Source organism: Oreochromis niloticus, linkage group LG3, assembly GCF_001858045.2.
Source record: "Oreochromis niloticus isolate F11D_XX linkage group LG3, O_niloticus_UMD_NMBU, whole genome shotgun sequence".
NCBI classification, from domain to species: domain Eukaryota; kingdom Metazoa; phylum Chordata; class Actinopteri; order Cichliformes; family Cichlidae; genus Oreochromis; species Oreochromis niloticus.
Genome location: NC_031967.2, coordinates 28805458 through 28877546, shown reverse-complemented (window position 1 = coordinate 28877546; position 72089 = coordinate 28805458). Strand labels below are relative to the sequence as shown.

The window sequence follows — 72089 nt, the reverse complement described above, 5'->3', positions numbered from 1 at the left end:
CAACACAAACATGTTCTAATACAACCAACATTTCCCTGTTTTTTATTTTGTAGCATCTTTCAAAACACAGACAGTCCCGATATTAATCCTTCTGATACAACAGTTAAACATCACCAAATGCAATCAACGCTACCACATCGCATATCAAGAGAACGTAATTAATTTGTGACCTGTAATTCGCGCAAGCTACTGGAGCGACCATGTCTTTGAACATCGCAAACCGTAAGCGCACAAACGCCAGCCCGTGGACGACGTGACGGGGACCTGTTGCCACCCAAGAAAACCTTGCGAACAGCAACGTTAGGCCGACGGGATTGGGACACGGGAAATGCCTTTACTATCACTTACGATGTCATACAAGGTCTCCCTTGTGTGACGTTCGTGAGTACGTATCCAACCGTGAATTCTGGCCATAAGGTTCTACTCACGCTTGACACCTAGTGAGCAGCTGTTTGCCGAAAGTGGTCATCCCGCTCAGGTCTTCTGGATTTACTGCAATGCATCTCACGCATAATGAAGACAAATATCTGTACTTGTACACCGATGCATTCCTAGTACGGAAGACCCGACGTTGTTGTACGGGACATGCCTGCTAGCTGTGCGGATGTAGGTTGTTCCACATGGTGGCAATACATGGTCCGACTGAGGACGAGGAGGAGGACGACGACGACGACGAGGACGACCCAATGGCAACATCGCGAACGCATACGCATGTCTCAGGATGAAGGGAATGACAACAACTGGCCTAAGATCCCCGAAGTGTCAAAGGCACACTTAAGATACACCGGTGTTCCAGGCGTATGTTGTGCTATAGTCAGACAGCCTAGAGGCCCACTCTTTCTCACCACCGGTCGCTGGCTCATTCGAAATGAGGATGGAGAGAAAACAACCATGATGCCGGACTGTGAGAGACGGAGTATGTGTTTCCTTTATGTCACACTGAACAACTACCGGCCTGGTGGCTGTTATTCACCAGTGGTTGAAAGGAGACTACCAGAAACTGGGCTGTTAATCACGTGCAACGTACCGAGCAACATGACGCTAATACCCAAGCCCATTGAAGCTCTGGGTTATAAGTATACCCTCGCCGTTATAGACCAGCACTGGCCCCTGCTCTCCAACCAACGGATTGTGGCACACGTCATACGAGGTACAGTTGTGCTGTCGAACCAGAGTACGGCATATGCCGTACCGCAATGATCAAGTGTCCCCACAGCAAGAGACATTGTCCCATCAAAAGCGTCCTAAACATAGGAGATATTGAAATGCGACACCATTGTCGACAACAACGAGAGCTCTGCATTAGCTACTCATCACCGCTTCAATGTCTGCTGTTTTTGTGTATGTAACAATTAAAAAAACAGATTCAACTCTACACTGTGTCTTTGTGTTTCCTTGTCATACCCGCGGTCTGAGTTTATTATATATGTCAAAGCGTTCTTTCTAAACACACACAGACACACGCACGCAGACACAGACACGGATATCTATCTGTGTATACAGCAGAGATTACCACCAGACCACACTAGAGGTCCACATGGCGACCTTAAAGCGCACCATCTACGACGAGGACACCTCGTCGGTTATCGCAGCTCCGAAACGACAGAAAACACAGCAGGATCCACCGGGCATCGTCGACCGACACCCGTGGGTATATGTTGATATAGGACCCAGCGAGTGGAAGACCGGACATTCTTTTACCGTTCAGTACATCACACCGACAACTGGTGTGCCGTGTCTGAAATTCACCTCCCTCACAGAGTCCGTCTCGGAGAGTTGGCCTTGCAAAGTGCACGCCGAGGCGCCCCTGGGGTATTTTGCAAAAGTGCTATGTATGCCGCTGAGAGGAGTCTTGGATTTACTACATGTGCTCCTAACAGGGAATATAGAGTTGGTCGACCACGTTGGTTACGACGGCGCTTTCCCTAAACCCGATATGCACAGTGACGGATGTTACTTTAACCTAGCGGCAATTGCCTCTAGGTTAACTGGTATGACGGTCCCGGAGCGCATGAACATCTCGACGAGACACGGCGATGTAGCACGGCGTGTAACCGGATACTGGGGCGTGTACAAGCAACCTAAAGGCCCTGTGTTCATCAGCAGTGACACATGGGTTGACTGGGAAAACGAGCCGCTAGAGTACGGGGAGAATACTGCAATCGAAGATCCAGTGTTAAAACCGCTCATGGGTGACGCTCAGGCCTGCGAAGACTCTGGGTTCGAGGAAGAGTGTTGTGAACTGATAAACGAGCGCGACTGCGATCTAGAATGCGGCGATGCAGACTACGAGGCCGACAGCCACCGCAATGATACAGACAGTGACATACAGTACGACGAAGAAGACGACAGTGGCATACAGTACGATGAAGAAGAAGAAGAAGAAGAAGACGATCATGACATTCAGTCCGATGACACAGGCGACGACGATCCCACCGAGGAGTCTGTGTTTCCCTTGTGTCACAGCGAGCAACTACCAAGACTGATAACCGTTATACACACGTGGTTGGAAGACATGGACCACAAAGCTCGAGGTCTTCTGGTGCGCTGTAAAGTACCGGAGCGTATAACACTTGTCCCACAGCCCACAAAGGAAGCTGGTTACGAATACACACCGTTCAATTGTGCTGTGCACTGGGTACATTTGACGGACGACGAAGTTGCGGCCATGAATACGGTCACCTACAACGGTATATGACAGAGCAACGGCTCACTTGTCAAATGTGATGACGACGATGATGATTTCAATGTACTTGCTTGGCCATACTAGTGTTCACTTAACAGTGTTTCAGTGTCTTTTATTTTGTGTAATTGGGTAAGCGGATGAATAAAGAGAACGTGACCATAACTCCCATTGTCTCTCATCTCTTGCTTGCTAATATCATTCAGTGTAATAACTGCTGGAATCACAGGCACATGGACAAAAACTTGGGCGACAATCAGAGTTGACATTAAATTTTATTGGGGTTTACTATTACCGTCGCATACACACTTTTGTAGCATACATTCAGAAAGGCAGCTGTTACATACAGTCAGACAATATCATCACCGTCGTACTTTATGTTTGTCTTATCGGGTAGCCACAGGCGAGATGCGGGCGCTTTGTAGCGAGGATCGTTGGTGTCACACCACAGCATGCATTCTCCGTGTTGTAAGTGGGTACGATACACATCGCCCAGAGCGGGTAGTTTGCCCAAACGACCCTCTATGAGATTGTCAAATCCTCCGGGTTTTGACAGATCAGTCGCACCCTGCTTTCCTCGAATGCCGTCCCCGTACAGCCGTGTCACATCGTACGCCGTGGCCTTCGTGACGCCTTGGGGTAACCAGCTGCGACTAAAGTAGTCCTTGTAGGCTCGCCACAGGGTCTCCACGAAACGCTCCGCGTCGACCTCGGTCTTGTCGACATCTGCCAGCACCACGTGGAGCCGCCAACAGCCATTGGGACTTCGGTCCACCTGCATATACCACCGGCCCCAATCCAAGTGCAACTCGGCGATAGTGCATCCAGAACTCCGCCATGTGGAACCCGAGCAGGCTCTCGGTGTTCAGGTCGGCCACAGACAGAAAGTAGTCAATGTAATGGCCTCCTTGACAAAAGTCTAGCTCCTCAGCCGTGAATTTCTCTCTGATCTCCGTGTGTAGAACGTGTAATGCCATTATATCGTCTGAGCCTTTGTTTGTGAATCGAGATTGGTGTCCACCTTTCCAGCACGTAATACGGCCTCCGGGTGGGAGAGTGTAATGTGGTAAGCTGAAGGCATTGTGTTCTGGTGAATCGGGTGGATCTGCGAGTCTCCTTCTAAACAAGTTGAGCTTTTATATCTGGCAGCCTAGGTCTGGGTCGGTAGCGCGACGTGGGCGTTATACGGAAAGTATAGTGTTGTGAGGCCTACGACTGTGAGGAGTGCGATGTGTGGTGTTTGCGTTTCTCCGACAGAGTTATATTGCACCGTGGGATGTTCTTCGACAGAGTTATATTGCACCGTGAGACTTACTGTGCTTTGAATTTCGGGATTTTCCTCTAGAGACTGCGATCCACAGTTATATGTGATTAAGCAGACATATACCCCTGTGTCACTAACAGTGAGGTTTTTTAATATCACGCCGACGTTTCCGTGTTGTAAGTTGGGGTCCTGGAGCTGTACTCTTGTTTTGTACGATTCTTTCTGGTATGCATCGTACGCCTGTCGTTTCTGTAAAGGAGAACATAATTGCCATGCTGGGGCGTAGTCCCAGAAATAAACCACTCTAACAGAGCGATCCTACAGCTCAGTGTAGTCCAACAAGGAAGAATGGCATCCTCTCCGGGTTGCCGTTGAAGCACTGTGGGAACAAGGCAAGCGACAGTGTTAGCTTTTGTCAATGTGCGACAGTGAAAGCGTTTCACAAACATTGACGAAGGATGAAACGTACCTGCACCCGAAGCAAAAGTAACAAGTGTACACAAGCAAAGACATCTGAGAGTATCCATCGAGTCTAATCGTAAATCATAAATGGCTTAGCCGGGATACTAGTATTTGAAATTGCCAGAAAGTGAGGCTGATTTATAGACTCACGCTCTCACTCCAAACCTCACCGACTGACGTACATCTGTCTCCGAGTGAGAGGGTTTTATATTGACACCCACCGCCTTCATAATATTACGACTGACAATGAAATATATACAGGCGACACGCAGTAGGCTCTATGAGTGCATATGTCCGAAGAAAAACAGACACTGTATGAGAACTGTTATGGTTTAGGGTTGTATTTATTTCATAACAACATGACAAATCGTGTAAACTACATAGACAGTGGCATCACAACACACATCATCAGCATCAGTATCATCATTATCATAGTAAGAAGGAGTATTCCGGTTAGTCAGAGTCGTCGTATCCGCAGTCTGCGTCGCTGTCATCCACCACGGACAATTCCGCAGGCGTACAATCTTCTGTCTCGCCGTAGCTATCGCGGGCCACGCTGCTAGCCGAAGCGTGTGCAATCTTGCTACTCTTGTTACCACCGGAGAGCAGTTGGCGGGTTCTTCATCGTCCCTGTCCTTTCTCTTCAAAGAATATCCCCCGACGGTTGTCGTTTCGATCGCCTCCTCCCGTGCGCGCGTCGACGTATGCGACGCAGGCTTCGTGGCCGAAGCCGAGGGCAACGAAAACATACCGGTCACTTGGATGTGTTTCTTCTCAATAGCGCAGATCAAAGACTCAAAGTCCTCCGCGCTTAAATCCACCGCCACATTCGTACCCGGTCGATGTCTATGCGAGGCACCGTGAAAGATACCTCCTTCTCGATATTTCCATCACATCGTCCACTGTGCTTTGCGTGGGCCGCATCAAACACTGGAGTCCACGAGTCGTCTCGGTGATACAGCTGTGTCTTTATGCAAGTATTGCTAAACACGTTGACCAGGTAGTAGCTGCCCTTGTTGGAAAATTTACAAGCGGCGTAGCTCTTGGTGCTGTTGGTGAACAGCCGCATGTTACACATCGCCAGCAGAGGGGCATGCACCATACCCTTTTCGTTTTCGTACAACTGCGTCATGCTCATCCTACTATTGTTGCTGAGGAACACGACCCTGTTGTAGGACATGTTCTTCTCTCTCATGATCTGTTCCACTAGCTGCCTGGTGTCCCCCAACATGTTGAGCGACGTGCGTATGTATTCGGGCAGCCTGTAGTCTTCGGCCTCTAGCCATTCCAAGGCGTCGAGATTGAGACGTCCTCTATTCGAGGCGTTGCTGAACAGGGACCTGTCAGTTTCAAGAGTTTGCCGAAAGGGGTTGCGAGCGTGTTGAGCTTTTCCTGGTCGACGTTTTTAGGCAGCTTGAATTTACAGCACATGCTCAGGGCTGTGATGCTCCTGCATACGCTCATCATGTCACCAGACTTGGTCCCGTAATGCACCGCGCCATCTCGACGCACAGAAAGCCAGTCACCATTATCATCGTCTGCCTAATGGTAAGCGCACGTTAGCCCGCACATAGGCAACGCGCCGTGTACCGCTGTGAGTTGGTACTTGCTGTCTGGTGTCAGAGTGCGCTCCGTGAGCATATTGGCCACGGGGAATCCTTTGCGGGTTTCACATGTGCAACTTCGGTGAATTCCCCCGAGTTGAACCTGTGATGATATCTGCGTACATGTACACGTCTGTCACGGGTCGGCGCGGCGAAGCACGGGTTTGTACGGCGAGGCCAACGTGGCACGAGCACCTTTGTTGGCAGGAGGCGGCTGGAGACTGTACGCTGCGAATAGCATGTTACTCATCATCGTTTCTTCCATTACCCTAGGACGACGGAGGTGAACGTCCCGTAGACCCTGGCCATGGAGTCTCTTCTCTTCGGATCCGGTGAACACTCGACCGAAATGGAGGAGCCCCACTGTCTTGCCCGCAAATCCACGCCCGTGACACAAAGGCAGCTCTTGGTGCGCGTTCGCAGTTTAGACCACAGTTCCTGCTCTGATGTCGTAGGCCTCGGATAACTTGGTCATGGAAAAGTCGACCGTGGCCATCACGGGTTCGTCGAACTCACTGTTGGCGTGACAAGGAACATATTACCAAGGTGCCATGACGCTCGACTGCATGTAGGCCATGACATTGTCGCACACTAGGCATTCCGCTATCTTGACGGCCTTCTCGCCGGTCTGCCCCCCATCAACTGCAAGGCCTCGGTTTTGATCATCGTAACCCTGTCCCCATCTGAGGCGCCACGAACCACAGTTTCCTGGCGTCACGCTCTTGTAGCTTCCAGCCTTGCACGCGGTTCAGAATGCTGCGCTCCGTCCATTCCAGATCGCCAGAAGTCGACACGTCCTCGCCCTTGTCGTTCAACACGTACCCCGTGAACAACCTGTAACCGGCCACTCTGGGTGTGCGCTCGGCGAGCGATTTCCCGTCTGCCTTTTTCTTCGACCTACTGGATTGCTGCTCGTAGTAAGGGACGAACATAGGCTTCAACAGCGTAGCTGCGCACAGGGGGTGACAGAGGTTCGTCTCGAGAAACACAGACGATGCCACGCTCATAATAATAGCCAGGTCGGTCTCGGGCATTTGGCTACTCACGAACACCACCATGAGCTGAATGAGATACAAGAATAGCATGTGTTCGGGTTCCTGTTCGGGAGTATGAGGTATCTCTTTTTCGATGAGGTCGGTCTTGTTGAACAAAGACAGAAGGCCTCGCATTAGAGCCAGAACGTTTTGTTTTGCTTTACTTTTAGTGAAAGAGGCAAACACGCGAGGGAGTTCGCCGTCGTCGTTTTCGTAGTCCTCCAGTCGTTGACCGCAAGGTAGATCCTCCGGGTCACAGGGAGGATCCCCTGTGGTCTGGGCGTACACCGCAAGGACCCTCTCTCTGGTGAACAGTCGACAAGGCCGTGGAAGAGGGTGCTCTCCAGATCGACGTTGACTTTGGGTATACTCTGCAAGGCTAAGAAGTGCCCAAGTGTTCGGCGTGTATCTTCAACACTTCATCGGGGAACAGGACCGGTAGGTACAGATGGAAGACGACGGAGAATCGAGGATCACGGCGCAAAAGAACTGACCTTGCAGGGTACCCGATCCCACCGTCGTGTGGTCCGGTCGGTATGCAAAAGGGATCTTGCTGCAGACGTACCTGGAGTGTCTCAGTTTGGCGTGCCATTATAAGCAAAAAGAGACAGGTTCCCCCTCGACGTTAAGATCCGAGCTTATAAAATGTTTGTCCGCTAAATCCAACGTCCCTCTCGTGGACGAAGTCAAGACCGTCTGCCTGTCTTTGTGGCGTAGTCTGTCGTGCAGCCTGGTCGAGCGTACGGGCGAGCCCTTCTTATCGGACGAATCCACGGTGGTGCAACTGGCCGGGTACGATGGCGTGCTACGCTTAGCGCTGCTCGCCGATTTCTACAGTTTTCAAAAGCAAGTGTTATATTTCGATGAGGAACAAGCTGAACACAAACTCAGACTTGTGACAGTCGAGGCTTTAAAGTTTCTGGCCAGCCGGGGATGGCGCGGGACTCCGCCTCCTGGACTACATCGTTTGCCTCCGACCGAGCAGTCGCAATGCACTGTAGGCAATACAGCCCCAAGCCCAACGCCACACAGGGACAGGATATTAGCTTTCACAAAGCGGAGCCCGCTTACCGCGGGGCGGACTACCGAGACCAAAGAACCTACAAATCGCACGCGGACCACAGACACGAAGCAGGCCTGATAAAATGGTCCAAGCTCGTGTACTCCGCGACGAGAAAGTCCTATCACACCAAGTTGATCAACGCCTTTCAGGTAGTTAAGACTCTGGGGCATCCGACGCTAACGTTAGCGTCAGAGTGGGAGCTGAGTTGTTATTACAAACTCGCACTCGCGTACACGACGGACACCCCGTTGGAAACGGCAGCGGGCTGCATACCCAAGCTACGCGAAAGCGTCAAGGCTTTCCACCTGGGGCAATTTCAACGGCTGAGGCAACTGCCCCCGGAATCGCAGATGCTACTGTATGCCGTGCTAAACTGCCACATCAATTGGGTCGATCACAACCACAAGCAGATACTCCTCATACCCGGAGCGCCCGCGCCTTCTGTGCAGCCAAGAGTCGAAGGCGATCTCAGGTGTTCCAAGTGTCTGAAAAACCAAACGTTTCATTCCTCTGAAGTGAAAGGCAACCCTAGGAATATAGACGTCGAATACGACTTTGAGTGCATGTCGTTCGGGTCCTCGTGTTGCGCGGCTCCAATGTTCAATGTGCCGCTTAGCACCAGAGACGTCAACACGTGCACATTCACTGAGATGAAACAAATGTACATAGCCTGCCCAAAATGTACCCAACCGATTTTTTCTGAAGTACTAGTGGATATCGAAACGCTATACTCCCAGTGCGTAAGCTGCCAAACACTCGCTCGCGCCTAAGACATGGCCACAACGATGGAAACTAACCTCGCCGTAATGAAAGCCGTCACAGGCATGCTGTACACCGAGCTTCTAGATACAATAGGGAGACATTACCCAAACATGTTCGACGTGAAGGCCTGGGAAAGGGATTGTGCTCTGCAGGGCTTAGGTGCACAAAACAATTTGATGTTGTATCTAACCGTTATAAACAACATGGGTGTCAAGGACGAGTTTATCAATGAACTGATGAAAGTAGCATCACAGCAACAAGAAGGATTCGGTTCCTCCGCTGGCACAGTGAGACCATAGCGTGTGTAGATGACTACGATCTAGAATCGATCCCACGTACATGAGGAGTTTGGCCTGCAACACTACACGGAGCTGCATTTTTGATCTCGAATGCGAGGATGGCGAGGATGTTGGATACGACAGCAATGTCACCGCGGTCTCTGATAATACAACACAGGACCAATCCAAAGCGTCTGAGGCGCTGGATGTGTTAGATGTGACAAGCGAGCCATCTGTAAAAGACAAGGAGATGGACTCTCCCAGGCATGAATGCTCAGAGTCCTCCGAACAGGGCTTGGGGACTCTGACAACCGCATCTATCGCAGAGGAGGCTTTCGAACAGGGCTTGGGGACTCTGACAACCGCATCTATCGCAGAGGAGGCTTTCGAACAGGGCTTGGGGACTCTGACAACCGCATCTATCGCAGAGGAGGCTTTCGAACAGGGCTTGGGGACTCTGACAACCGCATCTATCGTAAAGATCGACAGTGAAGAACGACCAAAGACTGTCATGGATGATGATGATGATGATCAGCGATGATGATCACCGTCATGTGTTTGTTATAGACTGTGTGTAATTCCATTCACAGGTAGTACATCTGACATTGTTGGTGTTGTTCTTGTTTCACTGTACATACAATAAACTGCTTTGTGTGATACCAACCACGTGTGATTATTGTACAACTTATGCTTTGTGTATCACGCACAGCACGCCACGTTAATCCCACACACATAGTATCATCGGCTTTGTGTAGTTGCAAACATGGATTGAGTCAAGTAGGCGACTGGAGCGGAGCGTATCATTTGACGGTGCGTTTGGCCCAACACACCTCACACGTGCAACTCGTAGAATACTTTTGGTCTCACACGGTCAGCATTGAGAAAGTGATACCGACAACGGTTATTCTCACAGAGCCGGCGAGGATGGGCTCTATCGTATCCCATTGACCAAGGCGCAGTCCAGAGTCGGCAACTGTCTAATAATTCGGGTCGCGTACACAGAGAGCAAACAGGACGATCGCGGTCTTATTACAGCCAAACACCTCACCGGAATGTACACGAACTCTAAGGGCCACAAAGTAAGGACGGTGAGCATCCTAGCAAGAGCACCGTTCGCATGGGTGAAACCTCACGTCCCGTCACACGTAATCGCAAATCCGTTTTTCGGGGACACGGTCGACGGTCATCGCCCGGAGTCGATCGTATCTAGGATATACTCCGTCGTCGATATGGAATTTCGGAACTTGCTATTTCACGTAACTGGCGAGGGCAAAGACATGCACATAGCAGAACTTGTTAGAGATACGCTGTCTAGGCTGGCGGCTCCTTTGGCATTCAAAGTCGTGTACGAGCAAAGCAGACTGACCCTAGAGCACCTGAGTCGCGAAACGTCGCAAGGCGCCGACGGTACTTCTTTCATCGAGCCCGAAAGGGACCTGTGGGGCACATCCGTGTTATGGACACTGTCTAGCGACATAACACCCGTGACATGTACGACTGTTAACCAACACGACCTATGGCCCATGCGTGCAGCCAGAGAGTCCGTTAAACGATCCGCTCTAGGTTGGGTGGAAGTGGAACTGACGCGTACCGGTCTAGCTATATCGAAGCGCGCATCGCAAGCCGTTACCCGGGAGGTCATAGACGCTCCCTACTGGGCCGTGATACTCACGGCTTTGTGCTGCGGAGCGCTCGACCGCTGGTGTAGTGCGACGGAAAAACTGTTGGCTAGCCTTAAGGTAGACGCGAAACAGTACGGTCGCGTTAAAGAGCTCTGTCAACGGTGCGGCCACGACTACCGCGATATGCCAATAGCTTGCCCCGCAGAACCCAAGAGAGTTTTGGCCGTGACGCAGATTGACAAAGTGCTCTTTGGTGACCTCTGTACGTCTCTGTGCGCTAGAGTGTTTTCGACACGCTCTTCTTCGGAAAATGGAGATACCAACGCGAGAACCCAAGGACCAGGACGGTGCCTTAATCACAAGCGCCCCTACACCACGAGCTTCGAGGAAGAATGGGAAAATGAGCACCACAGACACCGGAGTGCAGCAGAAGAAAGAGGATCAACGGCGCAAAAGCAAGTCGAATTCACGTCGGACCAAGAAGACAATCCAGCCCTCTGCGGCAGACGCGGCGGCGACTCGTCAACAACACACAGGTCACACTACAGCGAGCGAGACGAGTGCCACGGCCACGAGCAAACATACCCGTACGCGAAAAGACAGAAAAGACAGAACAAGCCGCCGAGGAACGAGCCAGACCCAGGCTGGTGGACGTGGCAAAAATGACACCGAGACCGCGCGCACGGACGAACAGGAGGCGTCCGGTCGCGAAAACACAGAGTCTGGGAACTGTACAGGGAAAACTGGGAAGCCGCACAAGAGTCGAGCGAAAAATCGACCTCCGTTCGGTGCTGGCGAAGATTCTCGTGTCGCTCTGTTGGATATCATGTCAAGACTCTTCCATTTGGACACCCAGACGGACCCCTCGCCATCTGAGGAGACTGTCAGTGTCGCACAAAGGCCTTTGCCGGCACACACGATAACGGCTACGCTCAGGGGAATGACAGAGACTTTCGCCAAGTTGACTAGATGGTTAGAGTCATTCGAAACAACCGACGCTCGTGAGACTATAGGATTCGATTTGGCTATGGAAATATGCGGTTGTTACGACATGACGATCCGCAGATTAGAGAGCTGTGTAACAACGGGCTTGTTCTCGGAGTGTAGGCACATGAAGAGCTTAGCTGATATACCCCTGGCGGACAATGCGATAGCTTGTTGCACAAGACTGTGTGCAGAAAATATAGCCATCGAAACGACGGATTGGAACGCCGTCACCGAGCATGCCCGTAAGAACGATGGCAGTCTCTGTGACAAATTGTTGTCAATCGTGCAGCGATTGAAACCCGTCGTGTCACAAACCATGCCCGACACCAGTGGTAAGTTGACAGAGCGCTTCCAAGCGCTGGTAGAGTTGGTAGTCCAGCTCACGGCTGTCATCGTAAATGCTACCGATGAACTCACACGTACAACGGCGACATGCGAACAACTACGGGATGACAAAAATAATCTAAGCAATGTGTTATCAGCAAAAGAGGAAGATCGCCAGTGTCAAGCTGAAGCACACAAGCAGACATCGGAGAGGCGAATCCTGGATCTGGCCAAGGAAGTCGATGAACACAAACGCACGATTCATAAGCTGACAGTCGCACACGAGAAGTACAAGCGTACACGCGAAGACGATAGATACAGGCTTGTGCAGGAATTAGAAAAAGCTAAAAAAGAGACCAGTGACGCTAAGAGAGAGTTCCTTTCTTTCCAAGAAGACAGCGACCAAGCTAAAGCTTGTCACAAGGCGTCTATAGATGATCTCAGCCACAAGTTAGAGAAACTTGTAGTCGACAACAAACAGTCACTGCAGAAGAGGGAGAGTGAAATCCAAACCCTCTCCGAGGAACATGAGTCACTGCGGGCCAGCCTGATTTCTCTGACAGACCTGAACGGCACACTGAAGAGAGAGCTAACAGAGAAAGTCAAATACATTTCCGATCTCGAGAGTGCACTCGAGATCACAAAGGGCGAGGTTGATGACATGGAAGCTAAAGTAACTGAAATGAACACATTGGCATCGTCGATCCGCGTCTTGTCTACCGCACTAGATGTGGACCTAAGACACATGCAGCCAGATGACATACGTTGCGCGAGCCGTGAAAAGACCGAGGCGTCGGCATTGCGGCTACACCATGTGCTGCAGCAAACGTGTGTCGCCCGCGAAGATGCAAGAGACATAATTGCGCCCGCACCACATAACACCAACATAGTGTTTGACTTGTATGAGAGTGTGCTGACTGCAGCGATTTGGTCACTTGGTACGGAACAAGCCCCCATGGATGTCGGCGAGGCTAGTATGCGCCGAAGTAAGCATAAGAAGGCCTCTATCTCCATAAAATACGACAAACAAAGGAAACTTGAACAATCGCCCCAACCGCTAAAGCCCAAGATGGAATCTACGAGTTATGACTTTAAAAACATTGGGTCTGACTTAGAGACCAAAACAACATTCTCTTATCCCACTACGTCGATCATTGGTAAAGCTGAGCGAAAGAGTACAGGTTTCACACTGGATAACAGTGGCCGACTCAACCAAAAGTACATCGGTGTACCGAGTTGTATAGTACAAAAGGTGTCGAGTTCGTATGATAGGGTGGTACTTGTGAACTTGGGATGGAAGTCGCTGCTATCGTGTCTGTACGAGATGCTGACACCTGACGAGGACCCACACCGTGACACTCCCATTCAAACACCATCATGTCATTGCTTACAATTCGCTTCCCTGGCAGAAAGATATCAGGTCGGTGTGTTGGTATGCTGGTCTCCAGGGGGCATCTACGAACTGTACGGTCTGGATCGGATGAGCGAGGGTGTGTATATAATAGTGGTCGAAAGCGGCGGCAAGTCAGGCCCGGATACAAGCCTCGGTCTTGTGAAATGTTATTACATTATGGCCGGAGGAAACAACGCGGACGCATACACTTATAACCTACTGAACATGGGGTCCCTGACTACAGACTTACCGGCGAACCAGCGCTTTACACATAATAGCAGCATGGCGTGCGTGGGACCGGTCAATGTGGCTATCGAGCCTGTCGCAAACACAGATGTTACGACGGTTACAACCCTTGATATTGTGTTGAATGGATGTGAATGAAAATCACACAGACAGTTTGTATGTACACATGGTTTTATTGATGAATAAAACATTACCTGCTAAACATACATCAAGGCTTCTTTACTGTGAGTACTTTCCATTAACCGATCATCCAAGCAATGTTACATGTACACTCTCAGAGCTTTTTTAACACAGCGGGCACAGACTTTACAGGTAGTATCACAAGAAACACAGCACACATGACCGCAATCCGACAGCCAGCACTTGTCCTTTCCACACGATGTGCAACTCCTGGAGGTCACGCCTGCGGTTGTAATGTTTTTCTTGCCAACGGTTTGCTTGCAAAGAGGACATGTGATCAGCATGGCGTCTTTGTTTCCCAAAGAGGTTATGCACGCTTGGCAGCAAAGGTGGCCACACTCTAGGTAGACATCACTTTCCTCTCGGCAGACTGTGCATTCGTAAGGGTACGTGAACATGTGATCCTCGTCAGGTGGGGGCGTTGTTCTACCTACAGAGCACAAGAAACAACTGTAAGCAACTGTAAGCGACTATGACACAGACACACAGACACACATAGAGTCTTACCCACAATGCACAGCTCATTGGGCTGCCACTGACAAATGGGTGTCTCTCCTGAAATGAGGACATCAGCTGCGTCCACGTTATGCTCGCCATCGTAAGATGTGGCGAGTTGACAATCACCGAGAAACCGACCGTCGTTCCTCAGCACTTCGGTGACCGTGGACAGCGGGTCGCTGTAATATAACACGGTGGGTAACGTTGGGTTGGAGTCCTCTCGGGTTAGGTCATCGTCCAGGAGCGACGCGCCTGTCGGTACATTCTGCGGTGTCGTAGGTATAGAGTAAGGCTTGTTTTTCATGGTGCGGTGCTTTGTGCGAACTTTCAGGTGTTTCATGCGATGATCAAACGTGTCTTTGGGCCCCCGCTGTGGACCGGCCAGTTATCATACCGGGGGTGGCCTCCGCGCAGATGAGGTCCATGTCATGGTCAGTCAAGGCTATACATGGAGAGTTACACGATAAGGACATGGTGTCGTTCCACACCGTCTCACAATTTATGTCATATCTCCTCAGCAGGTCTCGGATACACGTAGGTTCGTCGCATCGGATGTGCAGCAACTTAGAATCACTTGAGTGGCTTTTGAGGAGGAGAGTCACGCTGTGGGGCTCCTGCACAGGGGATACATTGTAATAATAATATTATTATGTATCGTTAGTCATTATGTAAACACATAGCTTACAGTGGGTCAACAGACACCTCGGGACAAAAATAAAGCCACCTTACATGTTTACAATGCAGCTGAAAGATAGTGTGAGGATCACAGGCGATTGTTTTGTCATCCTTTGTCCAACCCTTGGCAGCGACAAGGGCGTTGCAGTCATTCACGTGCCTGTAGAACGATGAGCCAGAGCATGGAGTCGTCAGTATGCTGTACGTATGGGACACTGTTTTGTTCGCATCTACATAGGAGTTGATGATTGTATCAAACGAACCCTCCGTTAAAAGAACGCAACTAGGGTCCACCCACAGATTTCTTGCTCTGCGTAACAGTCGTTTTCTGATGGCATTAGCCGACAGGGTGTTGATTTGCATGCATACTGTCGTCAAATGTTGAGTTGGCAGTTGATAGGGTTCTGTCTCCCATCTTGTCAGGCTCCACTTTATAACACCTGAATCCTCGGGCGACCACACATTAATGTGAGCTTTGGGTTCCCAGCACCATCGAATGGCCAATGTTATGTACTCCATGGTTGTCAGCCAGCGAGGAGTGGGGGAAACAGCCTGTGGTGGTGTTTGGGTTTGTTGCACTACAAAAGAGTCTAGCTGAAAACACGCTGTGTTACCTCTACGCTATGAAACTTAAATGCATCTGGGGTTGAACTACCCAGCCGACCTGCAGCGTAAAGCTGGCCGACCTGCAGCGCAAAGCTGGCCGACCTGGCTACACTACCCAGCCGACCTGGCTACACTACCCAGCCGACCTGGCTACACTATCCAGCCGACCTGGCTACATTACCCAGCCGACCTGGCTACACTACCCAGCCGACCTGGCTACACTACCCAGCCGACCTGGCTACACTACCCAGCCGACCTGGCTACAATACCCTGCCGACCTGGCTACACTATCCAGCCGACCTGGCTACATTACCCAGCCGACCTGGGGTCTAATCTCATTGTGAAGAACGTGTGATGATCACATTGGACATTCTCGGTGGATCACTGAGAAATATGGCCATGTTAAGCTGGATGTCCTTGTGGGTGTTGTGCGCTCCAATAATGTCTTTGTCTCTTGTTTCAAAAGGTTTGCAGTCACTCCTAAAACACCATTGTGTATGTGCATGTTTGTGAACTCGCCTGAACGCCGTTTGTTTCCTGGTGGCTGAAACACCGTACGTTGTACATCGAACGTAGTGTTGTAACCTTTATGTGAGCACCTAACCAAATGTATTTCTCTCGTTTAGCTGACACATACGTAACAGCGACATGTGGACAAGACGTGGTTCTTCGCTGTCAGAATACTACAGCGAGTCCAATTACCCTGGTGGAGTGGCAGAAATCAACCGTATCCAGTTGTTACGTGTACTTCTTTCAAGATCAATGTTCTTACGACAACTACCAATGTAACATGTTTACAGGTCGAGTGCAGTTGCTCGACCCGTCCATGAGAAATGGAAATTGTGCTGTGATTCTAAGGAACGTCAGTGTAGCCGACACAGGGCTATATACGTGTGAGGTTTCAACCAGAAACACAACAATTGATCACACTCGCGTAGTGGCCAAGGGACATGTCAACCTCACAGTCACAGAGTACACAAAGGCTCCTTCTTCACACTCTCCACAACCTAGAGGACGCCTTGGTGTGATAGCAGCCCTGATCCTGTTGCTGACCTTCATCGTCGTGCTGTGTGGCGTAGTGTGGATCCGCGCAAACCAAAAACATAAGACCCCTGAGGGTGAAACATGTTCCAATGTATGAGTCTGACCACATAATGAAATATATCTGTAGCAAGGTTTGTGCAGAGATACTTGTTGGTATCATGCATTGAAAATAAAGACACTGTACTGCAAAGTGTAATGGGTGTTATTTTATTGTTGTTACGTACAGTCAAACAGCACACTTCACACTCATGCTGGTACACCACATGTCTACACAACAGAAGCCCCCGCTTGGGGAGTTGCAATCTTCAACAACCTATAGGGGTCATCGGTGAAGATGCCAAAGATGTGTAAGTTGTACACGGCCAGAATCAGCGAGATGCTGGCCTTTGCCTCGTCGGGTACCGTTGGGCATCCAAATAGTTTTCTGAGCACATCCACCTTGTTTCTGATCACAGCTGCCTTCCCCTCTGTGGAGTCACACATGTAATATAGCATATATTCTTCATCAGGCAAGATCAGCCGTTCCTGAACCATGAAGTCCCCTGCGTCATCCACAGTTGTGATTTTGTCCAGGAAGCTGCGTTCTCTGACTGCACGCTGAAACCTTGGCAGCATCGAGCCGATCATGAGCTCTGCAGCGTCGGTTAACTTCAACTGTGTCAGTGTCCGTTCTGCAGAGAAATAGACATAAGTACAGAAGCAGAAAGGTGTTTGTCAAACACGATGGTTATTGCAACGAAAAGCAGTACAGTACCTGTCTTCCCCTGTGGTCCCTGTTCCACCAAATCTTGGTACAAGTAGGTATTGAGTTCATGGACCGCTGACAGTAACACTTTGGCTCGGACCTCATCCTCCATGCTGTGTTCGACTAGAGCCCGTAGGCGATGCACATGGTTTGGTATTTCCATCGTATCTGGTGGGAGGGGGAGCTCGACCGTGTATCTTTTGAAAATACGTTCGGTTAAGTGAGTGCATCTCTCTACAATGTCATGTTGCCACGACCTGAGTTGTTCTACAGCCATAATAACGGTACAGTGTTCCTATAACAATAGCTACTGTCGATTACTCGTACGACTTTAGGGTAGCTTTATCTGACAAACGAACAGGTTCCCAACAGATTCACACAGTGGCCGACCCGTAGGTCGGGAGCCGCCGACCGGCAGCGCAAAGCTGGCCGACCTGTAGTGCAAAGCTGGCCGACCCGTAGGTCGGGAGCCGCCGACCTGTAGCGCAAAGCTGGCCGACCTGTAGCGCAAAGCTGGCCGACTCGTAGGTCGGGAGCCGCCGACCTGCAGCGCAAAGCTGGCCGACCTGTAAGTCGGGAGCCGCCGACCTGGCTACTGTCGCTCTCGGTCGGAGGTTCCAACTTGCGGTGAAGAGCATGTAATGTTCGCATGGGCCATTCTCGGTGGAGCATTGAAAAATATGGCCACGTTAAGCTGGTTGTCCTTGTGGTTGTTGATGTGCTCTACATTCCTGTCTTTGTCTGTCATCACAAATGGTTTGTAGTCACTCCCGAAACACGATTGTGTACATGCATTTCTGCCAAGCCGCTTGAATGTTGTTTGTTTCCTTGCTGGAAACACTGTCCATTGTACATCAAACGTAGTGTTGTAACCTTTATGTGAATAACTAACCAAATGTGTTCTCTCGTTTAGCTGACACAGACGTAACCGCGATATGTGAACAAGATGTGGTTCTTCGCTGTGAGAATACTGCAGTGGGTCCAATTACCCTGGTGGAGTGGCGGAAACCACCCTTACGTGATTGTTACCTCTACTTCTTTCAACATGGACGTTCTTACAACAACTACCAGTGTGACATGTTTACAGACCGAGTGCAATTGCTCGACCCGTCCATGAGTAATGTGAACTGGTCTGTGATTCTAAGGAATGTCAGGGTAGCCGACACTGGGCTATATTTCTGTGAGCTTACAGCCACAAACACAACAACTGTGGGCCGTGTCAACCTCACAGTCTCAGAGTGCACAAAGGCTCCTTCTTCGCACTCTCCACAACCTAGAGGCCGCCCCGGTGTAATAGCCGCCCTGATCCTGTTGCTGATCGCCATCGCTGTGTTGTGTGTTGTAGTGTGCATCCGCACAAACCAAAAACGCAAGACCCCTGAGGGTGAAACGTGTTCCAATGTATGAGTCTGACCACGTAATGGAAATGTATCGGTGTCAAGGTTTGTGTATATGTGCGTGTTGGTATCATGTATCAAAAAGGAAAACACCGCCAATGACAAATAAAGTACTGCAATGTGTAATGGTTGTCATTTTATTGTCACATACAGTCAAACACCACGCTTTACACCCATGCTGACACGCCACATGTCTAAACAGCCGAAGCCCCGGCTTTAGGAGTTACAATCTCCAACAAGCTATGAGGGTCATTGTGGGAGATGCCAAAGACGTGTAGGTTGCACACGGCCAGAATCAGTGAGATGCTGGCCTTGGTCTCGGCTGGTAGCGTAGGGCAACTTTGGGACCGCTTTATCTAGCAAGTTTGGAGGTACCCTCGTTGGTTGCACACAGCGTTCGACCTGCAACGCTGGCCGACCTGCACCGCTGGCCGACCTGCACCGCTGGCCGACCTGCACGCAGGGGTGGCTGATCCAGCCACAAGAGTGTCCAACTGAGAATCGTTCTCGCGTAAGTACACTTTACAACAATACAGCAAACCCAGCGTGTACAGTATGCAATTCCCATTCGGCGTAGCAAGGTTTGCGCCGTGGTACTTGTTGGTATCATGTATCAAAATAAAGAGGCTTTACATCGATTTATGATGGTGTTTTGTTTATTGTGAAATACAGGCAATCAAACATCATGCTTTATAGACACATATAATGGGTACACCACATGGCTACACAACCGAAGCCCCCACTGAGGGAATCTACACAGTCTCCAACAAACCGTCGGGGTCGTTGGTGAAGATACCGAAGGCGTGTAAGTTGTACACGGCCAGAATCAGCGCGATGCTGGCCTTGGCCTCGTCGGGTACCGTAGGGCATCTAAAGAGGCATCTGATCGCACGCACCTTCCCCGCGGTGGTTTTATTTATGTGATATAGCATATATTGTTCATCGGGTAAGATCAGCTCTTCCTGAACCATGATGTCGACAGCCACATCGACCCTCGTGATGTTGTCCAGGAAGCTGCCGTCTCTGACGGCACGATGGAACGTGGGCAGCGTGGAGCCGAGCGCGCGCTCGGCTGCATGGGTTAACTTGAACTGTGTCAGTTTTCGTTCTGCGGAGATATAGACATGTATATAACTAACAAGGTATTTGTCAAAGACGATGGTTATTGCAACGAAAAGAAACACAGTACCTGTCTTCCCCCTTGGTCCCAGGTCCGACAAGTCCTTGTACAAGTAGGGATCAGTGTCACGGACCGCTGACAGTAACACTTTGGCTCGCACCTCATCCTGCAAGCTGTATTTGACTAGGGCCCGTAGGCGATGCACATGGTTTTGTATTTCCATCATATCTGTTGTGTCTAGGGCCTCGTCCTCGTCCGTGTATCTGTCAAAAATACTTTCGGTTAGGTGAGTGCACCGCTCTGCAATATCATGCTGCCAGGACCTGAGTTGTTCCACAGCCATAACGGTACCGTATGCAGCGATAGGAGTGTTTATACGTGAGTGGTAATGGGACAACTATATCAATAGCTACTCTCGATTACTCGTACAACTTTAGCACAGCTTTATCCGACAATGAAAGGGGTTATCACCAGATCCACACAGTGGCCGACCTAGACGCAGGAGCCAGCCGACCTGCAGCTCCGAGCCAGCCGACCTGCAGCACCGGGCCAGCCGACCTACAGCTCCGAGTCAGCCGACCTGCAGCACCAGGCCAGCCGACCTGCAGCTCCGAGCCAGCCGACCTGCAGCACCGGGCCAGCCGACCTGCAGCACCGGGCCAGCCGACCTGCAGCTCCGAGCCAGCCGACCTGCAGCACCGAGCCAGCCGACCTGCAGCACCGAGCCAGCCGACCTGCAGCACCGAGCCAGCCGACATAGCCACGAGAGTGTCCAAGAGACAACTGCTCTCCCATAAGTACACCGTGCAATTACACAGCAAAGCTAGCATTCTAAAGCATCTTCACATTCGGGTTGATAACAATGAGCGTGGACAAACTGCAATCGTACAGGCACGACATCATTGAAGGTTGCTGCTATGAACCTGTAATATACAAGGAGTTCATTCGTCGTTACCCGGACAGGGAGCTATCCAGGTCCCGCGAGATCCCGAACGCCATAAGGCGAATCCGGGCACTCGTGGACTACTGTCTGGAGAACGATGAGCGTGCCGAGGCGTTGCTGAGTATAGTACAGACTCACTGCAAGCGTGTGTACGCCAGGCTAGAAGAAGAGGGCCCGAAAGGTCCCCCAGGTACCATTGACAAACGCACAACTTAAAGAAACAGGAGACGGTCTGTCTGTGTTATTTGTGTTTTCATTTTGTATCATGTCTTACGGTTTTTGTTGTTCTCACTAGAGCGAACCAAAACCACTCACACCTTGACCCCTGCAGCGATGCTCGCCTTGGGCTGGAAAGGGAAGCTACTCAACGGCGCTGAACTATTGGAGGACATGGAGCTTGACCAGTTCTTATCCAGAGTCACCGGAATCCATCACGCTGCTGAGGACATGTGGGCACGACGCGTGATCCTGACCGAGAAATACGAAGAGCTTCTTGTTGCAACCAACACGTCGTGTAAGAAAAACATAATTCGCAGGATGCTTAGTGATCCAGACATACCAGTTGCTACAAAGCACAGTATTGGCCTGATACTCATGTCACATAACATGCACATATACGGACTGACGGACGAATGGAAAGGCTATAAAGTGTTTCGAGCTACAGACTCGTAGACTGCGCACCGTAACCAATGCACCAGTGAAATGTGTATATGTGTTGCTCTCGGTGTTAGTGTGAATGTGAATGTTGGCAACAGCAAATAAAGTCAATGTGACACATACAGGGTTTATGTGGTTTCTTTTATTAGTGTGATTCGATGTTTATGTTCACAAGTCACTGCATGTTACACAAAGGACAATCTTAGTAGGTTTATCATTGCTTTTCATAAGCGCCGTAGCCGGTGTTGTCGTTGTTGTCTGTCACACACACACATTGTAGCTCAAATGTGGACACGCTTCACTGAATCCCATTTCATCTCTGGCGTTCTGGATACCATAACAGAAAGGTGTTCCACTTCAAGGTGTCTTGGTTGGTGTCACACCACAGCAGGCAAGTAGCTTGCTGCGATTCCGTCTCACGGAATACATCTCCTAAATGAGGCACCACACTAAAGCGGTCATCCACCAACTCCCGTAGGTCTTTGTCGATCGCCGCGCTTATAAGTTTCCAGCGATTGTCTTCAAACCGGCAGTCGGAGTGGCGGTCTGCCTCTCCTGGTATCCAGCTGAGCGTGAAGTATTCTTTGTAAGCTTCCCACAACTGCTCAGTTAAGCGCTCTATATCCATCGTGTTGTCGTCCAGCAAAAGGGTCAACGTCCACCCTAAGTCAGCAGTGCGATCCACTTGCACGTACCACGCGCGGCAGATGCGATCTCTGCTCATGCAATATCTCAACCAAAAATGGCACAGCTGAAACCCGTCCGTGCTCAGCGCGCCCAGGTCTGCCACCTCCAAAAGCTGTATATACGGCAGTAACGCGTACAGTTTAGGCTTCTCGTCCGCGGTCATCTTGGTCAGCATTGAGCTCGAGAGCACGTGCCTTTTCATAATTCTGTCTAGACTCGGGCTGTAGAGTCTAGAGAGTTCGTCAATCTTAGAGTCGGGGAACGCCACCCTGGGATGGCGTATGGTCAGTCGATGAGTACCTGTCATTGTAACGACGGTATGCATGTGGTACGTTGTGTGTGACAATGTGTGTATATATACCCCATAGGAAACAGGAACAGCACATTTCACTCCGAGAGTGACACAGGAGACGCACGAGCCATCGGAATGTTACCCTTTGTGCTTTTCGTTGTGTGCTGTCAAGTGATCAATGCCATGGACAATCCTACTGTTGTCACGGCTGAGAGTGGACAAGGGGTTGTGATTCTACCATGTAGATGTTCACATACGAGGACCGACATTGTGGGTGTGCGGTGGACGAAAACTGATCTGATGGATGATTACTATGTTCTTGTGTATCGTGATGACCAGTACGTCCCAGACTTCCAACATCCATCCTTTAAGCACCGGGTGTATTTACAAGACAGAGAAAGGAAGGAGGAAGACGTGTCTTTGAGTCTGATGAATGTGACAATTGGCGATGGGGGAATATATGTCTGTTCTGCACTGATCAAAGCAAGACATCGTACAAAGCGAGCCGTGGAAACTATCGCCGTTTTCAAGCTGATAGTTGTCCCTAAAGGCCATAAAAGTAGCAACGAGACCGAACATACGACACCTGTCCCTACAGATCACACGGGTGGCAAGCAGATCAGATATGTTAGACTAACAATTGGATTGAGCTTGGGTCTGATCGTTGTTCTCATCATAGTTGCTATTGGATGTGTAATGCACCAAAGAAACAAGACTCTGTGTCCGCCGCGAGAGGTTACGGTGGAATGACGGGGAGTGTTTGAAATGTGTCAAAGTTTCAACAGAGCACACCGTGCGAATCGAACCCTTATACAGTGATATTGTTGTGTGTATTGGTGTTTTGAACATGAAATAATAAATGAAGGATGAACATACACAGACAGAGTGTCGTTGGTTTTATTGCTTGCATTGTACACAGCTGACATTATGTTCACGATCCATGTAATGACAGTACGTGCTGCCATTGTAGAGCAAAGCCTTGTACACTTTGAACGTCTTGTTCCCTGTCCTCTTGGTCAGCGTGGCGCTCAAGAGTACATGCGTTCTGAGGCGTGCTCACGGAAACTCACGTATTATCACAGTACCCCTTCCAGCTACTCCTAGTTTATGTGCGGCTTACTGCGTATGTCACGGCGAGCATGAAACATGGCAACGGTTACCTCTTTTATACTTGTCTTGTCACTGACACTAAGCGGGCACGTCGCTCGGTGTCAGCAGAAGAATGACAAAGGTGGGTGTAAAATGGCCTTGTTACACACCAAACATTGAATGCAATGCTGTCCGTAGGAGTCTGTACGAGAATGTGAATGTCACCCGCAGGTTCTCCACCCCGTCCGCACGTCAGATTGATTCTCGTGGGCAAGACCGGGTCTGGCAAGAGCGCGTCTGGTAACACTATACTCGGCGATAGCAACGCTTTCAAGGAGGACATGTCACCCGAGTCCATCACCGTTGGCTGTGTGAAGAAGGAGGTGGACAGAGACGACGTCAAAGTCGTTGTGATCGACACTCCGGGGTTGTTTGACACAACCAAAACACAATACGATGTGAAAAGAAAGATCGAGGAGTGTGTCGAACAGTCGGTACCCGGACCGCACGGATTCCTTTTGGTAATCAGCCTGAAGTCTAGGTTCACACAAGAGGAGCGGAGCAGCATAAAGTGGATTCGAGACAACTTCGGAGAAGACGCTTTCACGTACACCTTGGTCTTGTTTACACACGGTGACTTGCTAAAGGGTAAATCGGTGAGAGACTACGTGAAGGAAAGCAAAGAGTTACAAAGAGTGATAAACCAGTGTGGCGGAAGGTACCACACGCTGAGCAACACTCAGAGAGTAAACCAAACCCAAGTGGACACTCTGTTGAGTAAAATAGAGGACATGGTAGAATTCAACGGAGGTGAGCACTACAGCAACGATATGTACAAGGCGGCTCAGAAGAAACTCGAAAGAGACAGGGAGCGGAAGAGGAAAGAGCAAGACCAAATGCGAAAAGAGCATGAAGAGATGATTAAGACAAGGGAATGGTGTAGATTCTTCGGTCTTACGTCGGTGGGGTTATTGGGAGCAGGGGCATACTTGTCCTCTTATGTGCTAATGGGGATCGGTGGGGCGCTTGGGTATTCTCAGTTTAATTGTTCTGTGGTCATGTTCAGTTAGGTAGGCTAGCTACATTAGGTAGTTTGCCATCATACACAAGATTGTTTTGACAGAACTGTTTATGAAGACAGTGTGCTGAGAATCGGTGTTCTTCACCAAATGGATATGCAAGATAACGACCGATATTAGGAGTCTGTTTCTGTCCTCGTTGTGTGGATCATGTGGTATCTGTGCAGTACAATAAAGGTGGAAACATACTGTTATTGTGTGGTGTTTTACACTGTTACTGTGTGGTTTTTTACACCGTTCCATTTTTGTCGAAACACAGTCATACACTGAGCTGGGTTTGATTCCTTTATACACCAAATGTCAAATGAAAACTCCGTACAAGATCACAGAGTACGTTTGTTTATTCACGAATACAGCAGCACGTTGAGGTTACATATACAGTTTTATATCACAAGTAAAAATAGACTTATCGTGGTGGTGGCTTATACAAAAATATATACACACTGTATGAAAAGAGCATGAAATATCCCCTTTGTCCCCCCTGTCAGCAACGCCTAGGCATTATGTCCGGTACTTGCTCGGCTAAAAACTCATCTGGGTAGAGCTTAACGTTCCGAAGCTTTCGCTTTAGCAACTTGACAGCAGTCTGAGATATACCCTTTATGTGGAATATCGGGGTTATGCGCACCCTCAGAGGGTACGGGTTCATCTTGAGCGTGCTCTCCCACTCGCTCTCTCCCCCGAGGTCGTTCCCTCCTATCTGTACGTATTGAGACTGTCTAGATATAGACGACAGTGCTTTCTTCTGATACTCTGACAGCCCTTCCGTGTTACACCGTGACGTGCTACCACCAGCGCTAGCTCCTACACCAAAGCCAGAGACTTCGACTTTTGCTCCCTTCTCTCTGCAGCGCTCGGCAGCATCGTTCAAGCTGTCCTCAGCGTCCTTGTTGCAGGTAGAGAACACCTCAAAAGAGCTGTAGTATCCGCCAACCTCCACTGAGCTTACGAACCCATAGCCCCAAGTGTCCAGGAACTCATCGATGTATCCGTTTGGGTCTCGGTTAAGCTCCTTCACTGACATGCGGAGTGCAGTGGTGGGTTCGTAGGACGAGAAGGTCGCGCTGCCCACTTGGCACTGATACGACGATGACGAGACTGAAATCTTGTTACTCGAACACACGGTCCTTTCCATCGATCTCTCCACGGCATCGGTCTTACTGAACGTCACTTCGGCCGAAGCCGTTACACCCAGCATGGACCCCGACACCCCTGCGTGTCCGGAGACAGAGTCCTTGCCATCATGGGATTGCTTGAACTGTGATGCGTCCCCGGATGCTCTCTTGTATTCTCTGCTGCCTCTCAGACACCTGATGGCCTTGTGGAACTTGATACGGGCAGGAACCATGAACTCGTTTTGCTTCCTGCATCTATCCAAGAACCCCGAGAGCGCTATGGCCTCCAAGTTCCCCACTCCTTTGCTTGTCACAGTGTAGCCCAGCGGAAAGGTGTACACAGAGATGGCCGAGTCACAATAGGTCGTCAGCAATCGGTCTGTTGCGTACAGAGTTCCAACTATAAGTGTGCTCAATAGGGTGACAGTCGTAACAGCATACAAGATGATAGTCACTCGGACCCCCGCTATCTTTCGCTTGCCGATTCCACGCACGTGGTCATAGTCACTCAGCGGTCCTTTGCAATTGGGTTTATCCAAGACGACATTGTCCGGTACTTGGTCATAGTCACTCAGCGGTCCTTCGCAATTGGGTTTATCCAAGACGAAATTGTCGTCACGCAATACAGCGAGTACTACGGCAGGTGCTCTAGCTGGTCTACTCCGTCGTACAACTAACCTTGTGATACAGTCGTCGACAGCCGATAGTCCAACACGGCATTCCTTCCCAGCGCGTACACACACAACGCGTAGCACACTGTGATATCTGAAGCTTAGGCCACATATCAGTAACAGCACAAACGCGACACACACAGCAGAGATAACCCCCGGGGTTGATGTCCTGATGTCAGACTCCTCAGACACAAGCAGAGGGGCAACGGTGTGCTCTTCCCCTTCAATGCAGGTCATACATTCATCACCAGAGCAGTGGAATCCGGGCTTACACACACACTGGAGCCGTTTAGTCGGGCTGTACAAACTGTACTTGGGCTCGTATGTGTCGGACCACTGTGGTTGCCCGTTGGCAAATTTAGGACGCACACCCCTTTGGCAGACAACCGCGGTGTCTCCGCTAGAAGGCCAACACGGCATACAGTAGGTCACAAAGTGTTTCAGCTTTGAACATAATGGTGCCTCGAACGGTGTATACGTTCTATACAGTGCTCTTTTACTCCGATCTTCTATGGTTCTAATGGAGTGCCGTCCATCCATGTAAAAAAAGGCGTATGTTAGGCTGGAAGAACTGTTCTGGTATATAAAGTTTTTGTTGGGATCACAGTAGGGTTGTACCATACACCTAGTCAGTCTGTTGGGCGTGTCCATGTATTCGTATAGGAGACAAGGCAAACACCGGGGTTCCTCACAATCCGCCCCAGCTACCATCACCGTGGCAGGGCTACACATACAACAACCGGCTCTGTCGACCCTACAGTTTTGTGCTGTAGTTCCACACAGAAACATGAGAAACATAAGCGGAAAACACATCATGTCCACAATCAATGATCAGAGAATGCCTCTTCAAAGCATGGGTGTTATTACTAGCCCCAGGCTACCTATATTCAACCGACCTACAGGTCGGCCATCTTTGCGCTGCAAGTCGGCGGCTCCCGACCCACGGGTCGGCCAGCTTTGCGCTGCAAGTCGGCGGCTCCCGACCCACGGGTCGGCCATCTTTGCGCTGCAAGTCGGCGGCTCCCGACCCACGGGTCGGCCAGCTTTGCGCTGCAAGTCGGCGGCTCCCGACCCACGGGTCGGCCAGCTTTGCGCTGCAGGTCGGCGGCTCCCGACCTACAGGTCGGCCAGCTTTGCGCTGCAAGTCGGCGGCTCCCGACCCACGGGTCGGCCAGCTTTGCGCTGCAAGTCGGCGGCTCCCGACCTACGGGTCGGCGACAAGGCACTGTGACTGCGATTAAATACTACCCCAAACAGGCCGCTTTATCCCAACAGTCTGCCACCGCTGAGAGAACTCAGCAGCGTGCGGACATAGCTCGTTCCTAGACGTAGACATCAGAATCACACAGAAGCATCTACGGTTAATTGTCAACTATGAAGACATCGTTCTACACTGTCCTGTGCTTAGGAGCGTTGTTCTACTCCACCAGCTGCAGTTCCACCAAGAAGAGCTACAGTGCGACATGTCTGAACGGTAAGACTGTGACAGTGGACGCGTCTAGTGTGGGCCGCACGTCAACGTACAAGACGTACAAGCAACTGGTGTGTAAAGCCTGCGCCGTACAACGGTGCGAGGACACCAGGCTGTTCAAGGGGTACTCCAAAAAGGACGACAACAGTAGAATCCTCACCTCCAGCCTGCAAGGGCTGCAGTTGAAGAGTTACGGCTCGACCCAGGCGAAAGTGTCATACAGATGCCCCGACACAGAAACCCTACGGACCGCTCAATGTCAAACCGCGCAGACGCTGAAAGAGTGCCTGGTGAAGCTGTGCCAAGAGTGTTCCTCGACAAACTGCGAGGTGTACGCGGGCTCGACGAAGGTCAGCTCGGGCAAAGTGGCGGTAGCCAAGGGTGTGTATAGGATCGACACAAAGGCCTCGACGGCGGAGAAGCTGAAGAAGAAGCTGGAGGCCGTCAAAAAGATTGCAACGTCCGATAAGGCAAAGGGGGCAGCTAAAGCCATAGGAGCCGCTGTGGTCAGCAACAAAGACGTCATCCTCAAGTTCGCCAAATCCATCGGGGTGCCCGAGGAGAAACTCGCCACCATGCAGCAGATAATCAAAGTGGGAAATAGCCTCTACGCGAAAGACCTGAACGGCGGACTGGTAGCTCTGGCTGAGCTCACGGGTCACCCTCTCTCCGAAGAGGAGGAGAAGACTATCGAGAATGACATGAGCCAGGACGAAGAGGTCGAGTATGCTAGTGTGTTGGCTGTTCTGAAAGAAGAGTCTGCTCGCGTTGAGAGCGGGCAAGACTTGTATGAAGAAAACAAAGACTCATTCTTGGCGAGATACGGATTGTACATAGCGGTCTCTGTGGTTGTCATAGTTGTGATAGCCTGCTGTGTGTGCTGTGTGCTATGCTGCAGAATGTGCTTGAGAAAGAAGAAAAGGGTCAACGTGGACTATAACTTGCAGCAGCACAATCCGTAAGAAAGAAATGATAACGCTCAATAGTGTATTACAATTGTCATAAAGTATTGTGTGTGCCATGTACTAGCACATAGTTGTACTCTTTTGTTTTCGTAGCATGTTTGTATAAAACCTAGGCCGATGTGATGAACATTGTAGCCTGGGGAGGAAGAGTTAGTCTTATTTGGTTGTATTATACATACAGCCTAAAGTATTACATGTAATCACCAGTGTCACTGTTTGTATTGTTGTCAATGCACTCCTATGCGATAAGGGTAGAATTTTACACTGTTGTTAGATTTCATGCTGTGTTTTATACTGTTACATTTTGGATTGTCATCGATACAGTCCCATGCGATCGAGACGTGCGTTGTTATAATGTTGCAATGAAGAATGCAAAGTAAAGCACAGTCCTATGAAACCAATGTGTTGTATGCACAAATGTTATGGTTTATGGTCTATGCTATATTGTTGAAAATAAAATGCAGTAACAATCAGTCTAATGGTGTCTGTTACCACCACCGTACTCTAATGTTGTTAGCCGTAAAACACCACAGTACAGCAGTTGTATTGACAAATCATTTATTGGGACATACAGACATACGAGGCACTATGTGTCAAACTCCATTTCCAATTTGTCCAGTCCTCCGTTTTCGTACGATATACACCACCACCAGACACAAAGCTACAATGCACAAACCCACCATTGTCGACAGTAAAACAGAGTTCGGCCAGCCGATTGTTGGAATAGTTGTGCGATCCACCGCTCGCCAGTGTTTGACAACGCGATACCCCGTGTCTTCCTCCAACACGTCGCAGGTGAAGTTCCCCGTGTCAGATGGTAATATATCCACAGCGATCCGTGTTTGAAACGTGTCATCGTCGTTTGGGAGAGTGTCAAACACCTTAAGACCGTCGTCCGTATTGAGAACTCGGCTGTTCCTCATGAGCCTCATCGCATGCGTGTTTGTGGGAAACCCAGAGGCCACACAAATCAACGTGAGAGTAGTGCCGTTTGTCTTCCGTGTAAACATGTACACATCAGGGACGGTTACCCTGTCTCTCAGTTCCCGTTTGCTGTATCCAACAAACGTAGTCAACCATTTGATACACTCGCCGCGCAAGTAGCCGACGGTGTATTCGGTCAATACGGTCACACCGTTCCATTTGTCAGCGATGGGTTTCGCCGCTTCGGTCGCAGCTGACCACCTCAGCGTAAGATAATCAAAAGACATTAAATCGTCACCATCGTAAGCGTACTTATCCACCCCGTGGACAAACCGGAGCCTCTCCTCGGAGGGGTTCGTTTCCCCGTAACATCCGTGTAACCACTGTATAACATGTACATCCCCATCGGACGCCGAGTGTCCCATGAGAGTCATTACGATATCTAGGTTAACGCCAAACCATTTCTGCTTGCTGAGTCGACTCTGCGTGCCCTTATCCAAGTAGTCAGTGGTTAAGTGTCGTCTAGCCCAGTTTGTTGTGGGGGTTTTCCGTGGGTTGTCAGTGTCAAAACGGTCAAAGGGTTTACCGTCCAGTAGACCTATTGCTGTAAACTTGTGCACACCCGGCAAGCCGAGGTCTGCGGACATCGCTGTGTAAATGTAGATCAGCGAATGAGTTGCCGAATTCACTGTCAGCATACGAGTGGCAAAGTACAAAAACACACACCACGCGTCCATCGTAAGAGCTACCGCAATTACGTGCGGTGTGCAAATGCAAGCGAGTCCAACTCTCCCAGTGTTCGGGCAAGTTACACTCGCCAACGTTTCGGCCGTCTCACAACAAAGCTGGCTGTCCGACCGACAATCCCACCCCCAGCTATGGTGTTTCGCATCGACCACATATACCCAGCAAAGACCTAGCCATCCCGACGTGTGTCGGTCTTTTGTAAGAAAGGAACGCTGTAACTGAGAGGTCTCTCACTTATAGTTGTCCAATGTGTGTGATTGTATATACAAGTACAGCACGGTAAACGCAGAAGCGGGGTGGGTGTGTGTGTGTTTCACCGCAATGGCAAAAGTCAGTGTTTGCGCTGTTAGAAGAGCGGGCAGACTAGACTGAAATGAGAGTCCCACACATAACAACAACATGTAACATTTCATGTAGGTTTATTATTTATTACAAGCAGTATGATAACAAGCTGATACAATACAGTGAACACTTTGCCCCCGTTCTACTGTTCGGGGTACCAGAGCCTAAGAGTTGCGGCCTTTCGCCTCTCATCCGTGTCGTTGGTCTTGCACCACAGAAGACAATCGCTGCCGTTGGGTTCCGTCCGAAAGACCTCTCCCACACGCGGCATCGCGGCCATCCGCTCGTCGATCAGCCGTCCAAAGTCACCGCGGTCGCCCTCACTTGTGGTGACACACAGAAGTTTGTCCTCCTCGACTTCATATTGGCAGTCGTCATACGTGGTCTCGGGCTTGTGCCGGTCACCCCACAAGCCAGGCTGCTCGACGACCCATCTCGATCCAAAGTAATCCCTGTAAGCAAGCCATAGCTGTCGAGCGAGCGCTTCTGCGACCGCCGCCGCCTTGCCCTCGTCTTGTAACAGCACGGTTATACGCGAGCCCACCGCGGCCACTTTGTCCACATACACGTACCAACGAGCCCATCCGACCAGCAAAGCCTTCAGTTTGCAATGAAGCCAAAAGTGCACCATGTGAAAGCCGTCAAGGCACAGCACACTCAGGTCTTCCAGGTCCATAAAGTCTACGTAATGGGGCGCCATATCGCCCCATTCCTCCGGTTTGATCCTCTCTAGCATCTTGCCAGACACCATGTGTATCTTCATGATGTCGTCGGCCCAAGGGTTATACATCTCCCAAGGCTCGGTCCTTTCTCCGCCAGGGAACACCAACCTCGGGTGCGTCAAACGTATGCTGTGCACTTGCGACATCACTGGCTTTGCTGCTGCCACCGCCGCTGCTGCGTTATACACCGACACTGTCACAGAGTGAGCTTCACTGGCTTACAATCACATCCATACAGCTTATATACCATCCCGCAGCTCGACACCTCCCCGGGTCGGCGATAATATACCCCTACAAAGGAGCACTTTCGCTCTCCTTGGTTTCGGTGGGTGTTGCATCGCCAAAGGCATCACGGTCGCAGGTCTCGGGATAGCTGTATCGACACAGAACGTAACCGCAGCCCCGCGAAAGCGAGGAACAGCCCTCACAGTCCCAGAAGCAGTGAACTATACCAACACACAAGCAGTACTGGTCGAATGGCAGCTCGTATTGTACCTGTCCCCGTACCAAATGAGCTTACGTGCAGATGCCATAGAATGCGCTTGTATGGTAGCCCATGTATGAGAGAACAGAGAGACCAAACACAGAGGATCACACGCAGAACAACAGAATGTAACATTCCATTTAGTTTATTACAGTCAGCAATGGTGATACAATGCACACAGTCACATTGGTCACAATGTCGAACCTGGTATAAATAGTAAGCGACCCAGCCCGTTCCTCGGTTGTTGTCTCTCAGCACTGTTCTACGGCCATCATCAGGGCCACCTATCCGAAAGTAACTGTGGTCAAACGCCGCCCGAGCACTCGATGTGTTTTAGTGAAAGAGAACGATCTTAGAGGAAAACTCATGTACTGACACAATGAAGACCAAGTGTCACAGGCTGACCACTAGCCACTTTCCCCGTTCCGCACGTCGACGTACGTGTCTCACGATGGAGTCGTTCGATCGCAACGGCAAGAAGAAGAACAAGAAGAACAAGAAGAAGAACACGAGGATCGGCCTCTCCCAAACAGACCACGGTACAGTCGAGGAGTATGTACATGTACAGGAGGAGCGATCGACACGGGCAGCAACAGAGCGTCCCGAACCAGTGCAGGGCTCGCCCGAGAAGTACTGGGACAGATACAAAAGAAACGCAGCGGTTCAAGCCGTGGCTCCGTTCGACAAGACGTGCATATGTACCGCGTGCAATGCCGGAAACAGCGCCCGCTACGCTCCCGATGTAACCCATGAAACGGCACGTCGCAGAACAAACACAGCGAGAGGTGTATTCCAGCAATACGAATGGATTTTCGATCCACCGCAACCAAGTAACCACCATCACGATCAATGAACAGTCGCCGCTATCCCCAACAAAGCACCTCGCCAAAGCGGTGGAACGGGACGGCGGACGTCGAGTAATGTCTTATGTCAAGAGTCGAGAGTGCACCGTTGTCTGCATCGTACCATTTGCTACTTTCCAATAGAATGTAATGTGATGACGACGAGGAATAAAGAGCAGTGGATGCAAAGATGTCGTTCTACCATGTGTTTGTTTTTTGTCTGTCACACAAGTTAGTGTCTCTCTGTCGATCGAACGCCCCATCGAGAAATGCACACAACGCAGAACATCAGTGCTATCGACATGCTAGTAAGCCCGATCGAATCCCAACAGTGCTGGTCAGAGTACAAAATGCGGGCCAATGGGCCGGATACCCCAGGTATCCCCAGGTATCCCCAGGTAACTCCAGACACTCTCAGGTAACTCCAGGTACCCCCCCCCCCCCCGCGAGCCACGCCTTTCCGCCTGCGGCCGAGATCCGCCTAGTTGAAATAACTGCGTTTTCGCGCAGGCTCTATGGTGCGCGGCCAGCGGAGGCCGCTGTTAACCCTGATGCTCCCGCCAGGGGGAGCGTCGGGGTCGGGGGATGCTGGGTCCCCCCCCCCCCGCGGAGGGAGGAAAAGCGGTTGGGGTTGCGATATCCCACACCCCACCCCGGGGGGGTGGTGGGACGGAAGAGGGAGAGAGGGAGGGAGGGGGGAGGGAATATGCGGGGGTCGCGAGATCCCCCCCCCACCTCGGGGAGGGGATGGTAGGAGGGAATATGCGGGGGTCGCGAGATCCCCCCCACCTCGGGGAGGGGATGGTAGGAGGGAATATGCGGGGGTCGCGAGATCCCCCCCCCCCCCGAGGGAATGGGAGCCAAAGCACACACAGAGAGAGAGAGAGAGAGAGAGAGAGAGAGAGAGAGAGCGAAAGGGAGAGAGAGAGAGAGCGAGAGAGACGGGCGGAGGGGATCGAGAAACACGCCGGCGAAAGCCCAGCGTGTCGCGCGCCAAAATGATAAGAGCGTGGATGGCGGGTACTAAGCGTGTCGGGGTTTGGTTACAGAGGAGGTGGTGTCCCAGTGCGCGCCGTGCAACGACGACAACGAGGTACCACCGAGAAAGAAGAAGACAAAGACAATGTCACGCACTAGACCGTGGGACCCAAAGAGCACTAAGGTCGGCACGGGCGGATCGCTTTCGCCGGCGGTGTCGTCGTCCTCCTCCCCCTCCTCCTCCTGCTCACCATCACCATCACCATCACCGTCAACATCGCGTTTGGCGTACGCGGGGTCGGCTCCGGTCGCTCCGTTGTTGCGACCGGCCACGTTTCACTATGGCGGTCTAGGGGTCGAGGAAGACCAAGAGCAGCAGCAGCAGCAGCAGCAGCAGTAGCACGAGAACTCTGAGGAGGAGGAGGAGGAGGAGGAAGAAGAAGAGGCCGAGGAAGAAGAGCAAGATGCCGAGGTGGATAACGACTCGACCGCCCGAACGCTCGCAGACGAGGAGCGGTACTCGGAGGATCAGGAGGACGAAAACGATGGGGTGGCGGATCCCCATAGGTCCTACGCGGAAGAGGAGCACGACTACGAAACGGCGTTGCGACTCTGCCAGGACGGCGGCTCGTAAGGCGAGTCGAACCGTCGAGAGGGAGAGGAAGAAGCAGGCGCTGAACCGGGAGAGGAAGAAGCGGGCGCTGAACCGGGGCGGGGGACTTGGGAGCTTCGGCAAGAGGACGACGACGCCGGCCGTGTTGCAGGTGGCGTTCATGATCCTGGTCGCGATCGCGGCCACGGCGCTGTCGGTGAAACTGGTGACGCAGATGTAGCCGATGCTTACGACTACGACGATGACGAAGAGGACAAAGACTATGAAGAAGAAGAAGAAGAAGAAGAAGAAGAAGAAAAAGACGTCCTCGCCGATGATGATGATGAAGAAGAAGAAGACGTCCTCGCCGATGATTATGACGATGACGATGAAGAAGAAGACAAAGACTATGAAGAAGAAGAAGAATTAGAAGAAGAAGAAGAATTAGAATTAGAAGAATTAGAAGAAGACGACGACGACGACCTCGACCCGCGAGGACGAGGCCCCACCGAAGAGGCCGTGGCGGCGGCGCGAGACGAGGCCTCCGCGTTCATGGCCTACTTTCCGCCAGAGATAGAGGACTCGGTGATCGCCATGACCAACCTCGAAGCGGACAGGCGCAGGCCCGCCATCGACGGGTGGAAGCCCATGGGGCGCGTCGAGTTCCGGGCCTACGTGGGGCTGCTGGTGCTCGCCGGCGTGTACAGGTCCCGGGGAGAGGCCTGCGAGAGCCTGTGGGACGCCGAGAGCGGCAGGTCCGTGTTCAGAGCCGCGATGCCGCTCAAGACCTTTCGAGCCTACTCGAGCGCGCTGCGCTTCGACGACAGAGAGACCAGACGGGCCGGGCGAGGCGAGGGCGGCGGCGGCGGCGGCCACGGCTACGACAAACTGGCCCCCATCAGAGCCGTGTGGGACGAGTGGTGCGCGAGGCTGCCCGCCATGTACCGCCCGGGACCGGAGGTCACCGTCGACGAGAGACTGGTGCCGTTCAGAGGTACGTACGTGGTGCGTGTTGTGTGTGTTGTGTGCGTGCGTGCGTGCGTGGGGGACGAGAGGAGGAAGAGGAGCCTGAACGGCGACAACAACGCTAGCTCGCTTTGTTGTATTCGTGTTGGGTTCTGCGTTTGTGCTTTTACATGACTCTTTATATCTTCCACGCTTGCAAGCGCGTTCTCTGTCAAACTCACGTCTCTTCTTCCGTTTCTGCCCCAATCTCCCACACTTTCCCACACATCGCTCTGGGGGAGATGAGAGGAGGAAGAGGAGCGGGGGACAGCGACAACGCTAGCTCGCTTTGTTGTATTCGTGTTGGGTTCCGCGTGTGTGCTTTTACATGACTCTTTATATCTTCCACGCTTGCAAGTGCGTTCTCTGTCAAACTGACGTCTCTTCTTCCGTTTCTGCCCCAATCTCCCACACTTTCCCACACATCTCTCTCTCTCTCTCTCTCTCTCTCTCTCTCTCTCTCTCTCTCTCTCGCCATCAGGAAGGTGTCCGTTCAGACAGTACATGCCCAGCAAACCGGCCAGGTACGGGATCAAGATATGGGTGGCGTGCGACGCGCGTTCCAGCTACGCGTGGAAGATGCAAGTCTACACCGGCAAGCCCGACAAGCGCGGCCCTCCCGAGAAGCACCTGGCCACTCGAGTGGTCGTGGACCTCACCGAGGGACTGGCGCCGGGACGCAACGTCACGTGCGACAACTTTTTCACCTCGCGCGAGCTCGCCGACAGGCTCTTTCGCGAAAGAGGCCACACCGTGCTGGGCACTCTGCGATCGAACAGACCCGAGATCCCCAGAGAGCTGCGCTGCGTCAAGGGCAGGGCCGTGGGCTCCGTGGAATCCGTAGTACTCGGCGGCTCCGCGGGACCGAGAAGAGGAGGAGGAGGAGGAGGAGGAGGAGGAGGAAGAGGGCCAGACACGATCATCCTCTCCTACGTGGCCAAGAAGAACAAGAACGTGCTGCTCCTCACCACCGCTCCTCGCTACCACCGCCGCTCCGGCCCCGAGCCCCGGCCTAGCCGCAGCAGCAGCAACGGCAACAGCAACAGCGGCGGCGGCGGCAAACCTCCCTTGGTGCTGCATTACAACCGCACCAAGGGAGGCGTCGACAACCTGGACAAGGTCGTGAGCACGTACAGCTGCAGGAGAAAGACCTGCAGGTGGCCCGTGGCCCTTTTCCACAACATGGTGGACGTGGCGGCATACAACGCGTTCGTGCTCTGGAGGGAAATTCACCCCGACTGGATGGCGGGCAAGCTCAACAAACGAAGGCTCTTCCTCGAGCGGCTGGGCAAAGCGCTCGCGCTCCCCATGATCGAAGCCAGGGCGTTGGCGCGAGGAGGAGGAGGAGGAGGCCGTGTCGCGGCCAGAGGAACTACTGCTACTACTACTGATGAGGCCGACGATGCCGATGCTAGTACTACTCGCACCGCCGATGCTACGCCGCGCGACTCCTCTCCGGTCAAGAGGCGAAGGTGCCGCGTGTGTCCCAGGAGCAAAGACGTCAAGACCAAGATCCTGTGTCACGAGTGCCGAGTGTACGTGTGCACCAACTGCGCCGTCACGTACTGTCCCAACTGCGCCGCTTCACGCACCGCCGCTTCCCAGACGCCGCCGACTTTGTAATAACACAAGCGCCCCTCAGGGGGGTCCTAGCGACCCCCACCCACCCTAATCATCATCATCATCATCATCATCGTCGTCATAACAACACATATGCCCCGAGGGGGTCCTAGCGACCCCCCACCACACCCTATCATCATCATAACACATATGCCCCGAGGGGGTCCTAGCGACCCCCCCCACACCCTATCGCTATCACCATCATCATCATCATCAACACCATCATCAACATCAACATCATCATCATAATAACACACACGCTCCTCGGGGGTCTCCACGCCCCACGCCCCGAGAACAGGAGGGCGGGCGCACAAGGGTTAAAGTAGGCGTCCCTCTTCTGTTTCATCTAACTAATTGTGTTTAAAAGATCTTGTCTTTAGCTAACTTGACTTTTTGCAATTGTTGTTAAAAAAATTCCATTACTACATTTACTGTTGTAATTTTGAAGTTTGTTAAGGCAATGAGTGAGTAATGCATTCATTTTAAGTGTAAAGCTCATCAACTCGTATTTCTGCTTGGTAACTGCACCTGTAACTTTTTCGTATTTCTCATCTCTAACTCTGCATAATCTCACATGTTGACTTGACGTCTTAGGGTAAAGTGAGAATGTCCGACAATAACAACGATGAAGAAGAAGATAAAAAGGAAGAATAAGTAAGACCCTCTTCATCATTATGATTTCTTTTTTTTTTATTATGTACACAAATAAAATTAAATACAGATTTCTTCTGAAGTTTAGTCTCTCACTTGAATTGTATGTAACATATTAAATACACAAACACACATATAGAAGTTCTAATTAATTTAATAAAGTACATAATTACACATTATAAAACAAATTACAGATATATCCCATTTCTGAACAAAATATTACATTAATCAAAACTATTATTACAATTTTTGTCTTTCTATTTAGGTCTTAAATAGTTATCAGTTGAATTATTAATCCAAAACTCAAATGATTAATTATTACAGCCTTAACAAATGCCACAGGCTTTCACAATTATTAACAACTTCACATGTGAGGTTGATTAATCCCTTTTAATACTCCTGCTTGTCTACAGAATTTTTAGGTTATTGTTTTTTTTGTTTTGATCCAGCAGTATCGTTTTACTGGAAAGGTTTGACACTTCTGGTAAAGGGTGGGGTGAGTTGATATGATCAGAAATGTTACTGCCAACAGAACAAACACTAAAGGAATTTTCTTTACATGAAAGAAGACAAAACTATTAACATAGTTACTTGAAGGTATTTAGTCTTTCTTTCATTCTCATAATGAAACTTAACACTGCATTTCTTCACTATTTATTCTGACTTTCTCTACAGGTCTGTCTGTGTAGTTTTAAAAGGCAGTAACACGCAGGCAACTCACAGAGCCCAACAATTAACTGAGAAACATGTCAATTTAAATATTCAGGTTTTCTTCCCGTGGTAATGGAACCAAACCAGATAACTGCAGGTTAGTATTTAATATGGGGGTTAATAATAAGTTAAAGGTATGAAACTACTGACATAATTTGTAAAAAAAAACAGAACATAGCTGGAATTTTTAGATGCTGAATCCCAAAACCTTTAATGTGCAAAACCTTTCATGTCAGCTTGAACTGTTAGAAGTCTATGAAAGCCAAACCAAAACCATAGGAAGCCTTCTAAGCTCTAAGTTAGATCTTTACCCACAGTGAAACAGGACACCACTCCATTACAATTATATAAGAATTAAACTGCTTCAGTGCTTCATCTCCATTGTCTGCTAATACAAAACGCATATGCCTTAGAGATAAGGATTGTTTAGGATGAACATCATCAAAAGACACGTCACAATTTCAAGTTCATTCACTCCAGGAGTTTGTAACTGAATCAAGTTGGCACTTTTACCTAAGATGGAACATTTTTATGCATGAAATGTAAACTTTATTTGTCTCAACGAAAGTGAAACCATGTTATTGTTGTGCAGCTCTAGAGAAATGCAAGCACATGAGGTTAAAACAGCAAAACTTAAGCACAATTTTCAGGAAAGCCCAACTTAATTATACTCAGTCTTCTAGTGACAGTTCAAAGGTACAATGGAAAACAACAACAAAGAAAACATTATTGCACAACTTCGTTACATCACTCACCGTACATTCAGCATTCCTACAGTAACGACAGCCTCATTGTCATTAACGGCATCTCACCTCTGTACAGCATTCTTGTGCAACACCTGTCACATTCAGAGTGATCTAATATAACTAGATGTGGACATACGTTGCACACCCTCCCCTCTTAGATGCTCCACCAAATATGAACCTACATATTTAGATCTGCTCACACTTCTGCATTTTATCTTTAACAGCTACAAACCACCAAGCTGCTCCTCACTAGTTACACTAACTACTGTTTACCTTCTCCATATGTCACCCCATAAAAGCACCTTTTAACCCTTCATTAAAACTTGACTTTAAACATAAAAAGGAAATAAAATTATAGAGCCTCACATGATGAACATTGATGTCTGGCCTAGTCTGGACTTTAAGAGGAAAATCCACCCAGAAATACTTTGACACTGTTAGAAATAAATCTGTCAGGTGATATTATTCATTTCAGAAAAAGCTTATAGGAAACACATCCTGTAGGTGAAATTAAATTTCAGTCTACTTTAGTTTCTCCTGGTGTGAATGTTTGAGTTTAAAGCAATACAACCAGTTAATTTTTTTTGTTAACTCTGAAACTGGTTAATTTTGTATAGAGTTACAAAACTGAGATGTCATTATTATGAGTTACTGTACTAACACACTAACTAACCTTTACTTTGACTTAAACACAAATTAAAGTACAACTGGGATTAATGCTGTTTAGAGTCAAGTCCAGCTCATATCTGATTTTTAAAATTGATAATGGTACCAATATGTGGTGTTAGGGTTCAATGTTGAGAGAAGAATCCATAAATAACCACAGATCCGGTCCAGTGTGGAATTAGACGGCATTTTAATGAATTACACATGTGTGAGTTCAACAACCCAATCAGTATTGAACTGTCTTTATCATATTCAGACAACAGTTTTATAGGGTTAAGATAGTACAGCCCCCTTTTCTGTTGGTAGGCAGATTTAAACAAAGCATACGTCAGCCTAAACCACAAAATGTTCCATGAACTTTAACATAGTTTTAAAGAACATTGTCTTCGGGTCGGTGCTTCCCCTCAGCTCGTCTTCGCTGTTGCTCATATGGTGCACTTCCTCTAGGTACGTCGGCACACTTCTGCATTTCTGCCCTACCAAAATAGATCTACCATGGTGTGTATGTGTGTGTGCGTGCACGTGCGAGGGCGCGTGCATGCTGTGTACTGCGTACGTGTCATGACCTCTCACTATTTGTCTGTCTGTACGTGCAGAGTTTGCATCTGCTTTCTGAACCTTAGTTGACCTCAACTTAAGCAACCAACCAGGCTCAGGCCATCCTGTGTGTAATGATCTTGACTTATATGTGAAATATATAAACAACTGTTTCAGTCTACCACAACTGCTTAAGGCTTACTCCGCAATAAATGCATACTAAACACCCTTGCACTTAAACTCTGGCTTCAGTTTCACTTCTGCAAAAGTATGCTCTGCAGACGCGTTTCCTGTCTCATTTTGGCACAAAGTGTATTTTCCTGTCTCTGTCCTCTACACAGAGATCATAAAAGCATTAATAACATTTAAATTATAGATTCAACTCAACCATTTAAAATGGTTCTTCTTTGGACCTGTAATAAAGGCTAATATAATACCAATATATTTGAACATCTGAATGCATCTATGAAAGCAACATCCCTATTAACATGAAACGGTAATGATGATTATCAAAATAGCAACAAATAATAGCAGTAAAATATTTCTCCCCTTCACACTTCCCCTTTTGACCTCTGGATAACATCAAGAGGTCACCAAAACAACGAAAAGCATGACCGAAACTAATAATTCACAGAGTAGATCCTAGTCTAAGACTAGATCCACCTTAACTGTAATGGATAAGAACCTTCTCCCTACTATGCTCTAAGTTACTCTGTTTCCTCAATTGTTCTCTTCATTCAAACCTGATTCAAGCTAATATTACTCAAAACATGAACCTAATTTTGTATTTGGTTTTTGACTTTTATTTTTATATCTCATTCAACCGTACTCAGCATTTGTAAAACTCTTAAAAGCACTGCCTTTAAGAGAATCGAAGAAAGCACGTCTCTGCATGTGCTTCCTCTTGCTCCTTATCTGATCATCAACATCCTGCGCACAAAACTGTCGCTGCTGCAAGTGCCTCTCATCTAAAGTCACCTATCACAAGAAAATGTATCAAGAAAATCATCATAACGGCTTATTCTACTAAAAGGATAATAAAAAACAACCACTTTAATCATTACATGTAAACACATAGTTAACTGCTCCTAAATAAACTTCATCATAGCTAAAAGCTGAACTCTAACTGTATTTTGAACTCCCATTTCCTGGGTGATAACCTGTTTGAATATATCATTTTATTTCATTTTGCTGCTCTTAATGTAATGACTCCTTCTAACTTATACTTTATCAGACTTAACCAAAATATATAAGCTTTCTCCCTTTGCTTCTGTTTTAAACAAAAACTTAGTCACTTCAACCAGCATCTGTTATTCTGTAACTGCATTTTATATAAGAGGACTAATTTAGAGCTGCATGTGCTATCTCAATATTTTACATGTCACCCCATTTAGTTACAACCGAAACTCCTATTCAGTTCCTCTTTTCTGTCACTTGTTATTGGGTCAACTCAAATTCAGTTAAAAGCTAAAGGAATTTCAGGCCTTTTGCCTCAAGTCAATACTGTCATGTGTGTTAAGAACTCCATATGTCTGTAAGCGTGTGCAATCCTTCAATAACTCAGGTCATTCTCACAGTAGATTGGCTAATCATAATGTTAACCAAAAGTTTGTGACCCTCAAGAGACGACTCTCTGAGCCAAAACTCCGTTAAAGGCACCAAAATGCAATGTGTATGAAAAAATCCTTTATACATATATAATCTCCAATATTATTCATTTGAGTCAGCGAGACTTTTAACATCCTCATAAAAGCTCTCCTCTACCCTAAAAATAAATCTATTTACTATCTGTTTCTAAAGCCTACATTATACAACATTCTAACATTATGTCACTGTGACAACTTATCCTAAAAATCAAAAAGAAATCCCACATTTTCTACTCATAAAATGTTCACTATTTTTCCCCAAAGCATATCCTTTATTCCCACAATTTCCCCCTAAATTTTATATACCACTTCTTATTAACACCAGCAATTTATCTTCTAAACAGAATTCAGTTCATTTTAATCCTCTCTTTAAAGAATTAACAATCTCTGCCCCAGTTTTACCATATTTAAATTATCAAACAACCCCAATAGTTATAAAATCATACTAAAACCCATTTCAACTTAAGCAAATTAAATCTTAAATCCCTCTCTTTTTTGACACATCTCATGTGGCAAAAAACTCAAAATGCTCCACCCAAGCTTAGGAAATTACAAGGGAAAAAAGGTTAGTCATATCATATCATTTCTTAGAACCCTTCAGCCATCCTCCTCTCCGGTATTTTGCTCCAGCCCTGAAAACCTGTGTTTAAGGAACAAAATCAATTTAATCATCATGTCAAATCTCCTCAAACTCGTTGCTCCATCGAACTCTGGATCAGGGGCGATTTTAGCCCATTTTTGGGGGTGCTTCAGCACCCCCAAAATGAATCAAAGCACCCCCAAAGATTTCTTACTTTTTTTGGACAATATTTGCTGTCTGTGTGACACACTGCTAAAAATATAAAAACCATACAGTACTTGGTTGAAACATAACATTTTAACAACAAAAGTATAGATAACACCCCCCCTCCCAAAATGGTTTGTTCCAGCTCGGCTCTCCCTTACTCTGGCTCTAGCTCTGTTGCTGCCAGAGCGGCAGCAGACGCAGCGGAGCGGAGGTGTAAGTGCCTGGCTTAAAACAGGACATATTAGCTGCATTTAACCTTCAGTTACTCTTTATATAGTTAGGTAGGAGTCATAACATGTTTCTTTTTAGCTGAAAAACATTACACCAGGTAACCTGCAGTGTTGAAAACATGTTTTCCGACAATGTTTGCTGCCCTACAATCCGTCCTACTCTGTAGTAAAATCAGCGACATTTGACCATCCTGTTGCTCCCATTGAAATTTATATAGCATATTTAAAATCTAAAACTAAAAATTGTCCGTAGCCTACTGTTGTTACCACTGTCCTGTTTGAAATGGATACTAACTAGCTAACTGACTGGATGCCCATTAACCTTAAAACTACGGTTGTGTGTGTGTGTGTGTGTGTGTGTGTATGTGTTTGTGTACAGAGAGACAGCCAGGTTCATAAGGGATATAAGGAAGTTTTTTCAAAAAAAGGAGCAACATTCAGGTAAAAGTGTAAGATCAAATGATCCATCAATAAAGGATAATGTTGGATCAGTGTTTCAATATTTATATCTTTTATTAGATGTTCATGTGGTTTGGTTATTTGCCTTTTGGTTGAAAGTACACTGAGAGAGGACTTTTTGTTAGTGATCTTAATAGTATTTTTTCATATTAATGTAATTTTTCATCTAATTGAATCCAATCTATTTGTGTATGATTGTCAGTCCAAAGAGGGAGAGAGGAAAGAGGGAACGTCAGGAGAAAGTACAAGGTCAGGAAGAAGCAGGTAAGAAAACAGACAGGGAACAAAACAGAAACTATTAAACTGACAAAGAGAAAAAACCTGATTTTACTCACACAGTCAGGAAGTTGTGTCCTCCCTATATTAAAGCTGCTATACAGAAGCTGCAAAACAAACTGGGTTGAAACATTTTTGACCCTCTTTAACAACATTCCAACATTATCATTGATTGGGGAGATTAAAATTAATGATATACTTTTATGTGGTTCAGCCACAACTCTACTAAAACCTCAGCCAGTAATAGGTGGGCCAACTTTTGGACTGTCCAGTTGTCTGTATGACTGTCGCAGTACAGTATCAGAAAGTGCCAAACAGCCCTGGTGGAGTGAGGAGCTGTAAAGAGAAGCAGATGCTCTGTTTATATTCTAAAAGTGTTTTAAGCTTGTTTCAAAGATTCTGTACAGCAGCTTTAAATGTTTTCCAAAAGCACACATACACTTATCAGTGTTTCTCAAACTTTTTACAGTGTGTACCACCTGAGAAAAATGTCAAGCTCTCCCAAGCACCACTATGAAAGCATGAAACTCATAAATCTTACAACACAAAATTAGTATTATTAAATTAGTAAAATTAGTATCTGCAGTAAAGATTTTTATTTGTAATAATTTATTCTGTTTTGGGAGTGTTTTTTATGTATCTGTATTATATTATACACACACATTAAAAGTGAATCTCTGTCCAAATGCACTCAGTTTACTTCTTACTCACTATGAGCATCATTCATTATTCTCCCCCAGTAATTAAGGTTAGGATATGTATTTTTTTTTATCCCAATCCATTCTTCTTTTGCAGCATTTAAATAACCTTGATCAGATTTGATGGTTTTGTTACAGACTTTTCAAAAAAAGTGTTTTGCCTTTCTTTCTCAAATGTGGGATTAAATTGTGTTAAAATGTACAAAACAGTGATGTCATGTTTTGTGACGAGGACCCAGGCACAGAGAGACTTGTTGAATTTAAGAATCTTATGATTTAAGAAAGAAATTTGCAGACTTGCACAGAGATGGTAAATTATGATGACTGATAACGGAGACGAAGACAACAGACGATGAGGACAGGGAGGAACAGGGGTTTAAATGCACCAAGGAGACAGTCAGAGGGAACTTGGGACAACTGGAGACATTTAAGGATGCAGGGACTGACAGAGACAGGGAAGAAGTCTCATCGTGACGTGTAAAGTTTATCTTGCCTGGCTGGGCAGCTCTCTGGGTGCTCAGCACCCCCAAAGCTCTAATCCTAGAATCGCCCCTGCTCTGGATCCTTGGAATTTCCTGAAAACAAAACCTGTGTGTTAACCAGAACTTCACATTTCATACTCAATTTCCCCACTTATGATCCAACCTGTGTTATAACCCAAAATAAACTTACACAGAACAGTTATTAATCATGTGTCACCTCAGTTCATGGTAACTTAAGTTACATCAAACAATGTTTCCCTTTTAGCATTTTGCATTCTCCCAACCATATAATGTAATCCCATAATCTAACCCCAGTAAAAAAGAAATTTTCTCCAAACATACATCAGCAACCCAAAATCAGCATCCCCAGATTTAAGTCTCCCACTTGTCCTTTCATTTATTTCCCCCTTGGTCCCATCACTCACATTCACTCCCATGCATTCACACACGATCTTTTTGCTGATACTGCAGCCTTCTGCGCTCGTCATCAGATGCTCCACATCAGCAAAATGAGCTCAATCATTTATTTTATTTCGTTTTCCTTTTTAGGAAAATAGTTCTCTATACTTTTGACTGGATTGAATCGATACGATCCATTTTTAGACAGAGACTTGCCGCCAATCAGTCTCTGATTGTAATCAATTATAATTCTGTAATGCCCACCTGATTTTCGTACTTGGTAATTTTGTCAACGCCGTCCGTTCACTCTCTTTCAGGCCTGCTTAAAACAAAAATGAAAAAAGAGAGCTGATTATTAGCTCATCAAAGTACAAAACAAAATCACCTGACAGGTTTTTTCCTGAGTGCACTTACTACTACAAAAAATTTTTGGGGCCCCTCTCAGACATATCCATGTCTTAATCAAACACCCTCTCTGGAAATAAAACAACAGCCTCCAAAATCTGGAACAATCTCAAAGTTCACCCTTTCAACACACCGAAAACCTTGTCAAAAGATCAAAGACCGTTTGCACAATGTCTCCCTTCCTCACTTTACCATGTGTTCGTTCAGCATAAGATAAAAACCAATTTCAACAACGTATCATCCTTAAATTATAAATTTCCTGTCCAAATCTGCCCCTCTGAACAGACCTGACCACCGTAATCAAATATCCTGATACTTTACCATTATATATTTCGCCAAATAATCTTCAACAGCCACCGCTCTCTCTCTCGAACTGAAAGCCTCCAACACACACGCACACAGGAAGTGTCTCTGCCCCAGCTAATTTGCATAGACACACAGCTCAACAGCCAACTTGACAAGAAAAATACATGTTTAAACCTTATCACATTATTGAATTATTCTCATTTTCTTTCTATACTAATCACTGATTTTGATCACTCAGTACGAGAGCACTCCTGAGTCACTCTTATAAACACTTTTCTTTTGTTTTTTCCATCTATTTTAAATCTTTCCATCAATTGTATTAACCATTCACACCATTCTCTCACTCATACAAGCAGCAAGCAGATCTTCATTGCATATGCTTATGTTCTTAGCCAGGTTTTAAATCAATGTCTCTATGCATCAAGCTTTGATTAGACAAGCTTCATGAGCTTGTCTTTGTACGGTTAATACATTTTCTGTTTGTGTGTGGTATTTTGCATCTATGGCTTCGCAGTCCGTCAGACACCTTTCCAACCCTCCAGTTAAACAGTCAGTTTTCTCCTTCCCCGAATTACTAACCCTCTGTTTTGATTTCCCACCTTAAATTACCGCCCTCCTGGTCTTCAGCCAGGAGCTAGGGCTTGCTTTTCAGGTTCCTGGACACATCATGCTGTGAACAATTCAACCAGAAACTTGCCTTAACTTATCCATTGATGTTAACCTCTAACTTTCTTCCGACTGCTGGATCTGGAGAGTTGGTCCAAGTCTGCTTTACTCCTGAAAATAACAAAACTAAGACATTTTCATTATTACCACAAGTGCTTAAATGACCCATTTCTCTATCTCTGGTCAGAAACACCAATTATGCCATACATGTAAGCGTGTTCTTCCTTGCATTTTATGTTAATTGGGTGTAAACTGCTTCTTCATTAAATTAATTCATTGAGTTCTTCGTTGCCTTGCGATGTATTCATGTTAATGTACACTACGTGTCAGCTGTTTCTTCATTGCATCCTATATATTCATATTTAATTTATGCATTTCACCACTGAGCTTTAGATTCAAACTATCTCACTTCTGATTCATTTCAAAAATAATCTCACATGTAACAATTTGTATGTGTGTTTTCTATTCATTAAGGTAATGACAATTATTTTCTTCCATTATTCTCACCTTTTCTAATGTTTACCTCTTTGTTATGCTGTGGTGGACATCCCTAAACAGTCATGAGTTCAGGCTTTCAACTTTCAATCCAATTATATCCTATATTCTCGCAGTCCAACTCGTCCAGCTTCATCTCTCACCGGTCTCTTTTTCATTCACAGTGTCCTGTTCGTGCTTCAAAGCTCCAGCAAACACAGTCTCAACTCAGCTGTTGTCTTCTTCTCTGTTTCTTTACAGTCTTTCTTTTAGATTAAGTCCCAGCATGGCAAAATATCACTCAATGTCCAGTGCTCTTCCACAATTCTTTATCCCACTGTTCAACTGTCCAGCCTGTATTTTCACAGTACATGTTGCAGTACTCTTACATGCTGCTGCTGGTCGTCAGTCGTCATCAGTGTTAATGGATCAGTGGCACTGTCGTTTGCCTGCTGTATTCAAGTCCACGATGTTCTGTCGGTCTTCATCAGGCGATTGACTGTCCTTGACTGTCCTTTGAGTTTCTTCTCAGTTTCAGGGACAAAGTGAGAGATCAAGCTGCACAATTTCGAGCCAAAAACTGGCTTATTTTCTCCCAATTCTGTTAATCTGCTCTTCTGCTGCTGAACTCAAGGTTGCAAAGTTGAAAGACGCCCACCTGTATTGACACACTAAAGCATATAATTAGTATTATATTCATTTTTTCTTAAAGGCTTCATTTGCTTCATGGGCCTCATCTGTCTCTCTGTGTTCTTCCTGTACACACAGTTCCTTTTATGGGCATGCAAAGTTCCTGTTCACTATTTCCTGTCGCTGCAGCCCCGGTACACAGAGCCATATTTCCTGTTCTTCAAACTAATCTAACTCCTTTGTTTTTTCTTTGTATTTATAGTCTACAGGCCCTCTTTTATTCTACTAAATCTTGATCTAAAAAACAATACACCTTCATTTCACTCACACACATTTAAATAGAGCTCTTTCAAACATCAGGACAATCAACACTCCTTCTCACACAGGACCATTCTTTAGGTCAGTTTTATAGCATCAGTCACCCAATAATCTCTTAACTGGGTTTCCCAAGTGTATATACTTGTGTTTTCAATCGGAAAAAATAAACTCAACCTGTCATAACATCTCTCATAGATTTCTTGAATTAAAAGCACTTTCAAACTTTAAAACATCCTACTTTTCATCACAAAAGAAATATATTTCATACCCACTTTTAAATGTTTCTAACCTCTTTCAGACGCCATGACTCGTCTCACACACTGCCTTTTCTCTCTCAAACTTCCATTTTCCACTCACTCAGACAAATCATGCAGAGTCACTCAAGTCAAATACTGACAGCATTCACACGGTTAAAATCACACAAAATACGCTTTCATACGAGTATTTTAGACATGCCTTCCATGATCAGAAAGAGCAAGTCAAAAGAAAAAAGAAAAAGAAAACTGAAACCTCTCATCGTCTCACAACCCCGCTTCTCCCCACACACACATAATGAAAAAATAAAACACACCAACATTTATGGCTCACGAAATATACATCTATCAAAATTCAGTCATTTTCTAATCATTTTCTATACATCCACACTAATATATTCAAACTGTATTCATACTCTCATAATAAGCAAAACCAACCCCTTATATACAGGCATTTAGCAAAGCGCTCAATTCTGTCAAAACCGAAACCACCCTCTCTGCGCGTCCCTGCTGCTCATTTGCATTTACACACACCATCAGTGCACATCCGGCTGTGCATTACTGACACAGAGACTGATCTTACTCATAGATCTCATATTTTATATTACAGACGTCTTATTAATTACAACTGCACAGGTTTCAGGCCTCTTAACACCTATATAATTTTGATAAATTTACGTAACGGCTCCAACCGATAAGTCCTAGACTTTTTGTGCTCAATTCACCGGACCAGCTCCAACCGTTCCGTCCACATTTCTAGCCCTAACTTAATTTACAGGTAGCCAAAAAAGCGCAAAATAGAGGCTCCAACCTCTAGCAATTTTGGAGGTTCCCCAGTTCTCCCCGGTTTGTCGTACCGTACTATCCCATTAGTCGCCGCTAGGTCAAGGATAAACGTCTTTATCCAGGAGGGAGCGTTACCTCCGAGAAAATGCGCTTCTTAACAGACGCCGCTGTCGTTCTACAAAGATTTAGAATAATTTGAACCAACAATCTACACTCCCACACAGGAGTAAGAATCAGGCAGACCTATCCTTGTGGACATAGGGGCTCCAACCCACAAAACAACCAAATTCCCTACCACACTAAATTAGCAGCTCCAACTGCTTTAATTCTCTCAACGGCTCCAACCGTTCTTAATTCTCTCAGCGGCTCCAACCGCTTTTAACTTTCTCAGTACTGTACTTTATTACTTTCATTATCACCAAAATCAAAACAGACTTTCACCAGTAATTTTCAGTGAGTAGACTTTAATTTGACATGTCCAATCTAGCACATTTTGGAAATTCAACAGGTATGTGCCTCACCTTTGTTTAAGCCGGCTTGTCTCTCACTTCAGACCACTGACTCCTATCTGCCCATCTAATCACCACAGACCCTGGATCTCTCCATCTACACCAAAATTCCCCTCTCTCACCGGAACGAGCCCCCAAATGTTAGGGTTCAATGTTGAGAGAAGAATCCATAAATAACCACAGATCCGGTCCAGTGTGGAATTAGACGGCATTTTAATGAATTACACATGTGTGAGTTCAACAACCCAATCAGTATTGAACTGTCTTTATCATATTCAGACAACAGTTTTATAGGGTTAAGATAGTACAGCCCCCTTTTCTGTTGGTAGGCAGATTTAAACAAAGCATACGTCAGCCTAAACCACAAAATGTTCCATGAACTTTAACATAGTTTTAAAGAACATTGTCTTCGGGTCGGTGCTTCCCCTCAGCTCGTCTTCGCTGTTGCTCATATGGTGCACTTCCTCTAGGTACGTCGGCACACTTCTGCATTTCTGCCCTACCAAAATAGATCTACCATGGTGTGTATGTGTGTGTGCGTGCACGTGCGAGGGCGCGTGCATGCTGTGTACTGCGTACGTGTCATGACCTCTCACTATTTGTCTGTCTGTACGTGCAGAGTTTGCATCTGCTTTCTGAACCTTAGTTGACCTCAACTTAAGCAACCAACCAGGCTCAGGCCATCCTGTGTGTAATGATCTTGACTTATATGTGAAATATATAAACAACTGTTTCAGTCTACCACAACTACTTAAGGCTTAATCCGCAATAAATGCATACTAAACACCCTTGCACTTAAACTCTGGCTTCAGTTTCACTTCTGCAAAAGTATGCTCTGCAGACGCGTTTCCTGTCTCATTTTGGCACAAAGTGTATTTTCCTGTCTCTGCCCTCTACACAGAGATCATAAAAGCATTAATAACATTTAAATTATAGATTCAACTCAACCATTTAAAATGGTTCTTCTTTGGACCTGTAATAAAGGCTAATATAATACCAATATATTTGAACATCTGAGTGCATCTGAATGCAACATCCCTATTAACATGAAACGGTAATGATGATTATCAAAATAGCAACAAATAATAGCAGTAAAATATTTCTCCCCTTCACAGTGGTGATTTCAAATATGATATTTTTGATCTTTCAAACATATGAAACAGAAACATATTTCCCCCAAATTTGTCATGTATAGTTATTTTCTACCTGACTCTGACTCTGTTTGGATCAGCTGGTTGTGTTAATAGTGCTCCAGACTGGGAAGTTTTCAAATGGTCATTTATCACCCGTTATAAATCTCACTATTGATATTTTAGCAAATTGCAGTGGCCTTGACAGGTGAAATGCACTGCAACTTGAAAACAGAAAAAAAGCAAATAGAAAAAAGCTACAAAAGCACACAAAACACACAGAAAGTTAAAATAAAACAAAGAGTGAGAAGAAAAGTGTAGTAGAAGTTATTTAAGTGGAGACAATAATGTGATGGAACAACTATTGTTCAGATTTTCAGATCAATGTCAGACATAGCGTATCTATAACTAACCTCAGCATATGATTGCATTCATTAAAGGACTTTTGACTAAGACTTGGCTTGCTAAAGAGCAGAATGTGAACTTTACAGTGTAGTTGGTCTAACAAGGTATAATTCCCCAGTTTCAAACAATGAACATTGGAAAACAAACACTTTTCTTTCCAAACACTGCACAGTTCCTTAAAAGTGCCACTTCATCCAGTACATACATCATGCAATGTCAACACAGGAATATCAGGGTCTTTGTCAAACACCCTGACTAGTCACAATTAAAGAGCTCAGTTCCTTAGATTAAGCAGTTTGTTGGGGAGTTATGTTACAGTGCAGTTTTCCTACAGACATAAATGCATAGGATACAAATCAGTCACAATAAACATCAAGCAAAGCAAATGACTGCAATAGGTTTTATATCTAAATGACTCTTGCTCTAACTGTGCGCTAATGCAGATATTGGCTTTTCCTATGAAAATCAACTTCACGGTTTCCTCTAAAATACCCAGACTTCTTATTTGTTTGCTCATGAAACATGATACATAATGATGTATTTAACAGTATAGCTTCATCCACACAGGAGCTGATCGCTGATTGTTGGTCTCTAGCACTTAACATGTCAAACACCAAGTTCTAATTAAAAAGGACAGTGATTAAACATATCACAGCTCTATAAGTTGTCATAAATTGTGATGGGTTTATTAACAGCTTGACATGTGGGGAGTCATAAATTCCTTCAAATACCCCTCCTTGTCTACATGGTTTTGGGGTTATTGTTTTTTTATTTTGATCCAGCAGTTTCGTTTTACTGGAAAGGTTTGACACTTCTGGTAAAACGTAGGGTGAGTTCATATGAACAGAAATGTTACTGGCAACAGGCCAAATACCAAAGGAATTTTCTTTGCGTGAAAGAAGACAATGCTTTTAACATAGTTGCTTAAAGGTATTTAAATGTTTCCTTCATTCTCATAATGAAACTTACCACTGCATTTCTTCACTATTAATGCTGACTGTCTCTACAGGCCTGTCTGACTGGTTTTATCATTAAAAATCTTTGGGACTGACAAGTGATGTATTCATGCTGACACTGGAGTGTGATAACAACACTTGTAGTGGACTTAAAGGTTACTGAGCAGTTCTCAGAGGACAAATAATACCTTTGGTACTAAGTCCAGCCACATTTTCACCTCTCCATCTTCAGATTTTATAACTTCTTAGTCATCTTTGAAGAAGTCCAGCAAACACAGAGTTGGTTAGCAAATCTATTTTAATATTTAATGGTATATTTATTTTAGCACGATGACAAAATAGCTCAATTTCAGTTCAGTCTCATTTAAATCATGACAAAAAGCCACACCTTTATATGTGTTTGAATATCTCATGATGTTTTGCTGCAGTCATCCATTGGCAATGGATCCAAACTAGATATCTGGAGAAATTAATATTTATTATGGAGGTTAATAATAAGTTAAAGGTATGACACTACTGATATAATTTGTAAAAAACAAACAAACAAAAAAACCCCAAAAAAACTGAACATATCTGGAATTTTTAGGTGCTGAATGCTAAAACCTTTCATGTCAGCTTTACTGTTAGAAGCCTACAAAAGCCAAACCAAAACCATAGGAAGTGTTCTAAGCTGTAAGTTAGACCTTTACCCACAGTGAAGCAGGAAATTAGTCCATTACAATAATATCAGAATTAAAATGCTTCAGTGCTTCACCTCCATTGTCTGCTACCACAAAACACACATGCCTAGAGATAAGGATTGTTCAGGACGAACATCATGGAAAATTACTCAAAGTCACATCACAATTTCAGGTTCATTCACTCCAGCAGTTTGCAACGGAATCAAGTTGGCACTTTTACCTAAGATGGGAACATTTTTATGCATGAAATGTAAACTTTATTTGTCTCAACGAAAGCAAAAACATGTTTTTGTTGTGCAGCTCTAGAGAAATGCAGCACACAAGGTTAAAAAACAAAACAAAACTTAAGCACAGTTTCCAGGAAAGCCAAACTTAATGAAACTCATTCTTCTAGTGAAAGTTCAAAGGTACAATGGAAAACAACAACAAAGAAAACATTGCTGCACAACTTCATTACATCACTCACCGTACATTCAGCATTCCTACAGTAACAACAGCCTCATTGTCATTAACGGCATCTCACCTCTGTACAGCATTCTTGTGCAACACCTGCCACATTCAGAGTGATCTGCTATAACTAGATGTGGACATAAGTTGCACACCCTCCCTCCCGAGATGCTTCATCAAATATGAACCTACATATTTAGATCAGCTGACATGTCTGCATTTTATCTTTAACAGCTACAAACCACCAAGCTAATCCTCACTACTTACACTAACTACAGTGCACCTTCTCCATCTATCACCCCACAAAAGCACCTTTAACCCTTCATTAAAACTTGACTTTAAACATAAAAAAGGAAATAAAACTCAGGAGCCTCACATGGTGAACATTGAATAGGTTAACAGCACATTATTTGATATAAATGAAAAACTACATTGTATAAAATATGAATGTAACATACATTATCACCTCATCATGATATAATGTTATATATCTTTTGACTTATTATATTTATAGAAATCTTTACTTAAAATTCCCTTGCAGCCAATCATATGTCACCAGGTTGTTACACAGAGCTGTTAAATTTAGTCAGTTTTCATTGGCTATGGCAGAAACAGGAATTCAGATTGAGCCAACTGCATAAAAAACTACAGTAGCTGCTGTTTGTTCTGATGACAGTTTTCAGCTGTTTTTCACACCAAGTTTTTTTTTGTTTGTGAGTAGAATTAAATAATATCACAAAGAACAATTTGATTGGTTAAACCAAATAGTAGATCTAGGTAAGTTGTTGGGCTAACTAGCTTCATTTTACTTTCCTCATAAGAGGATAACTCACAAAACTCAGGTCTACATTTGTAAAATTTGTATATAAACCTACATTTACATTTGTCCGCACCTTTTAAATGTCCTGCTCGTGTTGCAACTTTGAAGTGACAACATACCTCACATGAACAAAATGGCAGAATGTGACCTTTGACCTTTGTCTTTTGTCATGATTCGGAAACTCTCTGAATCAAATTATTTTACAAGCAGTGACCACAACATATCTGATCAATTACAACACAGTAAAACATAATGTTACATATCAGTAAATACAATTAAATGAATATCACTTTTTTAATATATAAAAACATCACCCAAAGCTGTAACAGCAAAACATAAATGAAGAGAATAACATGAATTAGAAAAAACGTTGATGCGTGATCTCCTTAACTAAGCACAATGTGTTCATCCCCTTGGTTTGTTTCCAGTTAGTAAAACAAAATCAGGATATGTAAAAACAACAATATATAGGCATTGAATAAATTAATCAATTTAAATCCCAACACAGTGATATATATTCAAAATACATATTTACAGCCTATTAAAATAAAAGAAAGAGAGACAAAAAAATAAGTCCTAAAGGGAAAACGTTTCTTGAATGAATTTTAATTGACTGTTAGCACTTCATGCTGAATACTTTCACAATGTCCACCTCTTTACCGAGCTCACTCATACTCACGTATATAATTGTGAATTTACCATAAATAGACAAGTATTTTAGTAGGCTAAAACTTTTGCAGCATTTAGTAAGTTGATATGCACTTGGTACATGGAAATCCAAATCTGACATCATTTGTGACTGATATGTTAAAATACTATGTGCCGGTGGCTACAAAGGAAAAAGCTAAGTTATGCCTAACATAGACACCGCCTCTCATGGAGTCTGAGGTGCTGTGCCATGTGGTGAGACTCATGGAAGGTAAAGAAAAAACCAAAACAAAGCACAAAAACAACAAAAGGGTGCAGCACAGCAACATTTCAGTTGCTGACTATGAATAACCTCAATTAAAACATTTAAATTAAGCTATAATCAGGAGCTAGAACATCAGACAGTTTGATTTTTTTTTTTTTTCCAAACTACTAACAAACTACTACATAGTTTTATGTTCATTGCTTACTTAAATTCTGAGAGAGCGAGGAAAAAAATAAAAGTCACTTAGTCACATACATCTAAATCCACAAACTGCTGTTCAAAAAGCAGTTGAAAAATAAATAAAAAGAAAAAAAAAAAATCTAATCTTCCTTTGCTGACGTTTTTTAAAAAAAAAAAACAAACAAAAAAAAAAAAAAACCTCTTCACAGGAATTGGTAAGTGGCGATCAAACATTCATGGCCGATAATTTCACTCATTTTAACGCTGAAAGACCATTACCCACAGGTCATAGCAGTGAGTACAACTGCCTCCCCTTGCCTGACAAAATGCTCATGGTTCAGGTCTGACAGATGCAGTGGTCCCACTTTGTGTTCAACAGGCTAAATAAGGAAGGCAGCCACCGCTTCACTTGGGGTCTGGCCTAGTCTGGACTCTGAGGGGAAAATCCACCCAGAAATACTTTGACACTGTTCAACTAAAATCCATTTGGTGATACTATTCATCTAAGAAAAAGTTTACAGAGAACACGTCCTGTGGCTGAATTAAAATTTCAGTCTACCTCACTTTCTCTTTGTGTGAATGTTTGAGTTTAAAGCAATACAACCAGTGGGTTTTTTTTTTTTTTTTTAACTCAGAAACTGGCTGATGTTGTCAAAAAGTCAAAAATGTAGAAGTCATTATCATAAGTTACTGTGCTAACATGGTAGTCCAACAGATATTCAATTGGTTTGTGTGGTATTGAGTTTTTTGTCTGTGAAGGTTCTCAGTCATCCAGGTCATTGTAGTCTAAGGAGCTTGGAAAGAAAAGCGTCTGGACTTCTTTAAGATGCTTGAAGATGTTTCACCTCTCATCCGAGAAGCTTCTTCAGTTCTAGGGTCAAATGGTGGAGAGTCCCAGATTTAAATCCAGACTCTCCACCAGGCGCTTTCACAAATGCTTTTCTTCCCATGCTCCTTAGATTTAGAGTTTTTTCTTCTGTTTCCTGTTGTCTTCTTAAGTTCCAGTGCATTTGACCGCTCAAGGCCACCATACAAACAGCCATTATCTGTCAATATTGGTTGGCCGATATATCACAGCACTGCACACACAGAGTGAAAACTAAGCAGAATCAATGATTGAAAACTGATTACAAGTTTTAGACAATGTTGAAAAATTGTACCCCACCCCCCAAAAAATTAAAACGTGTTCACAATAATGTCAGTGTCATGAGTTTCATGTTGGAATGGGGCCACAATCCTCTGGTGACCATGAGTGTGTGCACCAGATTTTCTGTTCAATTAGTTCAGTAAGTATTGATATACTTTACTATAGACCCAACTGGTGAAGAATGCATAAAAGCTAAACCTCAGATCGATTTAAGATGTAGCGTATCTATAACAGTGTTAAAGTATTTAAAGGTGGATTATTCCAGTACTATAAAAAGCTTGATCTGGCCTTGATTAGCTGGATGCTTTATATATAAAAAATAAATGTCCAGCGTTGGTGGTTAACCTCAGCATATGATTGCATTCATTAAAGGACTTTTGACTAAGACTTGGCTTGCTAAAGAGCAGAATGTGAGCTTTACAGTATAGTTGGTCTAACAAGGTATAATTCCCCAGTTTCAAACAATGAACATTGGAAAACAAACACTTTTCTTTCCAAACACTGCACAGTTCCTTAAAAGTGCCACTCCATCCAGTACATACATCATGCAATGTCAACACAAGAATATCAGGATCTTTGTCAAACACCCTGACTAGTCACAATTAAAGAGCTCAGTTCCTTAGATTAAGCGGTTTGTTGGGAGGTTATGTTACAGTGCAGATTTCCTACAGACATAAATGCATAGGATACAAATCAGTCACAATAAACATCAAGCAAAGAAAATGACTGCAATAGGTTTTATATCTAAATGACTCTAAATAACTCTTGCTATAATTGTGAGCTAATGCAGATATTGGCTTTTCCTATGAAAATCAACTTCATGGCTTCTTCTAAAATACTCAGACTTCTTATTTGTTTGCTCATGAAACATGATACATAATGCTGTATTTAACAGTATATCTCCATCCACACAGGAGCCCATTGCTGATGGTTGGTCTCTAGCACTTAATATGTCAAACATCAAGTACTAATTAAAAAGGACAGTGACAGTATCATGGCTCTATAACATGTCATAAATTGTGACGGGGGTCATAAATCCCTTCTAATACCCCTCCTTGTCTACACGGCTTTGGGGTTATTGTTTTCTTATTTTGATCCAGCAGTTTCGTTTTACTGCAAAGGTTGGACACTTCTGGTAAAGCGTAGGGTGAGTTCATATGAACAGAAATGTTACTGGCAACAGGCCAAATACCAAAGGAATTTTCTTTATGTGAAAGAAGACAATGCTTTTAACATAGTTGCTTGTCACGGACCGCTGTGGCAGGCCGTGTGGAGAGTGTGTGGAGGACTCAGGTGCAGACACTGGCGAAGGCATGAAACTGAGTTTGAATGAAAAGCGAGCCTTTATTTCAGCTGATGACAGCTGGGGTACAAACCAGGCAGAATCACTTAAACTAATAACTAAACTGGGGAACTAATACTATGGTAAAACAGAGGCTGAGAATACAAAAGACTGGGCATGGAAATACGGAGGGTGGGAACACAGACGACGCGACACAGACTGCATGAAACACCGAGGCTAAATACACATGAGGGATCATCAGGGGAATTGGCCACACATGGGAGCACAGCTGACACACATGAACCTAACGACAGGACAGGAGAGGTGAAACTAAATACACTGACATTGAATACAGACTTTCAAAGCAAAACAGGAAACATGGAGATTAGACATGACATGAACTAAACATAAGCACGCAGACATGACTCATGACAGGTAGACACACGAACCAGGGAGACTGAGTACAGGGGAAGATGACAGAAACGACAGCATGAACTTGGCAACACAAGACACACAGACATAAGCACATGAAGGGCAAGGGAGGCTTAATACAAGGGTAATATAATTAGAAATGAGCTGGAATAACTTAATGAACCTAAACAAACAATAAACATCAAAATAGACTAAAACTCAAAACACTGGGTCGCACGACCCAGGACCATGACAGTTGCTTAAAGGTATTGAAATATTTCCTTCATTCTCATAATGAAACTTATCACTGCATTTATTCACTATTAATGCTGACTGTCTCTACAGGCCTGTCTGTCTGGTTCTATCATTGAATAACTGTAGGGTTGACAAATGATGTATTCATGCTGACACTGGAGTGTGATAGCAACACCTGTAGTGGACTTGAAGGTTGCTGAGCAGTTCTCAGCATGAGGACAAATAATACTTTTGGTACTAGTCCAGCCATATTTTTAACTCTTGATCTTCAGATTTTATAACCTCTCAGTCATCTTTGATGGAGACGTCCAGCAAACACAGAGTTGGTTAGCAAATATATTTTAACATTTAATGGTATATTTATTTTAGCACAATGACAAAATGGCATAATTTCAGTTCAGTCTCATTCAAATCATGACAAAAAGCCACACCTTTATATGTGTTTGAAAACCTCATGATGTTTTGCTGCAGTCATTGCAAAATAAGTCATGAATCCTGAAGTACTCCTTGCCCCATGAGAGGAAATCCTTAGCAAAAGTGTCTAACAGCATTGAGCCCATGGGATCCAACAGGGTTACTTATGTGAGCTGAAATATTTAATGTTTGTAATGATGCTCTTCACTGCCCTCTTGGTCAGTGTCACACTAGATCACTTTAATGTTTCACATAACAGGAGTAACACATAATCTTATCAACAGCTCTTTACAAACATAATAAAAAAGACTATGAAACAACCACACACCTGCCACTTGTAACATCAAGTAAGAACTATGCACTTTACAAAAATTAGACACTAGCAGAATATGTCTGCAGTGTGAGACAATGGAGATATACCTACAAATAATGATTTGTCACTTCAAACGTCATCAGAAGTTGCTCAGTGTTAAACATACAATAAGTCTTTCAAGATCTTAAATAGTCACTGGAGAGTTTTCAGTCAACGAGCTTTGGGTGTGGAGGATCACAGGTGTGTGGACCAAGGGCGGGAGGCCGTAATGAGCTCTGCGCAGGCAGGGAGGAGACAGGGAGAGAGCAAAGAAGGGAGTGAGTGAGAGTGAGAGAGCAGAGATATAAACAGCAAAACATGCAGCCACACAGAGTCAGCTGGGAGGACACAGAGACCATGACATAGCTAAATGTTGCTATTTCAAGTTAATTGGGATAACTATAAAATGACCAGTTATTTTACTAGTTATTGTTTTTACTTTTATTTTACTAGTTTTTTATTTATTTATTACTGAAAACATTTTGAAAGTATATTCTTACTGACACAGAACTCTGCTTTTTAACTTCCTTTTTTCGTCTGGCTCTGTGTGCAAGACTGTAGAATATAATCTGTACCACTAGAGAGTGCCTAATCATTGTCCACACACCTATACACCATCACTGCAGTATAAGTAATTTAGAGATTTAAATTCAGACGTTCCACTATAGTTCAGATTTAAAAAAAGAATAATTTCTGAAAACTCAATTTTCCCCACAAGATTGTAATCTTCAATTTAAGACTCATCCGTAAAGTGGAACAGAAAAATAGCAAGTAAATAAGGGTTAAAATGTTAAATGTTATGTTTTTGTCTTATAGTATGATAAGGCTGGTGTGATGTTAATTTTTTTTTTATTAAATTAGTTTTCAATCACCCTCATGGGTGGATAACAGATTACTTATTTTATTCTTTATCCATGAAGATGGAAAAAATAATGCAGAATGGAAAATAATATACTGTAAATCAAAATCTACTGATCACATTTTCTGGGTTGTGTATGTATTTTTACCACCAGTTAACTTCTTGCTTGTTTGCACCTTATCAGTTCCCAGATACTCAACCCATCCAATATGGTGCGTCACACTTGTCCCTATTGCCACTGGTCAAAAGACACAACTTACCAAGGCCTGAGAATTCACCAGGGAAAGAATGGTTGCACACCAAGAGGAATGAGGATCCCTGAAAGTAAGCAATTCAGATTCCATATGCTGAACTTTATGGGATCGCAAATCAGAGGAGAGCCTTCCACAGACATGTGGAAGGCTCTCATCAAATAATGCTAGCTACAATAGTGAATATGTACCATGGCTTTCTTCTTATAGTTTCAAAACAAAACTTTATATATATAAAAAAGACAAGAAAAAACATAATTGTTAACTGATCCTTGTGAAAACACACATTTTTCCTTATTAAAAAAATTAAACAGAAAAAGAGCAGCACAATAAAGCAAAAGTGAAAATAAATGTTATCTAATGTATCAAAAACAAAAGCAAGACAAATATGAAGATATTCTCATTAAAAGAGCAGACAGAGAGCATGCTTCCAACAGCAGGCTTCACCCCACCATCGACCAGTCAGACAAGCCACAGTAACAGGAACAGTTAGATGATTAACTTAATTCATGACAGGAAACAAAAACAACATGAAGTATTGTAATAACTGATCTTCTTTTTTTACAGGAGTATATAACGAAGTGACACACATGATGGAATTGAAACATGAACGAGAGATCCAACAAATGAGACAAGAACGAGAGAGACGAGAATGAGAGAGAGAACGAGTGAGCCAAACAGAAATGATATAACAAATGAGAGAAGAACGAGAGAGAGAGAGAGATACAAGAGACGGAACAAATGAAACAAGAAAAGGTTAGACAAGAACGAGAGAGACAAGAACGTGAGAGACAAGAATGAGAGAGAGAACGAGTGAGCCAAACAGAAATGATATAACAAATGAAAGAAGAACGAGAGAGAGAATAACAAAAGATGGAACAAATGAGAGAAGAATGAGAGAGAAAGGAGGGTGTTCTCCTTGTGGCTGCATGCAGCAGGGCTGGGGGAGGGTCTGTGCTGGCGGATGTAGGTTGCTGGCCTGGTAGCCTGGCTGCCCCTGAGTGGATCCGGGGCAGGCATCGGGGCTTGGGGTTCGGGGTGCTTCGCCTCCGTGCTAGGGCTCTGGCTGGGCCTTGGGGGCTTAGGTCCTTGTTGGTGTGTCGCCGAGGTTGTGGGCGGGTGGGTGCATGGGGGCTCAGCCCTGGCGCAGGGGGCCTCTGGCGCATCGGCCTAACTAGGGGGCTCTTCGACTGACAGGGAGGTTGTTCCATCCTTGAGAGATGATTGATTGTTAGCCCTCTACAGCATAGCGTTGCCCTGAGGCAACAAACCACATTTTCATGCCTTACACTGGCCCTTCAAAAAAAACCGAACTTTTTTTTTTCCAAATAATGCTACCAGACACATCTCTTTCCAATAAAATGATGAGTTGAAGGTGGTGTGACTTTCATTTTGGGGGGGAGGACCCCTTTCTGCAAGTTGCACTACATGAGAGACATCTCAATTAGGAGGCAAGATAAAGATCCCTATTTTACGTGTTTATAGTGAAATAAATGTATTTTAAAAAATACTTGTATGTGCATGAATATGTTAAGAAGCATATTTGATTGTTTGTTCTACTTTTTAAAATTTATTTATACAGTAAAACTGTTAATTTTCATTCGTTGCCTCAAGGCAACACTGCGCAGTTAGCCCAATTTTTTTCAGGCAATATAATGCATTTGCATATGTATGTAGAAATGTGTTTGTGTGCATTTATATGATCATAGTCAATGTTTTTTACTTTCCAATCTACTCATAATTACAGGACATGGATGTAAATACCTTTTATGGAAGGAAACCAAGGAAATGTGCACTTTCTGTCCTCAGAAAGTGAGGACAGTGAGCTTTCAGGGAGTGACAGTGAAGTAGAGGAGTGGATCCCTAAATGAGGTTTGAGGGACACTTAGGAGCTCAGGGGTCAGGGGTCAGTTGGTAAAGTAACTGTGTCTGTGTGTGTGTTAGTGCCCACATAGCAAGCAGGTCTGGCCAGGATCTGGTATCAAGTCGGCACTGCTGGCTGACTTCTGGCATGATAAGACGTATGTCATCCAGATAAGGGCCAGGCCTGGCATAGCCATCTATGCTGTCTATGTGATGGCATGCCATATCTGGTTTGATTGTGGCTTGGTTTATGTGGCCCAGGCCTACAGAAAACAGGTCTGGCCCAGATCTGGCATCAAGCTGGCACTTCTGACTGACTGGTGTTTTGGCAGAGTGTATGTCAACCAGATGTGTGCCAGGTCTGGCAATGACCCCACTGTTTATGCGATGGCATGCCATATCTCAGGTGGTAGAGCAGGTTACAAACTGATCGGAAGGTTAGTGGTTCGATCCCTGGCTCCTCCAGTCTGCATGTCAAGAGTGTGAATGTGTATGAATTTGTTAGGAAGCACTCAGTTTGGCGAAAGTGGGTGAATGTGGCATGTTGTATAGAGCACTTTGAGTAATCTGGGAGAGTAGAAAAGCATTATATAAGAATCAGTCTGTTCACTGTCTGAACAGAGTTTCGGCATGTTACTTTTGCACTGTTTTGCATGTTCTGGCACATGTTGTTATTACATGGCTTGATTAAGGTACACATTAGGCTGACATCTGGGGCCACAACTGAAACCGTTCTGGGCCAGCACAGGGCCAGCAGTGTGTCTACAATTGGCCCCTGGCTGCACACCACCTACAGATGGCCCACATACCGCATTGAATGACGGCCCTTTGGTGGCCCAGATCAGGTTTACCAGAGGTAATCCAAACATGGGCCAGCACAGGACCACCAGTGTGTCTGAAACTGGCCTTGTGCTGGCCCATGTGTGGGCCACCTCTGGCAAACTAGGTCTGGGCCACCAAAGGGCCGTCATTCTTTGCGGTATGTGGGCCAAGTGTAAGTACATTGTGTGGGCCTGATCCGGGCCATACCAATTTTGCTCTGTGGGTGTGTGTGTGTGTGTGTGTGGTCGTGTATTACTTTTTGTTGAGGACACAAATTTGTTTACACACTCACATTGTGAGGTCTCGCCTACTTTATGGGGACAAATTGCAAGGTAAATCATTCAATTTTAGGGTGAAGGCTTGAGTCAGGGTTAGGGTAAGGTTCAGGCAGGGACTTGTGATGGGTAGAGTCAGGATAAGTCTCCAGGAAATGAATGTAAGTTAATGTAATGTACCCAAAAGTGATGGAAACACAACATGTGTGTGTGTGTGTGTGTGTGTGTGTGTGTGTGTGTGCGTGCGCGTGCATGGGTTTAGGGTCAAATGTTGGATATTTTGGTGTTTTATTGTTCTGTGAAATGTTTACATTGTTTATTTGTTGTGTATTTATTTGTTCATCCTTGTTGTACTAATATAACTTATTATAGAATAACTTGGCATTTTACTACCCTTGTCGCACAGTGTTGCCTTGAAGCAACAAACCAATATCTGTTTGGGGGGGGGGCAGAGTGTCAAATTTTATGATTGATATATTATTAGGGACCCTAAAGCTCCCCCAAAATAGGGAGAAATATTTTTTTCCCCCAAAATTAAAAAGTCATGCAGTAGAGGGTTAGGGTGGGTACAGTTTCCTCTGCGGTGGGGTCGGGTGGGCTGCCCCGGGTCCTGTGGGGCTGGGCGGTCCTGCTGCCGTAGGCCCCGATCTGGATGGGCCTGGGCTCCCTTGCCTTGGTGGGTGGGGACGGGGGTGCCTACTGGGGTCAGTGGGGGAGCTGGCCCCAGGGAGGGGCATCTTGCTCCTCCCTTCTTTTCCTCCCCATTCCCAGCTGCCTCCTTCTTCCCGCTCCAACACACCCACCCACACAAGTAGGGCCTTGGGGTGCGGGTGTGTCACCAGGGTACAGGGGAGGCATTCCCCCCCCTCTGTCCCCTTCTGGGCACCTGTGCCTCAATTTTATTCCACAACTTAGACATCCACATGACTCACACTCTCGTAACACATACATATAGGGCCTTGAGGGTGGGCACGTTAACGGCGTCCAGTGGACGGTCTGTGTATTCAACCCCACCTCTGGCGCCGGTGCCCACCTCTCAATTTTAAATCCATGTAGACATTGAGGGTTCTCGGGAGGGGCCATGCTAACACCTGCTGCTCTCTGGCAGCAGCACCATGCCCTCCCGTGTTTTAAATGAACCTTAGAACAACACGCAACAACACTACACATGAGCGAGAGGAGGGAGGTTTGGGGCCTTCACACACCCCTGTTCTCTGCTGGCCATTGGGGGGGTGTTGGCCGTCCGATTGGGTTCTGGGATGCGGGGCCTTCCTGTTGCTGTGGAGCCTGGGGCGGTCTGCTTGCCTCCACCTTGGGGGAAAGGATAATATCTCCTGGGTGTAGGTGCCGTTTCCCCCTTCCAGGGGCGAGGGTACCTGGACCTGGGGTATAGAGTTTGTTTGGGGAGTGTGATTGTTTGTACAGTGTCCATGTATGTCTATCCCTACGTTGGGTGAGTGCTGAGTATTTGTATATGTGTGCATGAGGGTGGGAATGCATGTTTGTGTCTGTATGTGCATGTTTGTCTATGTTTATATGTCAGGTCGGGTCTTACACTCCACCTCTCTGGGAACTCCCAGGCCCTCCAAGGCCTATCTCCCCTCACCACACTCCCTGCCGGTAACTGATGCCCTCAGGGGTCGGCGTGTTGGTGGTTCTTGGTGTCTGGGGCTGGGCGCTCAGGTATGTACCAGCTCACTCCCGGTGACTACTTGGCGGGGCCTGGTGCCTGTTGCCCGGTCAGGCCTCTTCCGGGGCAAAGGGGGCCCTCGGACCTCCGGCCCCTGGGCCTGCAGCTCGGTTCACTCTGGCACAGCTGGCTGCCGGCAGAGCCGGCGGGCACGCCACTGCAGCCCCCTCTGGCTCCTGCTCCGTGGCTACTGGGTGACCCCTCATCTGGGGCTCTCCTCAGCTCTTTCCAGGAGGGTGGCACGATGCCCCTCTGGTGGTCCTCCTTGGGCTCTCACACTCTGGGGCCTCTGGATGTCTGGAGCCTGGATCTCCTCCATGCCTCACTCATGCCCTGGGGGACAGGGCTATGGCTGTCTACATCCTCTACCAGACCATTACCTGGGGAAAACTTTTGAATATAACCGCGCTGATCCACACAGGTGTGCACACGGGTGTTCACTGTTCATAGACATAAACTACACCTTTATTGGCTGCTATTTCCAAGCACATTGTGCGCTGTCGTTCCTGCTTGCTACACAACAACATTGAATTTTTAGTATTTACTGCTGTTTACACTTAGCTAGATTAATGCGATGGTGTTGTGTTTAGTATCTTGCTCTGTTTTTTTTTTTTTGCTTGTTTTCTCTTCTTTTTTTCTCAACAGGTGATCCAGGAGATTTTTTTTTCTCTTCTTTCTCTTTTTAAGTGCCCTTTCTCACTGTCCCTCTTCTCTTCTGTTTTTCTTTTCCTTCCTCTCTTTCTTTCTCCCTTTCCTAATCTCACTCAGTCATGTCTGTCCCGTCTGTAACAACTGAAAATAAAATAAAATAAATAATAACAACAAAGGTAGATCAAATGGAGCAATACGGCAAGGTCGTGGTGATCTATGTGGTGTATAGGAATTTCTTTTACTTATGTATTAATCACATTATTTTATTGTATAATGCCTTGGTGCCAATGGATTTTAACAAGTCTCACACTCATACAGTAAGACAAATGCTGGGGGTCTAGTAAGGAAGTTAGGGGAAGGAGACAACTCCACAGGAAGAATCTTTTGTCTCTTTGAGGACTCTGGTAGGTAGCAAGGGAGTGTGAACCTTAAGGTGTGAAACAGCTGTGTACTGCCTTTTGTTCCTGGAGAAGGTATTTAACTGAGAGCCATGCTAGGCTCAGAAAGACTCTGCTGACCGTCTTCCCCACTGTCATGTAGGCTCCACCAAGCTTGGTTGTCTGTTCTTTGTGTGTTTTGATTAAAGAATCTTAGCTACCGCTCACCGCTCATCTGCATGCTTTGTTTAAATGGAAAACTTCCACAACATTGGCAAAGTAAATCCATTGGGTATCCTTGTTGGTCTTCAGACAACAATTCTGACAGCTAAAGAACCAAATGGGACAGTATCGAGAGGAGAAATATTTTACTGCTATTATGTGCTGCTATTTTTATAATCATCATTACCGTTTCATGTTAATAGTGATGTTGCATTCAGAGCCACTCAGATGTTCAAATATATTGGTATTATATTAGTTTTTATTACAGGTTGTTATAACCACTGTAAATTGTTGAGTTGAATCTATAATTTAAAGGTTTTTGAATGTTTTATATTCTTACACATAGTCTTCAGTGGGTGAGAAGCTGACTGCAGGCTGACAGGAAGTTATAGGCTTTTGAAGTGCATGCTCTTGCAGAAGTGAAACTGAAACCAGAGTTTAACTGCAAAGTTAAAGAGAAGTTAAGATCATTACACACAAGATGGCTTGAGCCTGGTGGCTTGAGTTAAGGTCAACTAAGGTTCCGAGAGCATCTGCGCACAGACAGACGAGACATAGCCTACACAGCAGGCACACACACACTCACGCACACACGTACACACCATAGTAGATTCATTTTAGTAGGTAAAAAGTTAAGATGTGTTTTTGCTGCAATTGCAAGTTCTAGCTCTGTTGGCGTACTGTCAGAGGGTTACAGGAAGTGCACCTGATGCTCGGGGAAGATAAGCCTGCGTTCATGGTGCGACACCAGGATGAAGATGAGACATGATGTATTTTAAAATATGTTAAAAGTTAGCAGGAACATTTTGTGGTTTGGATTGACGTAAGCTGTACTGTTGTCTGTTTTGCAAAAGAGGGGGCTTTGTTGTCCTACTCCTATAAAACCTTGTCTAATGATTGTAAGTTCAGTTCGACGCTGAAATCTGCACAGCGGTCGGACTCACACATGTGTTTATTAAAATACTGTCTAATTGCACACCGGACCGGATCTGTGGTTATTTATGGATTCCTCTCTCAATATTTGAACCTTAACATTTGGGGGCTCGTTCCGGTGAGAGAGGGGAATGGTGTAGACGGAGAGATCCGGGGTCTGTGGTGATTAGATGGGCAGATAGGAGTCAGTGGTCTGAAGTGAGAGACAAGCCGGCTTAAACAAAGGTAAGGCACATACCTGTTGAATTTTCCAAAATGTGCTAGATTGGACATGTCAAATTAAAGTCTACTCACTGAAAATTACTGGTGAATCTCTGTTTTGGTTTTGATGGTAATCTCATGAGCATGCTGGTTGAAGTACTGATAAGTTATAAGTAAAAGTGAGTTAGAGTCTCACTAAAGGTACCGGGTTAAAGTCCCAAACGAAAAGGAAAAAGAGTTAAAGTGAGTTAGAGTCTCACGTAGAAAGTAGGGAATTTGGTTATTTTGTGGGTTAGAGTCCCGTTGGTCATCTGGTCTACGTGTGATGGTCATTTTTGTGGGTTAGAGTCCCCTATGTCCACAACGGGAGACCTGCCTCAATCCTAATCCTGTTCTGGGCTTAGATTGTTGTTTCAAATTATTCTAAATTTTTCTAGGACGACAGCGGCGTCTGTTAAGAAGCGCATTTTCTCCTTGGTAACGCTTGCACCTGGGCAGGACGCTGACCCTTGGCCTACCCTGAAGAGTAGGGATAGTACCGTCGACAGCGGGAGAGAACTTGGGAACCTCTGAAATTGCTAGGAGTTAGAGTCTCCTATTTTTGCGCTTATTTGGCTACCTGTAAATTAAGTTAGGATTAGATATTTGGACAGGCCAGTTAGAGTCTGGTCTGGTGAATTGATTGCAAAAAACCTGAGGTTTGCCCGTTCGAGTCGGTTATGGTTAAATTTATCGAAATTGGTAGGAGCTAAGAGGCCTAGAATCTGTGCAGTTGTAAATATAAAGACGTCTTGTGTAATATAAAATATGAGATCTATGTGGGAGATCCGTCTCTGTACCACAAGTGCACTACCGGATGTGCACTGATGGTGTGTGTAAATGCAAATGAGCAGCGGTGACGCGCAGAGAGGGTGGTTTCAGTTCTCGAGAGGACTGAGCGCTTTGCTAAATGCCTGTATATAAGAGGTTGGTTTTGCTTATTATGAGAGTGTAAATACAGTTTGAATATATTAGTGTGGATGATTAGAAAATGACTGAATTTTGATAGATGTATATTTCCTGAGCCATAAATGTTGGTGTGTTTTATTTTTTCAGTTATGTGTGTGTGGGGAGAAGCGGGGTATGAGACGATGAGAGGTTTCAGTTTTCTTTTTCTTTTTTCTTTTGACTTGCTCTTTCTGATCATGGAAGGCATGTCCAAAATACTCGTATGAAAGCGTATTTTGTGTGATTTTAACTGTGTGAAGGCTGTCAGTATTTGATTTGAGTGACTCTGCATGATTTGTCTGAGTGAGTGGAAAATGGAAGTTTGAGAGAGAGAAGGCAGTGTGTGTGAGACGAGTCATGGCGTCTGAAAGAGGTTAGAATATTTAAAAGTGTGTGTGAGAGGAAGGTGTGTGTCACTGATGATGTCAGGGGAGCACCCAGAGAAATAGACAGAGTTAAATTCTAAGAAGATGAAGCGGATGCATGTTTTAAGAAAAAGTAATAAAGTAATAAAATTATATTAATTACAGGTTTTAGAAAAGAGACAGACTGAGAGAAATAAATACAGGAACTAACAATTACATTAATGAATTGAAAATGCACGTACACTAACTGTTACATGTGAAATTATTGTTGGAAAGTTTAATAAAGAAAGCAGTTTACACTCCTTTAATTTCCAGAACCAGTGTGTCCCCTAGGCCTGATAACACTCTTGCCCAGTCGGCCCCTGTAGTAGGCGGGCATGGAAGGCTGGACAGCCCATGACGGGTAAGATCCCACCTCGAAACCCTGGGACAACCTAAGGCAAGGCGCAGTCACGATTGCTTGAACCTAAGTCCCGGAGTGACCTTGGAGTCACTGGAGGAGACGGGATTTAACAGGTAAGGCCACTGGGCACAGGCGAGGGGAAATGTCATTAACAAGGACCAGTGATGAACCAGAGAGAGAAAATACACCCTGTCAAAAGGAGTTTGGAACACTGGAAAAGAAACATTTACAAGATCACAAAGATCATAAAGAAACATTTATAAAAACCACACATTTATACAGAAAATGCACTAACCTTACAGAGATAATCTCATGAAGAGTAATGCATAGATAATGATTTAAAACCTGGCTAAGAACACAAACATACGTAATTAAATCAGCCTGCTAATTTCATGAGGGTTAAAATGGTGTGAATGTTGAAGAAAATACACTTAAAACACACTTGGATAAAATAGAGTTGTGGAATAACTCAAACGAAGCTGTATGACAAGGGAGTGAGTTATGGAAAAAAAACAAAAACAAAAGAGGAGTAATTACTTAGGAGTGCTCTTGCACTGATTTATCAAAGTAAGTGATTAGTATAGAAAGAAAATGAAAATAATTGAATAATGTGATAAGGTTTAAACATGTATTCCTTTTGTTAAGTTGGCTGTTGAGCTGTGGGTTTATGCAAATTAGCTGGAGTGAGTGAGTGACAAAGACACTTCCTGTGTGCGTGTGTGTCGGAGGCTTTCAGTTCAAGAGAGATCGGGGGCTGTTGAAGAGTATTGGGAGAAATATATAATGGTAAAGTATCAGGATAGTTGATTACGGTGGTCAGGTCTGTTCAGAGGGGCAGATTTGGACAGGAAATTTATAATTTAAGGATGATACGTTGTTGAAATTGGTTTTTATTTTGTGCTGAATGAACACATGGCAAAGTGAGGAAGGGTGACATTGTGCAAACGGTCTTTGATCTTTTGACGAGGTTTTCGGTGTGTTGAATGGGTGAAATTTAAGATTGTTTTAGATTTTTGAGGCTGTTGTTTCTATTTCAAGAGAGGGAGTTTTGATAAACATGGACATGTCTAAAAGGGCCCATAGTTTTTGTAACAGTGCACTTAGAGAAAAAAACCTGTCAGGTGATTTTGTTTTGTACTTTGATGAGCTAATAATCAGCTCTCTTTTTCATTTTTGTTCTAAGCAGGCCTGGAAGAGAGTGAACGGACGGCGCTGACAAAATTACCAAGTACGAAAATCAGGTGGGCTTTACAGAATTATAATTGATTACAATCAGAGACTGATTGGCGGCAAGTCTCTGTCTAAAAATGGATTGTATCGATTCAATCCAGTCAAAAGTATAGAGAACTATTTTCCTAAAAAGGAAAACGAAATAAAACAAATGATTGAGCTCATTTTGCTGATGTGGAGCATCTGATGACGTGCGCGGAGGGCTGCAGATCAGCAAAAAATATCATGTGTGAATGCATGGGAGTGAATGTGAGTGATTGGACCAAGGGGGGAAATAAATGAAAGGACAAGTGGGAGACTTAAATCTGGGGATGCTGATTTGGGGATATTGATGTGTGCTTTGAGAAAATTATTTACTGGGGTTGGATTATGTTATTACATTATAGAATGCTAAATGCTAAAAGGGAAACATTGATGTAACTCAAGTTACCATTAACTGAGGTAACACATGATTAATAACTGTTCTGTGTGAGTTTATTTTGTGTTATGACACAGACTGGATCATAAAGGGAGAGTATGAAATGTAAAGTACAGGTTTTGTTTCCAGGAAGTCCCAAGGATCCAGAGTTCGATGGAGCAACGAGTTGGAGAAGATTTGACATGATGATAAAATTGATTTTGTTCCTTAAACACAGGTTTTCAGGGCTGGAGCAAAATACCGGAGAGGACAATTGCTGAGCTGTTCTGAGAAATGATATGACTAACCTTTTTTCCCTTGTAATTTCCTAAGCTTGGGTGGAGCATTTTGAGTTTTTTGCCACATGAGATGTGTCAAAAAAGAGAGGGATGTAAGATTTAATTTGTTTAATTTGAAATGGGTTTTAGTATGATTTTATAACTATTGGGGTTGTTTGATAATTTAGAGATGGTAAAACTGAGGCAGAGATTGTTAATTCTAAAGAAAGGAGTAAAATGAACCGAATTCTGTTTAGAAGATAAATTGCTGGGGTTAATAAGAAGTTGTACACCAAACTTAAAGGGGAAATTGTGGGAATAAAGGATATGCTTTGGGGAAAATAGTGAACATTTTATGAGTAGAAAATGTGGGATTTCTTTTTGATTTTTAGGATGAGATGTCACAGTGACATAATGTTAGAATGTTGTTATAATGTAGGCTTTAGAAACAGATAGTAAATAGATTTATTTCTAGGGTAGAGGAGAGCTTTTATGAGGATGTTAAAAGTCTCGCTGACTCAAATGAATAATATTGGAGATTATATATGTAGAAATGATTTTTCATACACATTGCATTTTTGTGCCTTTGACGGAGTTGTGGCTCAGAGAGTCGTCTCTTGAGGGTCACAAACTTTTGGTTAACGTTATGATTAGCCAATCTACTGTGAGAATGACCTGAGTTTTGAAGGATTGCACACGCTTACAGACATATAGAGCTCATTAAGACCTGACAGTATTGATTCCAGGCAAAAGGCCTGAAATCCATTTAGCATTTAACTGAATAGGAGTTTCGTTTGTAACTAAATTGGGTGACATGTAAAATATGGAGATAACACATGCAGTTCTAAATTAGTCCTCTTATATAAAATGCAGTTACAGGATAACAAATACTTGTTGAAGGGATCAAGTTTTTGCTTTAAACCAGGTCCAAGGGGGGAAAAAGCTTATGTATTTTGGTTAAAACTGATAAAATATAATGACTGATAAAATATAATTAGAATGTACCATTACATTAAGAGTAGTAAACTGAAATAAAATGATATAT

At 45.5% G+C, this 72089-nt stretch overlaps 3 protein-coding genes across 3 annotated transcripts; 2 read left to right on the top strand and 1 right to left on the bottom strand.

Annotated features, from left to right (window-relative positions):
* Positions 1-23873: 23873 nt before the first annotated feature.
* Positions 23874-24725, top strand: LOC100701036 (GTPase IMAP family member 7-like). Its single transcript, XM_025904821.1, has one exon. The coding sequence runs from the start codon at positions 23874-23876 to the stop codon at positions 24723-24725; it is 852 nt and encodes a 283-aa protein (XP_025760606.1).
* A 4824-nt stretch (positions 24726-29549) lies between these two features.
* Positions 29550-30617, bottom strand: LOC109198656 (H-2 class I histocompatibility antigen, L-D alpha chain-like). Its single transcript, XM_019354032.1, has one exon. It carries the CDS (start codon positions 30615-30617, stop codon positions 29550-29552), a length of 1068 nt encoding a protein of 355 aa, XP_019209577.1.
* A 4458-nt stretch (positions 30618-35075) lies between these two features.
* LOC102075598 (piggyBac transposable element-derived protein 4-like) lies at positions 35076-37215 on the top strand. The gene is made up of 2 exons (XM_019354033.2): positions 35076-35581; positions 36074-37215. Exons 1-2 carry the CDS (start codon positions 35140-35142, stop codon positions 37213-37215), a joined length of 1584 nt encoding a protein of 527 aa, XP_019209578.1. The 5' UTR covers positions 35076-35139.
* The last annotated feature ends 34874 nt before the right edge of the window (positions 37216-72089 follow it).

Coding starts and splice junctions, on each gene's coding strand:
- LOC100701036 (XM_025904821.1), top strand. CDS start 23,874: ATGTCACCCGCAGGTTCTCCACCCCGTCCGCACGTCAGATTGATTCTC.
- LOC109198656 (XM_019354032.1), bottom strand. CDS start 30,617: ATGGACGCGTGGTGTGTGTTTTTGTACTTTGCCACTCGTATGCTGACA.
- LOC102075598 (XM_019354033.2), top strand. CDS start 35,140: ATGGCCTACTTTCCGCCAGAGATAGAGGACTCGGTGATCGCCATGACC. Junction 35,582..36,073: donor GAGACTGGTGCCGTTCAGAG/GTACGTACGTGG, acceptor TCTCGCCATCAG/GAAGGTGTCCGTTCAGACAG.